Source organism: Amphiura filiformis, chromosome 16 (assembly GCF_039555335.1).
Source record: "Amphiura filiformis chromosome 16, Afil_fr2py, whole genome shotgun sequence".
Taxonomy (NCBI): domain Eukaryota; kingdom Metazoa; phylum Echinodermata; class Ophiuroidea; order Amphilepidida; family Amphiuridae; genus Amphiura; species Amphiura filiformis.
The window spans coordinates 3,494,712-3,566,800 of record NC_092643.1 but is presented as its reverse complement, the minus strand read 5'-3'; the positions used below and the strand labels follow the sequence as shown (position 1 = coordinate 3,566,800).

Sequence of the window (72,089 nt, the reverse complement as noted above, 5' to 3'; positions counted from 1 at the left end):
AGAGGATTATAGAGGATTATGTATTCAAAACCACTCTGCCATTAAAGCCGCTTGAAGTTAAAGTTAACGCGAGAATCTATAGTGTGCCGTAAATTATGATGAAATACGTCATAATTTAGAACAATAGTTTGTCTATTTCCCCATAGACTACATAATTACCACTTATGTATTATCCAGTTAATAGACCAATTATTGGAAATCTAATTTGGTTGGGTAAAAAACATGCGACATGTTGCTGAAAATTATTGATTGAATTAGATCAAAATAATTTTTGTTCCAAACGTCACACTTGATATATAATTTTGTGTGTGCTCATGGCGTACACCAAATCAGCTTGCGGAACCAAGTTTTTAGCTTGACTTCAACGCCAAGGGGATTAAGTTCCCGTAAAATGGTCTGGTTTTACTTGAGCCAGCAGTATACGATACTTCTGGAAGAGTAAAGCAGGTGCATAACATTTTTATATATAACATGTCATAGGTTGTGCCTGGTAAGAGAGGGGTAGGGAGGAGGAGAGTGAGGGCATTGGAAGTGGACAGGGAAGTGCTTTGCTGGTAGCCAAGTGGGGGGCTCCCCGTGGGACATCTTGTCTTCCTTCTTGACCCTTCCTTTTGGATGCTGACCGCCGTGATATTTTACGCTTTTAGGTCCTTTTCTGCCATTTTAAGCCCATTTTTGTAAAAGCGTTTCCCTTTGAGAATCGGCCCACGCCCTCCTAACAGAAAAACCCTGACAAAATCACTGTGGAGGGGGAAACAGGAGTGCGAGTGGGTAATTATAGGGGGTCAAGTTTGAGAGAGCGAGTACAGATAGAGGGGAGAAGGAGGGGAAAATAAGGAGAATGTTGGGAAGGGGAAGCAGGAGGGGAAGGGGGAGAGAGATTCAGAAGGAGGGGAAAGAAATAAAGAATGTGTATTTCATTGGCTTTGCGAAGTAAATTGGAATATGAAATTGACAAAGCTGACGAGCCTTTATTAAATAATATTATATATATAGGCCTATAACTATCGTAAGAATATTAATTGAAACGTATAGGGCCTAGCTAGTTTCAAAATAATATGATAAGGAGATTAACGCTGGGTCACGACATAATCCATGTTGAGTGGTATCGCGAGTTCATTCATGTTTACTCAAACGAAGCTCTTAAGGTAGAGTCTTTTGTCTTGAAGTGGGACTAATAACCACTTGACTAAACAAAAGAGAGACATTTGGATGTATTCGGTTACAAGCTCTTACACATGCCCTTCTTTTGAACGCACATTGATACACATGTCCCGAGTTTAAGCGACAAGACGCTGTTGTTGCAGTAACCAACCATACGTTCGCGTTGGAGTAAATTTGATCAAGAAATCCAATCGATATTTCTGAAGTTGCCGTTCCAGTTAAAGTAACTTCTTTCCGCAAACTCTCTAATAAGATGCTGCATACGACCGTGTCAAACAAATTGTCGTAACACGAGTAGGTTTAGATTTAGGACGGGTTACGTGCGGAGTTTCTTTTTGTGTTGTGTTTATAATACAATTAATCCGTTCAACCAGAAAAACTTGAAACAGAAACGCTGAAACGATCGACCCACTATCAGACTTAAGTATGAAAAGTAGTGAAGTACACCAATGGCAGCCATTGAAATACGTGATCAAAGAAAGATGTACATAGCAACTACTTTGATGGCAATGAATATCTCTTCAATGTTTTAAGTAGATAATAATGTTGAGAATGAAAATTGGAATAGTATAATACTAATAGACTTGAAAAGAATGTACTGTTTTTATCCAATTTCACTTCTGGTTTAGAATCAAATTTTTCATACATTTTTCTAGTCATTATTTATAATTATTCTCTACTTGCATTATTCTGTACTTGCCATTGCTCCAGTGGTTAGCGATGAGCGACGTACCGTTGTTCAGTGTAGCATGTAAAACGTGACATCTCATTGGCCACACCTCAGTCGCTCATCGCCAGGTTCTGAAGTATAAGTTTAGCATAGTGCTTGGGTCTCTTGTAGTTTGTAAAATTCGCTTTTCATGTTCTATACGTAATAATATACTGCGCCAAGAAAGTATCCTTACACTTGGAAAAATAATCACAATTTCAAAACTGAACCATATTGGGGTAAATTTGTTTTTTTAATTGATGCACTATCTAATCCGGCACATTTTGACACCCCATTGAATCCAATGTGACTTCAAGAAGCAAAGTTACAAGCATTTGATTAGACGAAGGTCCAGTTTTAAAAGTGACACACTGGCCTATTCAAAACTCCACGGACTAGACATTTGGTTTGCGAGTGGTAAATGGCTAATTTGTGTGTGCCTTTAATTTAAAACAAAAGGAACAAAAGAAAACTGAAACAAAAGAGCTGACAAATAAAATGCAAGTTATGAAAAATATAGAAAAGTAAAAACTGAAATGAATACTGCTTTAAGTTAAGTGTCATTGAAGAAGCTGTGTTGTCTCTTTGTTGCACTTGTTGGAATCTTGTATAGGCCAATTTGTCACTTTTAAAACTGAACCTTCGTCTGTTCAATTGCTTGTAACTTTACTTCTTGAGGTCACATTGGATTCAATGTGGTGTCATAATGTTCAGGATTAGATAGTGCATCTATTACAAAAACAAATTTACCCCTATACGGTCCAATTTTGAAATTATGATTATTTTTCCAAGTGTAAGGATACTTTCTTGGCGCAGTATATGCGCGTATACGGGGTGATGGTCATTTGGGATCGCGAGCCCCGGCAAAAAAGAATGGGCGGCATAAGAAGGGGTGGCATTAAAGATGAGTTCGAACATCATGACATTCAGATGATAGGTTTTACACTGCACTCGCATCTGATAACAAGAGCACCAATGGTGCTGTAGCTCAATTGTTTCTGGATATAGGCATGTCATTGGAACTAATATAGAATTATGTTATTGGTATCATGGTATTATAGGTGCATAATATCACAACTTATTGTCGGTTACCATATTCAGCATTATTATTATGGACTGCGCAAATTGAAATTGGAAGTATGAGGTAGAGTTATTTGAAAAACAGCTTTCTTGAAGAGAATTGGACAGAGCTCCACCCCCGGTCCCTGCACTCCGTGCATCCGCGGGTATTCATGCTCGTCGAAAATTTCGCGAAATAAGGGGTGTATTCAGATGAAGAAACGCGATTCGCGAAACACACAAAAAAGGTGTGTTTTTTCAAACCACGTGTTCGCGAAATTGAAAAAAGGGTATTTCCATCGAGCAGCCGACGCGTTTCTGCCAGAAAAGAGTATATTAGAAATATCATTCGCGTTTTAGCGAAAATAGGGGTATTGTCGAAGGGCAAATAGTCGCGAAATCGCTAAAAAATGGGGTGTTTTTCCCCTAAAAACTTCGCGAAATGAGATGCAAAAGGGGGTGTTTTTAAAGTTCACCGACAAGCATGAATACCCGCGGATGCACGGAGTGCGGGGACCGGGGCTCCACCATCTGACAGCCATAAGGAACTGTCGGTAGGGAAAGCTCTACCATCTTAAAGCCCCATTTAAGGAATTGTAAGTGAGAAATGGAGGATTTATCAAAGAAGGTTGAAGGAAAATGTCAACATTAAAGCCAGGCTCATGACCTTGAAAACTGATCAACGTACATATGAACTGCATCATGAGATGAACCTTTTTAAAATACCGCTTTTCTGAGCCCCATTTTTAAGAACTGTCAGTAGGAACTAAGTCCATATGGAGGAATTTTTAAAGAAAAACATGAAAAGGTTGGAAGTAAAGGCATCAACTTTGAAGGTTCATAACATGAAAACTGAGCCACCTGCATACATATGATCTGCATCATGAGATAGAGCTATCTAAAATAAAGCTTTCCTCAAAGAAAATGCTGAGCTCTGCCTTTAGACAGCTTCATTTAAGGATCTTTCCAAGTGGAAGATTTTTAAAAGGTTGGAGTAAATCTCAAGGCTCATAACTTCAACAGCTATGTATAGCCATGTATGACCATATAGCCATGTACAGTTATGTATAGCAATGCATAGCAATGTATAGACAAGTATAGCTATGTATAGCCATATATCACTATGTATAGCCATGTATTATTATATATAGTGCCATGTATTGCTATGTATAGCCATGCATAGCTATGTATAGCCATGCATAGCCATGCATGGCTATGTATAGCCATGAATAGCTATGTATAGCCATGAATAGCTATGTATGGCTATGTATAGGGGGCACACCACTAAATTAATGCACCATTTGTGTAACCCTAATGAGTTCCGGTAAAATACAGAAACTTTTTGAGGTATTTTGGGCTGGTCTTTAGGCTAATTAATCAGAAAGAGTAGCGAATTATATAGCTTAAATAAAAGTGTAAAGCCTATGCATAAATTTGATAATTATGGAGAAAATAGGTCCGCGAATTAAAAAATGACAGAAACCGGTTTGCAGTCTTGAGAGCATGTCAAAAACAGCGAGGGCGCTGTTCGTGGCCTTGTAGCGGGAAAACGAGGTGGAAGGACCCCCATACATTGAAACTTTCATCGATTTACAATCGACTGGTTATCATAAAATATTTTAAACGAGCCCAAAAGGCCTCAAAATGAGCAAAGAAAACCGGTGTTTTTACACATATTTCAATGGGGCGATTATTTAGTGGTGTGCGCCCTATAGCTATGTATAGCCATATGTATGTAACCATGTATAGCTATGTATTGCCAAAAAAAATTCGCAAGAGCTCCGCCGTTGTGGGAAGCCAACCACCCCCACCTGAAGGATCACATGTTTTTTCTCACATGGTTTTGTTCATCTTTTCCAAAACTGAAATTAACAGTTGAGTGCCAATGTCAATTAGAAGATATTGGCTATAGCAGTTGAAATGCATGAAAAGGTTAAAGTAAAAGCGTCAACTTTGAAGGCTCATAACTTGAAAACTGAGCCACCTTCGTACACATGAACTGCATCATTTCACTTTAATTTAAATAGGACTATTTTTTCATTTTTAATCACCTCTGAGTGTGCATGAAAAGTCCAGGTTCCCAACAATTTTAAGGCTATACGGTGGCTATAAAATACCAATTGCAAGTGATTACTTAGCCAATTACATCCTGGTAGAGGGGCCTAGCTATAACGTATTATAATACCGCCACATTTAAGGTTATACGATGGAAAGTGTGGAGATGCTAACTTTCCTATTTTGTCTACTACCGAATCGGAATTCCTATTTTTTAAAGATTTTCTCACCAAAAGTTTTTTAAAGTAGGCCTAAATAATTTTCAAAGTCTCAATACAAATGTTTTCAGCTGCTGTTTTTTGTCTTTTCCTATAGAAAGAGACATGTAGAGCATTTAAGCATAAATAAATTTACATGTAATAGGCGTACCTTTTATATTTTTCACCTTGGTATAGATTTATATCTTTCTATAGGAAAAGACTGAAGCAGCTGAACATATAATTTGTATTGAAAAGTTAAATTATCTAAAACTTTGAACTTCCCACAATATAGCCTTAAATGTGATGGACAAAGCATTTGTTTACATAAGGGCTGTTATCTTTTCAGCTAATCATGATTTGAGGTCAGACCTCATTACCAATGATATAAACTAAGTGTTGCCAATGGTTCTGAATATAATTGGGAGGATTTGAGACATTGCTTGCTCATGGCTGGTGCACAGCTAAGTAAGGGCCTATAGACAGCACAAGCCCAATTGGTGCTTTGGCAATGTATGGCAAAGCAACACTGAAAAGCAAACATTGAAGCTGCACTGAAGCAATAAAATTCAACATCTCTTCTACAAAATGGCCAGATCAAGGAGTTTGAACAGTGTTTGTAATATGATCAGCACGACAAACAGTCTGCAAAGGAGACTATTCTCTGAAATTTTGTAAAAATTTTCGTAACAAAATGCTCCAAAAATCACACTTTCCGTCCGAATTTTCCTAGCTAATTAAGTAACAATCATGAACAATCATGCAAAGATCGCTCCCTCAAATTACCAGCTCCATTGCTCAAACGATGTAGCAAGAGAAAGAAAAAAACAGAGAAATCCGGACCATGCCTATAGCTACAATTGCTGGCAATTGAGCTAAAAATTAAAATTATTATAATGTTGAAGGCTATTTTCGTGTGATAAAAGAATATATTACACTCGATACAAAAAGAATTTGTCATCTCGTGATTTTTTTTTGTCTTGCAATCATTCAATATTATACCGTGGATCCAAAACACAATACACGCCCACTCCAACGTGCACACACAGTGTAAGAAAAACGACTTGCTTCTGATGTTGCGCATTTAATATTGGTGTTGCATATTAGTGAAAGTTGATTCCAAGTTAACCGTCACCCGCCCGCATCACTTTCTCATTTTGGCCAAAACTTAATTATTTTTATGAAAATGTCAATTACCTGAAAATGAAGATTGAAAAATCAGAACTTTAATTCTCAAAATGTCAGACTTCCCCTAATAATATGCAGCGGAAGCAGTGGGTGGGAGTGGGAGGGCAGAATTTTCAAATGATAGATGTCTTTTCTTCTCAGCTACATACAGTACATATCATTAGATTTATAAAGTTTACTTCGAGGACTGTTAAATATTGGCACCCTGGTACTGGGAAGCCGAAAGCAACACTGACGTTGCACATATTGGACACAAAGTTGTAGGAAATCAATAGTCTCGGGTGTTGCTTGTATTTGTGATGTGATCAATCAAAATCAGTCAGAAATATTGATTTTGAGATCAAGCCAAACAAAAAGAAGTATTTCCTTTTGTTTCCTTCTGTTTTGGAAACTCTTTTCTGCTAAATATCTTTTGAACTGGTTTTCCAAATTCAATGGTGTTTTTTGCAAAATGTAGCTTCACAAATGCTGTTTACAATTGAATATGTCCAACAGACTTCAGACTGATTTTGCTTGATTACACCACATTTACTGGGCACATAGAGAGTGAGTTTTGATTAAAATTGTTGTTTTACCAGATAAAACATACATGTGGGTAAATTCTAATCTTTTAGTTGAACTGGGAATTATTTGAGTGCACACAATTTTGACTGCTTGACACTTCTGCCAAGTCTGTGGACTTAATTACTGTTACTGTGAGAAACATACAAAATAAGCATTTTGACCATTTTTCTTTCTAAATCTTGTTTGAATACAGAATTTAAACATTTATTCCCAGTTATTAGGTCACACTAAAGCTGTTTTATCTGGCAAAACATAATATTTTTTCTTAACTAATTTGTTCTGTATTTTGCTGACAAAAGATTTTCAAGATTCTATGTTAAACATTTTGCGAAGTATTTTGGGACAAGTATCTAGGTGCTTGCATATGTTGCGTTAAAAAAATGTCAAAAAAGGAAAGATAGTCTGATTTCCTATGTAGTTCAGTGTGAAGTATTTCAGTGTTTCTCATGATAAAGATATTAAAAATATTAGACTATTATGATGATGTATATAACTTGAAAATGTTAATATTGCTTTTATACAGTGGTGTAGCGTGAGTCCTCCTCTTGGGTATCGGGCCTGATTAGGGGGGCAGGGGGAGGGCACAGGCCATTTTTTGACAAGCCATTTTTTGGCAATTCTCCTATGGGATTTTCTAAAATTGATTGGGGGAGCACGTGCCCCATAACGCTACGCCACTGCTTTTATAACATGAATAAATATGAATTATAGTTACCAGTTTATGCATGTGTACTTCATTTTGTTTCATATCAATGGTGTATCAATCACTTGTATTTCCCTTCATTGCATCATATATAGTTTGCTCAGCTTATAATTGGCAAAAAAATGACTCCTAACATTGTGTATTAATCCCGGGTATTGATATAGAATGGTGTGCACACAGTTGGGCACAGCACTAGTTGTGCAATGCATGACTGGCACACACTTCCATGAATTTAGCATAAGTTGGGACTTCATTGACGTGGGCAGTAACAATAATGAATCATTTTTGCCATTTATGAACTGAACAAGCCAAACACATCACAAGAAATAAGTCCTCCTCTCAATATTTCATCATAACATTGTAAGGTAAAACTTTCATTTTCACACAACACTTGGTAAACAGTCATATCATTATTTCTAAGTTAGTTTTATTGGTACAAAATTTTATCTTACGATGTTATGACGAAATGTTGAGAGGGGGACTTATTTCTTGTGATGTGTTTATAATTATTTTAATAGGACATCAACATGACAACCACATTTCCACAGAATAGTCCTATTTATACAAGATTCATAATTATTTATTTATACTTCTCCATATTTTCATATCATAAATACTTTGGGGTATGATTGAGATGTTCCAGTTGAAATCCATACACCCCTATGGAAGACATGACCTTAATATTCCACACAGGGAGTGTCGATTTCAAATGGAGTCGCTCATTCAGGTAACCCCATTTGAAATTCACACTCCCTGCATGGATTATTAAGGTTATGTCTTCCACAGGGGGTGTATGGATTTCAACTGGAATAGCCCATTACAGGTTATATACATACAGGTGTTGACACAAGAAAGTCCAATCTGCAATAGCTGCCCTATAGACATTCATTAATTTCTGCATTCTATATTGTACACAATCTAAAAATATGATATCTGGTAGCTATTGCAGATAGGGCCTTCTTGATACATTGGGCTATTCCATTTAAAATACACACCATCCCTGTAGAAGATTTAGCTAAAGTATTCCACTGAGGGAGTTCGAGTTTCAAATAGAATAGACAATTGGGTAACTTCCATTTGAAATACTCACTCCAGCTGTGGAAGATATAGGTAAAGCGGTCCCAAAATGATTAACCCTGACCAATTACATTTTTAAAAAACATACTCCCCTGTGGAAGATAATTTACCAAATCTTCCACAGGGGTAGTGTGGATTTCAACTGGAATAGCCCATTACAGAAGCTACCATGTCTGTCTTATGATTTATATACATATTGCAAGCACTAAATGTACCAACAAAATTGCAAAAAACATTTGGTGAAGTCAACAGAATCATCACTCACTTTATCCTATCAAAAGGGAGATTTGGGCAGCAAACATATTTTTGCTTTTGTGACTCAGAACACAAAGTCATGTGACTCCGGGTTTTCCCATGAGTCACATGATCAGCTTTACCACTCCTGTCACAAGTCTAATGAAGTCCCGGTGGATGTGGTGATGAAATATAAAACTAAGTCACTATTTTGTTGAGAGAACTGTTTAAAATATTCATTTTAACATTTTTGCTTCTAATATCAAAACCGTTAGTGTAATTTAACTCAACATTTAGGGCATCAGATTATTTTGGTACATGCCTCAATGTGAGGTACAGAACATAACATGAATAAATCTGACCATGTCCCTTTAAGTTTAAGTATTGAGTAAATATGCACTTTTGAATTAATGTTTAAATAAGACAATACCCCATGGAACACCAGTTAACCAGCCAAGATTATAAGTGGGGTTTCTTTCATTTTACCTCATTATTTCAACTTAAAATGATCAGAAAAAATTCCTAACAGTTGTAACTAATATCATTAAAATTGGACACAAATCGTATATAACAGCTTTAATAGCATGTATGAGCTATGTGACTGGGCTATGGGATTCACAAAATGCTATTATTGCACTATTATACACTTTCCTCACACCAACACACAAGTGTACTGACTGGGAGGAGTTACCCCCTGGCTTGAAATACCAGGACAAAAAGTTGTAATGTGCATCTTCTTTTGAAGAAGTGAGCTAACTGGACATTGGGCTATTCCAGGTAAAATTCCATACACTTCTTATGGAAAACATGACATTAACCCTAACCGATCTGAGTCTCACTAAAACTCACAATTAAAACCATTGGGCGTGCATGCATTCCACCTGATGCGATGATGCAATCAGCCTAAGTCATATATACCCAGGGCCAGCGTAACCCCGTGGCTACAGGTCGGCGATCTTCTGCATGGCATGCGAGGGGTCCGAGGTTGAATCTGGGGTACCAAGTGACTTCTTTGTTCATCTTCTCTCTTTTTTTTTTCTTCTTTCCCTTCCAATAGCAAAAAAACTATAGGTTTGATTACGGTTATTCTCCAAACGGGGGGGGTAGATTTCAAATGGAATTGCCCATTCAGGTAACCCCATTTGAAATTCACAATCCCTGGGTAGAAGATTATGTCTTCCATAAAGGGTGTATGGATTTCAACTGGAATAGCCCAAGTATGCCACTAATCTTTTGTCACTTTTCTTGAACACTCAATCATTTGACCTTTGAATCGAATTGGATAATTTTGCAACTGAAAGCCACATTAAAGTTTTAAAATCACACACAAAAACTGAAAAGAAAAGGAAAAAGAACAAGATAAAACGATATATATGTATGCAAAACATAGTACGAAAAATATATGTTATGCTAACAAAAAATAAGCTGTACACAAAGGCCATAAAACAATCCAATGTTAATGGATATAACTAATAAGTACAATGGGCGATTACATTGAAATCCATACACCCCATACAAAAGATATTACCTTAATATTCCACACAGGGGTTGTATAGTTCAAATAGAATCACCCATTCAGGTAACCCCAATCTACTCCCTGTGATGTAGATTGGTGTCTTCCATAGTGGATGTATGGGATTTCAACTAGAATAGCCCAATTCAGCCATGAATCACAATGTTAATTTATCATAACTTTAAGCAAATACATTAGAACCCTTATTTCAGTTACATACATGTTACAGAGATTTGATCTAAACCAGATTGTCCCAATACTGTGGATTTATAGTCTCTTAGAAGATAACACAATGATAATAACTCACATGTATGATCCTCTCCTGACTGTAAATACACCCTCTACAGTCGAGATACATCCTACCGGAAGTAAGGATCTACAAACATCATTCTGATGATGCCTATCGACCATAATCGGCGAAACCATCAATAGTGAGTAAATTATTTGGTTTTGTTCAAAAGAAATTTATCTTAGTAAAAATAACCAGTTTCAGCCTCAAATAATGGTCATTAAAGAAATGGAAGTCACAACGTTAATATCCCCCACAAGATTTCAAATGGAGTTAACCCAGGCGACTTCATTTGAAATTCACACTTCCTGTGTGGAAGGTTAAGGGCTGGGGTATGAGCGTTTGGACAGTATTTATTTTGGGACATTAGAGCACATCAGACATATCGAATTGCATTCTGAATACGAAGAATGTCATTCTGATATCAAATAATTTTGATTTTTGAAATTGCAATTTAATACACATTTTATGGCAAATCATTAAAAATTAATATTTTTGATATTTAACAGTACTTGAAGTAAACTTTATAAATCTGATGATTTATACTTAAAGTGTATGTAGGTGGGATGAAAAGCCGACGATCAATTGAAAATGTTGACCTTTATTATTGAAGATATGGATTTTTTCCCAAAACACCAAAAAAAAAATTAGGTCTTTTTGGGAAAAAATCCATATCTTCAATATGAAAGGTCAAAATTTTCAATTGACCGTCGGCTTTTCCTCCCTGCTACATACACTTTAAGAATATATCATTAGATTTATATAATTTACCGAGGACTGTTATATATCAAAATTTGAAAAATATCAAATTTTTATAATTTGTCATAAAATTTGTATTATATTGTTATTTTAAAAAAATGCAAATTATTTGATATCAGAAAGACATGCTTCGTATTCAGAATGCAATTCGATAGGTCTGAGGTGCTCTCATGGCCCACAAAAAATACTGTCGAAACGCAATAAACGCTCATTTTGGATCCCTTAAGGTCATGTCTTAAGTCAAAGGGTTTTATTTATAAAAAAAAAAAGCCCTTGAAAAGAAATTTTACAATTACAGCTTGCAACTTTGTATAAATATTTTATCCCTATACCAATTCTTTCCTTTTCATAAAATATTTATTTATTCATCTATTTATCATGCCTGATAAAACATTTTTTATCTTATAATTATACAAGTAGAGCTGCACATGTCTTTAATGCTAGCGCTCTCAAGGTACAGTATTCACTTATTTGCTAAAATTAATTCTCATTCCTTATTTGGTTAAAATCCCATTCCTTATTTTCAGTAGTAATGAATTGTTATGGAAATATCCAACACTAAGACCATGGGAATTAAAATTTTAGATTTGCGTCCACCGCCAGCATGCTTCAAAACCTACCGCATGAAATTTTCATTATTTAAAAAAAAAACTTCAATATTTCCACAAAACAAGGATCTGAAACAAAGTATCCGTACACCGCTGTAATAGCTTCAATGTAATAGCTTAAATTCAATGCATTCACTTTAAAAAGTAATAATGAAAAACCGCCGCATGCAATTTGAAAAATTGACGGACGCAAATCATAAACTTCCATTCCCATGGCATAAATGTAAACATGCCTCACATCTTAAACCTGTACAAAACAAAATATCAGAAGTAGCATTTAATGCTTTGCATGCTGGCCATAGGCTTCAACATTAAAAGTCTTTAAGTTTTGAGATATTTTCTGAAAATATCAAGAGCTATCTTGAGAAACACTGAACCAATACTAGGCTTATTTGTACTAATTTTGATGCTAATTTCAAATATGGTCAATTGGTTATGAATTATACAATTCTGAAATTGGCTATGTACTTTAACCGTTTGTTAAATAAAAATATTATTCAATCAAATACAGTTCTAACACTGGCGTTCATTCATCCCTCCAAACAGATTTAGAATAAGAAAATATTGTTTGCTAACATATTATTACATATGTATTTGCATTATGTACCAGTGACGACATAAAAAATTACGATTATCTTAGTCACTACTGCCGGATCTCTACAAATACCTCTGACTGGACAGTAAAATCATCTTGACTTCTGCAAAATGACAAATGAGTTGCTTAAAATTTGGATTTTTACCATTTTTTGATAAAGACTGATCCCTACAGTTTTTGTCAGAGAAGAACGGCACTTGTTTACATTTTGAGAGCGTGCAGAGCTTAAACAAGGAAGTGGTGTTCTGATTGGCTGAATCAATCGTCTGACAATCATAGCAACAGACTGATAATCTGATTGGCCACTTGTGCGTCAAATCCTTGGTTGGCGCACTTGAAGTATGCCGCTCATTAACAGGGCGCTTGCGTCAATACTCAGTACTCTGTCTGAAAGAAATGCTAGAGATACAGACCTGCCAACCTACCAAAGTCAGAATGAGGGACATTGAGACCAAAACCTTGTACATGTACACAAACCAGGTACCGACAAATTCAAAGACTTTAGGTGTGCAATACTTTCAGAATTCAGAGATGGTTTTGCAGGTCTGAATTTATCACAATAGACTAAAATGAATGCTATAGCAAATTTTAAAGTGACATTTCATCATTTTCTGCTGTTCTTTTATTTAAATTTGCCATCACTGAAATTTTCAGAAAACAGGACTGTCCCTCATTTTCACTCTGGTAAACCCCAAATGAGGGACAGTCCCTCAAAATGAGGGACAGTTGGCAGGTCTGGAGATAGGCATAACCCAATGAGATTGAATCAAAGAGTACTGAATCCCCCATGTTTGTGTGTCGCTCATAAAGGCAGGGTAGTGTAGCAGATTATTTTGCCAAGTGTGTGATTGCTTGCATTCTGCATGTAATGTGTGGTACCAAAATCATGCCCTAAGCCCTTCATGCGCAAACCTTTGCAACACTTAAGCTTAAATACACCAAGTAATGTTCCATTTCAGTTTTTAGTTAATAAATTCTGGAAGTACACTATTTGCCCTCCATAAGCGTCAAACCAATATGGCAGATTTACCATACAAATGTTATGTACATGTGGAATTTTGAGTTGGTACTCTTTGAGTCAAATATCTTTGGCATAACCAGCATGAGCATATTGACAGTGAACCAATTTCATGACAATTTAAGTGAACTATTAATGAGGGTACTACATTGTATGTCAGTGTCATCTGATCACTCTCTTCTTAATCAAGAGAACAAACATTTAACACAAATTTCATAAAATGGGACAAAAATAGCTGTAGTTTTTCCCCAGATATTGCTAGTTAATCACTATCCAAACTGATGAATCTAGTTTCCAGTGTGAGATTGGACTTCACTGTGTCACAATCATTATAAGCATCTATAGGGTACATTGGCTTTATCGATGGGAATTCATACAGTCCTCAAGTCAGTAAAATAAAATTAAATTTTGAGATTTTCTCAAAAAACTGTCAATTTCTGCAGGAATCTGTTATGCTAGTTGGATTCCTTACATCATTTCCTTTCTGTAAACCTTTCATCATTACAATCAGAGATAAGATAAAAAAACGATATATAAATTACTGACTTGAGATAGGTATACAGACTATAGTAAGTTATAGTGTATCTATGAATACGCCGTCAGTTATCACAGTACCATTGCAGCCGGTCCCTGTATGATTGGTCAAGATCTGACATCCCATATCTGACGAAAGTTTGATGCGTCTCTGAACAAATCTGACGAAAGCTTGACCATTCATTCAGGGACTGTGATAACCGACAGCATACTAGTAGAGATACTATAATCAAAGACAAAATAAAAAATCCTAGTTTGCGTCTGACGTCAGGGCAAAGGCGCAAATTGATTGGTTGCTTACCTCAGTTTTTGGTCTGGTTGACAGGACGTCATACGCAAACTAGTTTGTTTTAATTTGGTCTCGAATTATAAAACTTACATTGGTATTGCATATGACATTTTCACATGCCCTCTGGTCTTCATATGGCTCAATTGGTACACAAATATGTCATTAGAAAAGTGTCTATTTACCTTTACACAGAAGTCATTATGATATCTACAACACAGGCTGTATCAAATGATTGGTAGGACACAAGTATGATGTATAATCAATTCAATTTGGAATGATACACCAGTTGAAATGATGTACAAGTACTGCTTAATCATTCACTTTTGTTGAAATATCGACTGCTCAGTGCCAGAAGTGGGTAAGTGCAATAGCTGCCATGTGTAGATGAGAACAGTATACTGTGTGTAAATTGTCAAATGTTCACAGTGCAGCTACTGTACTTACCCACTTCTGACACTGAGCTGTCGATATGGTCTTATATTTTGGATATAATTGTCATTTGAATGAACCAATGTGATGTCATAAAATATCACTTTGCAGTCATCATTTTTGTCTACGTTTGTGCAAACAATAGGCCAAAAGATTAAACAGGCTGTAAACATGTTCAAAACAATACGAGGGCGTATCAAAAAGTTTTAGAAATCGCCCAGAAGTGAAAGAGCTATATCAATGAAATTTTGTCAGTGCAATCACTGGTCCTTATGTACATTATGGTCCAAAAATGGTCTCAAAGGTAAGTTTACTTTTTTTTACACTAGATGCCAATAACCTGCTGCCCCAGTTACTGCGTATAAACTGCAAGATTGAGAAAATTGAGGCAAGCAGCATTATTAAGATCCTGCTTTTGAAGGGTTGCAGTGCCTAGAAAATTGATGATGAAATGAAAGTTATCTTCGGTGGTGATTGTGATATGTCACTGTTGCTTTTTGGAAAAGGAATTTTTATTTCATCACAGATTTTCTGGGCACTATAACCCTTAAAATGGAACTTAATCATGCTGCATGCCTCAATTTTCTCCATTTTGCTGGTTATGAGGTTACATAGGCAGGTAGTGACATCTAGCTCCTGTAAAAAAAAAAAGTAAAAATACTTATGAAACCATTTTTGCACCATAGTGTACATAAGGACCAGTGATTGTACTGACAAAATTTCATTGATATAGCTCTTTCACTTCTGGGCGATTTCTAAAACTTTTTGATACCCCCTCGTATTGTTTTGAACATGTTTACAGCCTGTTTAATCTTTTGGCCTATTGTTTGCACAAACGTAGACAAAAATGATCATTTGGTCATTTGATTAAAATACAAACTGCTTTCACACATTTTGCACTCAAATCACAACATTGGGGAAATGCCACCAAGCCAGTTTTGTGATCAAAGCATGAATAGAAGTCCTTCCTTAAAAGGGCATTTTGTGATCCACAGCCTCATCCCCAAAAAAAAAAAAAAAAAAGTTGAGATTTTTATATCACTGGAAACCTCTGGCTACATAATGTTTATGTACAAACTATTTCTTGCAGATTAATTCGTTTAGCAAAGATATCGTGAAATTTGAATTTCGTTCTGGTGCACCAGAACGAAATTACAACACATTGTCTATGGAGCAGTGTAATACACATAATCATGCATAACTCGCATAAACGCAATATCGGAATCAACTGAAATTTTGGGGATACGCTTTTTTTGTGGATATCTACTGAAAAATGACATAAAAAGAGGATGCTAGGATCATGAAATACTCCTTTAAAAGGTTTATGATTTCTTCACAGAATGTGCTATTCCAAAGTCTAAAATTATTATTAACCCAGACATTCTTAGCAACCTGAACATTTCACAAACAAAATTGACAATAAATGCCCACAACATGATCTTAAACATCACAAATATTTTGAAATGGAAGGTACCAATCATTTTGATACAGCCTAAATTCAGTGCAGCATATCATACATATTGGGGTTTCTCCATTGGATATCCACACTACCATGGGGAGTACGAATTTCAAATAGATGGCTATTCCTAATGAAATCCATACACCCCAATATGGCAGACATGATCTTAATCTCTCCCAACACGGAGTGTGGATTTCAAATTTCACCCATTCAGCTAACTACATTAAATTTCACACTCCCTGTGTGGAAGATTAAAGCCATGTCTTCAATAAAAGGTGTAAGAATTCCAACTGGAATACCATAATGAACACATATTTAGGTAGCTCCAATTGAAATTCATACACCCTCTGAAACAGATTAAACCTGAAACTTCCATTGACGGAGGGTGAGTTTCAAATAGAGTTAGTTAATGTGCTAATTCCATTTAATATCCACACTCCCCCTGTGAAAGACATTTCCAAAATCTTCCACACAGGGAGTGCAGACTTTAAATGAATTAGCCCATTGGAAGCTCACTGATAGAAAAGTCTAAAAACCATTGGCAAATAGTTTGCATCTATTAGTACACTATGTTGGACATCATAAAAAGATATTATACATTAATTGATTCAAAAACAACCTGCTGAAATCTAGGTCGTTTAAGAAGCCATAAATGTCTATATTCATTTAAAGCCATAATCCATAATGTATATGAAATTGGTGAATTTTTTTTCAAACCAGAATTTTTGCTGTATTGGTAATGTTTAAACATGTCCCCCAACTTACACCTAAATGGAATCAGTCACATTTCTTGTGTTTGTTGGTGAAAAGAGCAATTTTGATTTAATGTCAAAATAATGACATTAAACAGGGCTTCAAGCCAGCACTTGCAAAAATATTGAAATATTAAAGGTACATTTTGAATGAAATAGGACAAATATTGGACAGTGGAAGTCAAATACAGTGGGTATCAGATACCAGTAACTATTGTTAATGATGAAAGGTTTCAAGAATAGTTCAATTTAATTAATACTTTAATTTTTGCATGAAGTGTGCATCATTTTGGACTGGTATGTTTATAAATAATATACTGGGCAAAAAGTAGAGGCCAGTGAAATCTACCTGCTGAGAATTTATATCAAATTCACTAGTAGGATACATTTTAATTTCCTAAATTTGGAAAAAATTTATCGGAATTCTGGGACATTTCGTAACAATATAGGAAAATATAAGAAGAGTTAAAAAATACAGGAAATATATGAAAAACAGGAAATGTAGAACTGCTTGAAGCCCTACATTAGCCCTGCATTAAATTCTCCATAGAGCTCCATGTTAAACAGCTAAAATAGGCAGTGGGGTTTCTTTCATGTTAACTCATTGTTTGGACTAACACCATTTCTGTCAGTTATTACTAAAATTATTTCATCATATTTGGTATAGAATAACAAATTAAAATTAGACAGAAATCATTATTATGGCTTTTAACACTGGCTTTGTTTGGTTGGTTTTAATATTATTGTCATGTCATGTCATTGGACATCATCTGAGAAATCAGCTGGTCATGGAAGTACTAGTAAGTGTTGCATGTCATAGAATTTTCCCGTTTGAATTCCAGTGTTAGCGTATTTCTCTTTTTTTTTCTATCTGGGGTTTGTATTGAGTCAATCCCCTTTTAGTTCCTGTAAGGTAAGCTACAAATGTTATTAAAATATTGAATATTTGCTTATAATGACATGGATTAACAAAATATTGGCATGCTTACAAAACTACAAAATAGTCCTGTTTATAGCAAATACATACCTATTTTTGCTAGCAATTTACACAATGTGGTCAAAATATACTTATTTTTATCACTCATACATAAATTCTAGACAGTTCATTGGCTGATTGCCATTTATCATTTTTACCATCAGCCTCTCTGTGTGGTAGTTTTTACCATCACATCCACTGTGTGTGGGGGGGTGGGGGTGTGTGTGTGTGTGTGTGTCAGGCCATGCGCTGGCTCCTAGACCAGCCAATGTAGAGTGTCACCGCAAAACACAGTGTTATGTTGATAAAAATGTATTCCTACCTTAAATAGTATTTGAATGTAATAGAATTTATATTATGAGTGATATGAAACAAATCCTAACTGTCTTAATTGTGTGTAATGCCCGAAATATAATCACTTGATGAAAGATGTATTGTACTTTGACCATCACACTTATAGACAGTTAATATTTGTATAACATTACTAAAGTTCACTGTGGGATTACACCTTACAGGCTGCATTTGGAATTAATAATAGGCTTGGGCACAGCCTTTCAAATCCTTGATTGACCTTTGACCAAACTACATATAACTCTACACTACTTGGTGGGGTGCAGTTTCTTCATGTCCAACAAAGAGCACATTCTCTATTGTTACCCAAGGTTGATCAACAAATATCCGCAATACATCAGCCACTCTAATACCAAACTACAACTGAATTTGGACAATTGCATTGGATTTGAGCACACATGGTACATAACTATTGAACCCTTGCACATATTCGCCATCTTGCTACAGAAGAAGGTTCTCCATGATATGGTACACATGTGCAAAAATGCATTTTTGTTTGTCATGCTTATTAATGCAATGCACCAGAATGCTTTACAAAGTGTATGTGGTAATTAAATTATGCATATGAGCTGTGGCAACAACACAACATGCACTTTGCAAGTACAGTGAACCTCAAAACCTTGTTAACACAGAATCTATACAAAAAATACCTGGTAACACAAAGTATCTTCAAAGCCCCAAGCATACCTTTTTACTTTATTATGACCTGATCGATAACAAAGTGCCTTGTCAATACCAGGTTACAACCAGTTTGACACTTCTGATGTTACGCTGGAAAGATTGCATTGCCTAGCAGCTAGAGATTTATGAATATGAATGTATTGCCGCAAGTAAGATTTAAATCAATACAGTTTGGATTTGCAGAGAGTTGAACAAGCCACCTGTTTATCAAACCACTCCTTTACCACTTCAAATCTGATCAAGGTGACATTATGAGAACTACCTGCCGATTGGCTAAAATGAATATTGTTTTCAATTGTGAACCAATCAAGGAGGGTATTAATAAGATCATATGCAAATGCAACGTTGGCCATAAATAGTTTAAAGCCTACTCATTATTGGCCATTGAAATGAGGATTTCAATTTATCAACCAATCAGAAATGCTGTTAGATGACCAGTAGTGTCCAAGGGGTTAAACTGATAACAGCAAGTCTTTGCAAAATCAGACCTTGGTGAATTCAGTGTATTTCTCAATGCTTTATGATGCATGATTTCAGGTAAGCTTAATCACCAGTGACTGACGTTATATCATTATGTGGAATCACCTCACTGATTATGAGTTCTGCAGAATGCTTGAGGTACGCTTCATGTGACTGGCTCATCATGATGGGAAATCACCAGATTACAGTTCTTCAGGATATTTGAGGTAAGCTTAAATCATCAAGACTTATGTGTCATCATGATCTAGAATCACCACCAGATATAGAAAGTTCTGCAGAGCGCTTGGTTAATCGCAAACATCTTGGACACTCTCCATCCTTCTTGTAAAAGCAATCCCTGAAATTAATAAAATAAAACACAGAGTGTTATCAAAGTAACCTGACCTGGCACCCTCAGTTGGTCAGTTTGTTGACTGAGAAACTCCCGGGCAAAATTTGTCTGATTCTGTACAGTTGTGTCCAACTTAACCTTTTGATCATGTTTGAATTTGTGCAACATATTTTTACAACATTCAATGCACATTCAGAGGGTAATTGGAATGTATTTTAGTATGTCAAATAAGAATTATAATACAGTTTTACAAGTTAGTAATAGCCATGAAATTTCCAAGAAATTACATACATATTATTTTTTTTTAATTATGTTATCTTATGGTATATGTGTTTACTTTTAACCTTAGTTGTTTTGTAAAGCACCTTTTTTTTAAAGTTATATATTTTTTTGGCTGTAGAGTGTCCCTAGACCTAAATGCTAGGATCATTCATGGTTGATTTAAAAAAAAAATATTGTAGGCCTATGTGTTTTGAATAAATTTGTACTCATGTCATTCTCTATTAATGATTTCAAAATGCATTGAATTTGTATGCATTTTTTTTTCGAAATTTAGGGGTGGGACTTTACTCAAAGGTGGGACTATACTCGCGTCAGTACGGTATATAATTATGTTATTATTAGTATTATTATAATAATCTCTTAAGAATATCCCATAGTTTCGGGTTCTTGACTTTTTAGAAACATATTTTTAACACCTGATAAGAATATTTTTGACTTGATACATCTTTTCTTAAGGTTATTAATTATTTTAAACTGTTGTGATTTGGTAGTTCACAGCATCTTACGAATGGTAGTGAGCTTTGGCAAAAACTACATTGCTCAATTCATAGCGAAAGCGTGTAGAAGAATTAAAATATCACAGATATACTTTTATAGGTGCTGCGGTTCTTGAGTTACGTTGTAAAGAGGGCTGAAACAACAACACTTTTGTAAAACGTACATAACTCATTAACAACAATAAATTAAGCAAGTTTGCAAAGTATACGATTTGTAGAATGGACTCTTGCAAAACATCAAGGCGTTAATTTTCAATAATATATTGAACTAGATAATGAAAATCGATTTTTAGGTTGCTTCGACCAACAATACCTCGTCTACCCTTAAAACTTAAAAAATGAGGGGTCCCAGCATTATCAATGGCTTCCTTTGTCTTAACATGTGTGTATACATTTTATGGCTTAATTCATAAGCACGAAGGGCCATTTTACAAAAATGCACTCATGTTTCATGAAATGTGGCTATCACTTCAATGTTTTGTACTAAAATTCAATGTAGCTTGGGTTCTGAGGGTTAAATCCAAATTTTCTTCATTTTCCTATTGGATTACCCAGTTAAGATAGAATCTTGGGTCACAAGAAGTTGAACTGAAGCCTGCCCTCACATGTCTGAAAATAGGATCATACCTACCATGAGTAGAAAATACTATAGTTATGATTGTGAGTCCACTATTTATTACTTGGATATCATTTCTGAGACAATTCTGTCCAGAACTTAGATATTATCAAATTTAAGCCTATCTATGAACAGAGAAGCACATCAACGCTTACCTGTGAAAAACGGCTGAGCATTGTGAGCACACTGCAGCAATGATATCAAATGGATATAACACTTCATCTGTATTGCACAACTCACAGATAAAACCTCTTGCTTGACATAACTAGAGAAGAAAAACAAGGTTAACGTGAGAATTATGAGATGCGTAAATAAGGCATGACACACAATGTGTTTGTTAATGGCAGATATGCCAACTTTGACATCTAGTTTGCCGTACTTGGAAGACATTTTGCACCCAAACCACATTTTTATATTTGTACCGTTTCTACCAACACATATTGTGCATCTTGCGATGTGAATATCTTTACTACAGAGTCAACAATTCACAATAAAACCCCATCTTGCAGTATATTCATCATTAAACACTGTTTACTTGCAATTTCTTCCATCTTTGGAAGCCATTATTTATATTTTTGGTGATCACACAAGTCAAAATCAACCACACAGTGAGACCAGACTTGTGTTTTCTTTGCAGCATACAATTAGCTAGGGTTAATTATTTTCAAACCCATACTGCCCTACATTCTGAACAGCTTTTAATAGGTGGGACTCAACATTGTGGATTGATATAGAATTGTGTACAAACAGCTTGGAAGTTACCCAATTTTCTATTCTACAAATGTATTTGAAACACATATACTCCCTTTTGTGGAAGGAGAGATCAAAAATTTTAAAGACCGGATATACAGGGGTGATCAAAAACTTTGTAAGTCAAAGGCTCCAAATAGTTCCAAACTCCAAAGAATTTATGAACACTCCCAAAGTAGTTGATGGACTTACTTGACATTCCATTCGTATATGAACGGCAAAGTTGCCATGTACACCTGATAGCGATGGCAGTAACACTCCATCTTTTGTGTCTATTAAATCTTGCATCGAATAGACATCAGAATTCTCTACAAAATGTGGTCGATTCTGCAACTGAAAAAGTTACACATGATACAGGTATTAATGTCATGATATTTATAGTTTGATTAAGTCCCTTAAAAACATGGTAGTCTTCACATTTGTCTGTGTCAATGCCTCAAAGTCTTTTTTCTATAAGTAGTGTTGCAAATATTTTATTCATTCTCATTGTACCCCATCTAGCAATCACAATTACCTTATTCCCAGTGTAAAAGGGATTGCTTCCAATACATTCTACTTCAATGCCATCCACAGCTGGAATAATCTCAATTTCAGTAATCAAAAACACGGCCAAGTTAAATAAATGTGGCCATTTATACAGCACAATTTGTCAGCTACCATACAATGCCTAAGACATGTTCATATCTTTGAGCAGTGCTCAATGGACAATATTCATAACAGCTCCCCATTTTACCCCTGGGTAGAGAGAGGCAACAAGTGAGGTAAACTATCTTGCTCAAGTGCACAACATGGTCATGATGGCACCGCCAGACCTCTGCCCGATTGTGAGGCAGAGCCTGTACTGTTGCGCCACCATACCCCCACAAAAGTTTTAAAGAGCTGTTACAAAATTTTTTTAAATTTGGCTTATTTTTAAACAATGCTGATAAATATAAACAAAAGTGCTGTTCTTCTCTGCCAGCAAGTGTAACAACATACAATGATAAACAAGAGGAGGTAATTCAAACATAATAAACTAGGATCATCCTCTAATAATAACAACAAGATTCAGGGCAAACTTACTTGAGTGAGTAGTCTGTTCTCCATAGCAGTCCGACAAGACTAATAATGACAACAAGATTCAGGGCAAACTTACTTGAGTGAGTAGTCTGTTCTCCATAGCAGTCCGACAAGACTAATAATGACAACAAGATTCAGGGCAAACTTACTTGAGTGAGTAGTCTTTTCTCCATAGCAGTCCGACAAGACTAATAATGACAAGACTAATAATGACAACAAGATTCAGGGCAAACTTACTTGAGTGAGTAGTCTGTTCTCCATAGCAGTCCGACAAGACTAATAATGACAACAAGATTCAGGGCAAACTTACTTGAGTGAGTAGTCTGTTCTCCATAGCAGTCCGACAAGACTAATAATGACAACAAGATTCAGGGCAAACTTACTTGAGTGAGTAGTCTTTTCTCCATAGCAGTCCGACAAGACTAATAATGACAAGACTAATAATGACAACAAGATTCACGGCAAACTTACTTGAGTGAGTAGTCTGTTCTCCATAGCAGTCCGACAAGACTAATAATGACAACAAGATTCAGGGCAAACTTACTTGAGTGAGTAGTCTGTTCTCCATAGCAGTCCGACAAGACAGAAAATACATCTTCATTATTAGCACTTCCTCCCTTAATTTCTATGCAACATAAAACAAAATAAATCAATCAATGAAAGGTATTTATTGAATGCTCTACGATGTGACCCAACCCTTATGGTGATGGACTTTATAGTACTCTGCCAGACCTACAAGTTCATACACTTTACTGAAGTCGCTGATCACAGTGGCCCAAATCATTCCATAAACCATTCCATAATCAATGGCTAACTTTAGTATTTTAATATTTAAAAATTTAAAAATGGTTAGAAATGTTGATCTGAAATATGTTGTACTGATCAAATTATTGCAAAGAGCAAAATGGTCAATAAGCTATTCCAGTTGAAACCCTTACACTTCCTACTGAAGACATGCCATTGATCTCCCACACAGGGGGTGTAAATTTTAAATGGAGTCACCCATTCAGGTAACCCCATTGGAAATTCACACTATGTGTAAAAGATTAAAATCATGTCTTCCATTACTAAATAAACCTTAAGTTTGAACAAAAACCCAGAAATATGACCATATCATTATAACAAAGGCCATACAACAAAGCCACCAATTTAAAATCTTGCTTTTAGCCTGGAAATCACTAAATGGCACGGCTCAATCACATTTATCAGATCTTGGTTTTTTTTTATAATCCAACTCGCTTTCTTTGATATTCTGATAAACTGTTATTGACTATACCTATTCTCAATTCCAGAAAAATACAGGATTATTTTTTTTGTATCAAAAAATATTATCCTGTCGTGCCAAATGAAACATAGCTAAGTCTTAATCCGTAAGTTAGTTCTAACTGCCATCAATATAAATACTACAACTTACAATAGAACCTAGTGCATACCTTAATTTGACTAAGTTCTTCTACATAGTTGAAGAGCGTTGGATTTAGATCTTGTATTCTAAGCACAGCTCTTTTAGACATCAACTTGAGAAGTTGATTGGAATGTCTACAAACCTGAAACAAAACAAATAGAAAACCACTGAGTAAGGTAAAGAGATTTTAATCTGATTTTAATTTGTACAGATTAAAATCTGTACAAATCCACAAATCATCAAAATTCAAAAAAGAATGTGATTGCTGATATATTCCTCAACCATATAGGTTATTTAGTTATGTTTGGTTTATGTGTTAAAATACCCAAAAACTCAGTTCCTGTCGATGCAGTTCTTTAGGGGACACCCTGTATCACTCTTACTCCCTGGACCTGGGGTGAAAGTTTGCATGGGAGTGTATAGGGAAATTATTACAGCTTTTTCTTTTCTAATTCTGTCAGGTTTGACACAATGTATTAACAGTATAAAAAGGTATAGCTTTTAATATAAGTGGTGTGCAGTAACCTTGGATTGCTTTGTCATTTTGTTGTCTTTACCTTTTCATGTATACCCTTTGACCTCATACACTCACCTTCCTCGGTTCAAAGTCCCAATTGTGTACAACCCTAGCTGGTATGACCTCCGAGTCATTCCAGTGGCATTGAGTGCAGTAGTACTGTCCTGTGTAATCACATTGTCTTGGCTCTGGAAGATCGCCTCCTGTAATGACAAGAATGCAAAGTGAATTGGTCAGACATCCCGGTTTTTACTCCATCTAACATTCTTACTCCTTGGATCGGATCAAAACTTTGTATTCGAGTGTATAGGGAAATTACAGTTCTTGGTTATCCATTTCAGTTTCACACAATGATTTAACATTTTCTTAAGTAACAGACACAATACCTTCTCTAACTTCAAATTACTCCTCAACAGTATCAACCCTAACCGTACCCATGGTTTTTTGCTATCAGAAGTTCAAGAACAAAGGAAAAAGGAGAGAAGATGAACAACGAAGTCACCTGGCACCCCAGGATTCGAACCTCTGACCCCTTGCATGCATGCACAAGATCACAGGCCTGTACTCACGAGTTTCGCTGGCCTGGCCAGCAATTCCCTGAGTATATATGACTTAGGGTGATTGCATCATCACATCACATAATATTCTCACGCTTTAGTGAGATTCAGTTCCGTTAGGGTTAAGTACAGGTTTTAACGATGATTGGTAGGATAATCAGATGTATACTATGATCCGCTTATAATAGGCAAGAATTATTCCGTTTTGTAACTGTACGAGTCAATAAAGTTCCAACTTATGCACAAGTTAATTCACAAAAGTGTGCGTCAGTCACACAATACTTAAAGCGCAGTTCGCGTAGGTACTACACCCAGCTGCATGTATCCCATTTTATAAATACACAATGTTATGAGTCCCGCCTATTACGAGCTGATCAGAGTACAGCCTAGTAATAGCCAATCTGCATTAAAAATTATAACAAAAAGCATGCGCAAGCTTCAATTTAGTCCTCAACAATAATGTGATAATTATATGATACCTCTCAATTCCAGCCATAAACCTTCCATTAACTGTTTAAAACATATTGTCCACCTGAATTTTGTGTTCATTTGTGACCCTATTAATACCAAGAGAGCAAGAAATTGTGATAGTTAGTTCTTGAGGCAAAATTGATCCTAATCAAACTATGATCGACTTTGACAAGAAAAAAGGAAATTAAAATACAAAAACAAGAAAAAAATAGAATGTAAAGACTTACTGAAAGAAAGAGTTGTTCTGCATTCAGCACATCTGTAGTTCTGTGGTCCTAACCCAGTCTCAGGACAGATTTCCATCAAGTAATTCATACTAGATAGCTAGTGAAAAACAAGCAAATGGGTTACATAGTATTAGGTTTTTTTGCAAGCTATGATACATACTTTAAATTGGATGATTCAGTGAATCGTTACATGAAATTAACAGGCTGTCAATAAACCAACCCCATTGTTTGTAGTTGAATATTAAGCAATCATTACAATGCTTAAATAAACAAGATTCATTCTGCATCTGGCAATAAGGGCATTAAGGAGGAAGGGAACATAGTTACATATCCATAACATTTTGAGGCCAACACAAGGACAAAGGGGCCAGTGCATGTTTAATCTTTTATTCGGTTTTCAATAACGTTATATGCTAGGGGTATGATACAAATTTACAAACTTTGACAAATTTAAAAACTGTAAATTAATGTAAATACCTGCAAGCAATTTTGTTGGTATTTAAAGCCTTTGAATTGCAAATGGTATAATTTCATTTACAAAAATTGAGATGCTTGAAATGACTTACCTGAGAGCTAACACACTGCCTTTTGACAAAATTTAAACATTTACTGTGTGAATTGAAACCACATTCTGTAAAAGAAAAAGAAAAGTAAAACAGAATTTGATCAACCAGTGTGTATTACAGGGCTAAAACTAATGTTTATCTTTACAGTTAATATGTGCATATCTACCACAAAATGTTTTGCAAAAAACATTTAATAGCTGATATACAAGATGATTTGATCAAATTCAAACCTGTTTGAAAAACCAGCTGCAAAACATTCTAACACAGGCCTTCTCAACTGGCAGCGCTCTCGCCACTTGTGGCGCTTGGAGTAAGTTGAAGTGGCGCACAGTAATTTTAATATTTTTTTCACATAAATCTTGGAATAAAAAGGGGGTGAAAAATACCCAATCTGGGCCTTCCGGAGGCGCTGCCCCCTGGACTTCCGATAAAGCACCACTGCACCTTACCCGTTATGCACACACGCTACCTCGCAAAGTCCTCCCTTGACATGTTGGCACTTCATGATCACTAAACTTTTCCAGTTGGCACTTCAAATAAACTAGTTGAGAAGGCCTGTTCTAACATAATGTATTTAAGTGTTAACCATTTACTCACAAGAGACAGAAATTTACATGCCCCTGGTCCGTAGACACATGTTAACTCCAACCTGATCACAAATATAGTACAGGATACAAATATAGTACAGTGGGTGCATAGCAAAATGGTGGTCCCATGTACCAGAAGAGCAATATGTGGACATGTAAAAGTTGTAGGCCTTTTCGTAAAGAGCAGGGGATCAGCCCGGGTCTGTTGTCTGTCACACTCAGCATTGAGGTCAACTTGCGCTGCCCTTTGGGGCTTGGCAGCCTATCGACCCATTGCTTTGAGGGATCTGAGTATCCAGAAAGCGTGGATAAATGCTATTTTATTATTTTATTATTATTATATTCTTACCTGCACATCGATGCCAACTCTGCAGCATTCCCCAGATAACAGAGTTGCATGTTTCACACTGATGATTAGAACTCTTGCCTTTTCTCCTTCTGAATCTATGACCTAAGACAGTCTTCACATCAGGATTCTCCTCTGGTCCCTCCTGATGTGAGAATATAAGGAAGGCAGTAAGTTATTGGTTTGTATAAGTAGAGCCTACATTTGTACATTTTCAAAGCTTTTAAACAATTCGCTGTCGTAGTGCACGTTAGTAACCATTGGTTACTGGTTCAAGCCTGGGCTCATACACCTGTTCAGAATTATGATATGCCATGGGGTTTGTGTTGCGATCATTTCGATCAGTGGTTCGTAACAAAGAAAGGGTGAACCAGTTGACCTAGTAACGGTCATATTCTAACATGCACTACGCCTGCAAATTGCCTCTGTTTGAGAAGTGTCAGCCAGTGGAGGGCAGCACAGACACAGACCCTTGACCTGTTGTGATACAAAACTTCAGAACCATAGGTCGAATTAAGGAAAACAATCATATGGGGGATCATAACACAATTGCAGCACAATTAGCAAAATATATTGCTTTACAAACTAACAATTTGAGTATTATTATGCAAAATTGCTACCTATAAACTATGTGACAATCATAATTTACCTTGAGTTCCATAAGCTTCATGCGTAGCTGTACCAGCTTGGTTACCAGTTCTTACCTTGAGTTCCATAAGCTTCATGCGTAGCTGTACCAGCTTGGTTACCAGTTCTTACCTTGAGTTCCATAAGCTTCATGCGTAGCTGTACCAGCTTGGTTACCAGTTCTTACCTTGAGTTCCATAAGCTTCATGCGTAGCTGTACCAGCTTGGTTACCAGTTCTTACCTTGAGTTCCATAAGCTTCATGCGTAGCTGTACCAGCTTGGTTACCAGTTCTTACCTTGAGTTCCATAAGCTTCATGCGTAGCTGTACCAGCTTGGTTACCAGTTCTTACCTTGAGTTCCATAAGCTTCATGCGTAGCTGTACCAGCTTGGTTACCAGTTCTTACCTTGAGTTCCATAAGCTTCATGCGTAGCTGTACCAGCTTGGTTACCAGTTCTTACCTTGAGTTCCATAAGCTTCATGCATAGCTGTACCAGCTTGGTTACAGTTCTTACCTTGAGTTCCATAAGCTTCATGCGTAGCTGTACCAGCTTGGTTACCAGTTCTTACCTTGAGTTCCATAAGCTTCATGCGTAGCTGTACCAGCTTGGTTACCAGTTCTTACCTTGAGTTCCATAAGCTTCATGCGTAGCTGTACCAGCTTGGTTACCAGTTCCCTCCGTTGATCAGAGTGTTCTGTGGTGGATTTGACAAGATCTTTACAGTTTTCTATCGCAAATTCCAACTCATCCACTTTTGAGTAGCCGAAGAATCCCTGGTGATAAAAGTCAACATCAAAAATTGATGATTAATTAATCGTTGTCTATGATGTGCAATTTCATTTAGTGATTGTCCACCACAAATAGGCTGCAATGTCATTGTTTTCACTGTTTGAGATATTGGACAGGCAAATTCTCCTCAAAATATGCTTTTCAATGATGTATTATACAATACCGTTGCTTCTGATGATAATCAGTAAAAGAGTCCAATACCTTTGTTTTCTATTTAACTGCTTTTTGATAAGTTTTATAATGGGCGGTATCTCAAAGCAAGCTCTTCAGACATTACAGCTCATTCATGGTGGATGGTCATATATATATTTCTGTACAACATGTTTTGCCAAATGTATCAAATACTGACAATGAAACATGTAGTTTTGAAGTTTCTAGGATTGAAAATATGTTACTCTTATGTCAAGTCATGGTTATTTGTTTGTCAAGTCATGGTTATTTGTTTATATTTAACCACTTTTCATGTTCACTAATAACCACATCCCTGTCAATACCTAGTAGGGAGTTTGGGGTATTTTATAAAAGGGATAATATAAAAATTCCCCATATCCATATGACAGATTTTTAACTGAAGGGAGTATGGTTTTCAAATAGAATAGACAATTGGGTAACTTTCATTTGAAATACACACTCCAGCTATGGAAGATATAGGCACAGTCATAAACAAATGGAGTATGGGTTTAAAATAATGAACCCTAGCAAATTCCATTTGAAAACCATACTCCCTCTGTCACGAAGACTTCTGTTAAATCTTCCACAGGAGTTAGTGACTTCTGATCATCAACAATCCCCTTTCCAATGAAGACCCAATTTTGGCATTAAATGCCCTACTCCATGTGATTGGGTAGTATGATAAGGGCATTATACGAGGGGGTATCAAAAAGTTTTAGAAATCGTCCAGAAGTGAAAGAGCTATATCAATGACATTTTGTCAGTGCAATCACTGGTCCTTATGTACATTATGGTCCAAAAATGGTCTCATAAGTATGTTTACTTTTTTTTACAGGAGCTAGATGTCACTACCTGCCTATGTAACCGCATAACCAGCAAAATGGAGAAAATTGAGGCATGCAGCATGATTAAGTTCCATTTTAAGGGCTACAGTGCCCAGAAAATCTGTGATGAAATAAAAATTCCTTTTCCAAAAAGCGCCAGTGACATATCACAATCACCACCGAAGATAACTTTCATTTCATCATCAATTTTCTAGGCACTGCAACCCTTCAAAAGCAGGATCTTAATAATGCTGCTTGCCTCAATTTTCTCAATCGTACAGTTTATGCGCAGTAACTGGGGCAGCGGGTTATTGGCATCTAGTGCCACCTGTAAAAAAAGTAAACATACCTATGAGACCATTTTGGACCATAATGTACATAAGACCAGTGATTGCACTGACAAAATTTCATTGATATAGCTCTTTCACTTCTGGGCATTTCTAAAACTTTTGATACCCCTCAGAGATACAACATGTACAAAGTTGTGAATAATTTTGATTTCAGTGCTTGGCTGGGCTATTCCATTTGAAATCTGCCATACAACCAGTTGACTTTCTATGCAACATCGCTAGCCACTACTGACCAACTCAACTGGTAGCGTTGTGCAATCGCTAGTGGTGTTTGATCATTAGCAATGTTTCTGTCACTCAGTGCGACTGCTAGTGTAATATGGGCATACATGGAACATGCTAAAAAACATAAAAGGGCTTTAAAAAGCAAGCATGATCTGCAGATGGAATATGTTTAAGTGGAGTTTGGGAGTGCTCATGAATTATGGTACATATTCAGAACCAACTTTAACGACTCCAAGTTTTTAGAGGTCCAGTTCAGGGCTGGAGTTTTACATGTGCGCCTGCGTGTCAATGACATGTACTTTTGCTGTTGTGCTTGTAACTTTTTAATAGGGCATGTGGCATTTTGACGCTCATAAGCCACTCAATTTGGCAATTTCATCCTAAAAAGTGCCAATTTTTGCACTCTTCGCTTGAAATTGGCCTACTTTTGCACCATAGGACCCCTTCTAAATTTTAGCTTCAATATGACAAAAATGTTTGTGTGCTTCGCAATTGAGAACCGTTTTACTTTAACTTTATACTAAACATAAGGATGGTTCCCAATCCCCATAAGTATCTAATGTTCCTTCTAAAATCATGAGAAAATCAAGTGTATTCAGCCTTCAATCAGGCAGCTTTACAATGTTTGGCCCTTCATGGCCCTTGATGAGCAAAAATGTGTATTAATTGAGGAGCCTCTGTTATAGTTACACGATCTGCAACAGAATTTCATATAATAACTCATTTTTACAGACTTACCAGTGTGCCTTTCCCAGTTTCCCTCATCATCAACACACTGACTGAATCACTTACAAAAACTAAACAGAACAAGGATTTGAGACTAGAAATTGATAAGTCTGGTTCAAAGTATCCAGATAATTACAGTGAAACAATTAAAGATTTGTCATGTTTTCATAGGTCTATTAACTTAAATAAATAAGATAAATTCATTATTTCTTTCTATCAATAACTATTATGTTGTGTGATTTGGACCACAAAGTCTTTATTATGATTTTATAGCAGTTGGGTGCACATAGGATTTCATGAGTGGTGATGGGGGACAGATGCCATGTGTTCCCTGACTGTCCTTTTCCTACATTTTTTGTACAAGGACCAGACCAGAGACCAAAAAAAAAAACCCCATCAACCCATAAAAGTTTGGCTGGTCAAAAGTGAAGAGAAAAATAACAGCATTTTCCCCAAATTTCTCCCTAAGTGATCAAACTTTCTCAACAGATCAAATCTAAAATCTTCAATATTCAATTCTGTCCACTGACAATTTTCCACCAACTAATGGTGGGGGAGGGGGTCAAATTGTATAGCAGTGTGTGAAGCAAAATGTTGTGATATTTTTTCAAATAAGATTAGGTGACAGTGGGGACTTTTCCCCTTAACACTTTTGGTCTGGAAAAAAGTGACAACCCTGGCTAACATTTGACACTTAATACTTTTCAAAATATATTTCACTTTCTGTTTTATGGTTATAACAAACAAAATCATATTGAATTGAATAACAAGAAATGCCAATAAGTGATATCAGCATGTATTAATACAATGAATGCACAAAGATGGCATGGTGGTGTGCAGGTCAGTGTAACAAGATGAAATTGGGTTATTCCTGTTGAAATTCATACATTTGTACACCCTAATGGAAGACATGACCTTAACCTAGTGTGAATTCAAAATGGGGCTGAATGAGTGCCTCCAATTAATTACCATAGCAATATGTTTACACTACTTTTAAATGTATTGCCCTGCACTATAATCAGGCTGCACTATAATCAGGCTGCACTCATCACCTGTGTATGTGTACAATCAATGATTGAATACAATACTGCTCTTTTCAAAGAGGCTAGTCTTACAGGTGCGAGTGAAACATACAATGGATTCGGCAGTCTTGTAATGAGACTAATATATCGCTCCAAATGCTCAACCAACGACCACAAGGTGTAGGTTGCAGCAACATTCCTAAAACGGGGAATCTGATGTTTATCTGGGCTTCATGTCCCAATATTCACCAATACAAGTTGAACTTCCAACTTGAACTTCAAGTTCAACTTAAAATGTGTATTCTATGATCAATAGATCTGTAGTGTTCAAACCAGGAAATAGATAAACCAGTCTTGCTTTCAATTTCTATTATAAAACACCAATTATTATATGGTGTAATGCAAGAATAGCCTCCTGTGTCATTGGCCCCTGAACATGTTTAAAGCAAAACCTCCTTGGTAACCTGTTGGCAGTTTTGTTTGAAATATGTTCAGGGGCCACAAGCACATAGGAGGTTTTTCCTGCCCAATGACGATATCTAGTGTTTAATGCAAGAATACCTGTCAGGTGTCAAATGTGTATACAATATAGAATGTAAATATGGTCAAATTGTCTATAGGGCAGCTATTGCAGATAGGCCTTTCTTGCAACAATTATAGGTTAATGAGCGCGTTAGACAAAATAATGACATGACGCTGATGTTGATGCATTTAATGCACGAGCCCCAAAGCAAAGGGGGAGTGCATTAGACGCATCAACATCAGCGCAAGTGCATTATTTTGTCTAATTTCTCGAGCAACAAGTAATACGCGTTCATTAACCTATTTCATACACGATCAGAAAAAAACATGTGATATTATAACAAAATTATCACTAAAAATAATTGGAAAATAGAACCAATTATAAATGCATCAACCCGCCGAAAAATGAATCAAGCCTACGAGACGTGAACACGCACGGAAGCACTGCGCGTAGTACGCGGAGTGCATTTAGACACAATCAATGCATGGTTTGGATTTTTCTAACGTTTGCTCTGATTGGTTCTTGCTATCTAAGGGTGTATGAAAGCTTGATATAACATGCGCATATTTTGGGGGGAGCTTTGGTGGCGCCAGCCCCCCCCCCCAAAATGAAGGGGCGGCGGAAGAAGAAGGGGCGGCAAAAAGAATTAGTAAAGTATAAAGGGCGGAAAAATTTGAAAAAGTATTAAAAAACTGAAAAAATGGTACTATTGCTTTTAGGGCGCTAGGGCCTGTTTTTCTTCTTTTTTTTTGCTCTTCACTTTTTCAAACCGAAAACAAAATTGGGTCAACCTTTTCGGGTTGTTGAGGAAGCTAAAAGGGGCGGCAAAATTTAATTTTCTTCAGCCCCCCCCCCGGGTAGGAGCGGCCATGGTACGCCACTGTATTTATAATATGATTGTACACTGGCTACTGGGTGTCTCATAATAATGATGATAACATATACTGTCACAATGCTACGATAATTGCCTATAAAGTTGCCAATCAGTGAGAATGACTTTGGCAATTATCGGACAGGCTAACGATATATAATTTGTGAACTAAAACTATAGCTTTCTAGGATGGAAAACATGGCCTATGAGAATATTATACTTGATATTATGCAAGGATAAGAGAATGTCTTTAAATAAAACATTACATATCATGGGGCACATGAAGCTGACCTGGTGAATTATTTATTACTTAGTCAAAATGGTACCATGAGAGCATAATATCTGTTTATGGCTTGTCCATAGATACATGTAGATAGATCAGCTTTTCTAATGGTGCCAATGAAACACTAAACGGTTGACAGTGTGCTGATGCAACCATGATTTGTTTTTGCTATCATGCTTTCAGTAATTTTGTGGGAGAATATGGATTTTTTTCAGCAGCAAAAGCTCTTGCATGAAAATTGTTACAAATTGCATGTCATGAATTAGTTTACAAAGTTCATTTTTCAAAACCAAGTAGATTTGTTCACAGTTTCGAATGTCATGGTTGCCATTCTTCTTCAGAGTGCTGATCTATAATCGAAGACTGAATATAAAAGACTAATTTGCATCCGACGTCCTATCAACCAGACCAAAAAATGCTGTACTGCGCAGGTCGGCAACCAATCTTGTCGCGTCTTTGCCCTGCCGTCAGACACAAACTTTTTTTTTAAATTCGGTCTTCAATTTATGTCCCAACACCTTGCCCGACAAATTTCGGCCTGTAGAGGGCGCACTACTCACAGAGATGATGGGATCATAGATGTGACTTAGAAATTTGTCAGGGAAGGTGTTTGGACATACAATGTAGTTCAACACTCTGAAGAAAAATGTCAACTATGATGTTAAAAACTGTCAGGTTAGTGAACAAATCTACTTGGTTTTGAAAAATGAACTTTGTAAAGTGATTTTCTGCAAACCTGATGAATCTATTTACAGACATAAGTTAATGAAGTTCAAATACAAATAAAATGGTAGTCCATCTGACCCCTGGAATCCCACTTATTATACTCTGAATGTATAGCCCTAGATGTTCAAAACTGCTTGATGGTGCATGAATTTCAGTAAAGGAAATATCTTTTATTTTTAATATTTTACTCACACAAGTAAGAGTTGAATACAAGGCCCTGGAGATAAAATCACCCTGCATCAAGAATTGGCGTCACAAAAAAGAACTTATAAATGAAATGTTCACATATTCTATGCAAAATTGCAAAGGCAGTCATTAAACTTGAAACATTTGCAAATTATATTTAAGGTACCATGTAATTTGCATATTTGCATAATATTAAGCCTTCAGATGTTAATTAGCAAAATAGCTAATTGTGCAAATATGCAAATTAGCATTTGGGGGTGAATTACCAGAGGACACATTGGCTATAAAACGAACAAAAAAAAAGAGGAATGTCAGCCTTTTTTGTATAATTTATATACAAATCAATACACAATATTCATTGAGGCTCCTGTTAGATAGTAGATTAAAAATAACAATGTTATTGACTGTCAAACAGGCTGCAGAACTGCTGAAATAGGATAATATCTCACTTTGAATTCATTTTACACACATCTTCAGATCTTGGCTTACCTCAGGTTGTGAGAAGTGATCTTCAGCAATACCAAGATCTTCATTGGTGATTTCAGCAAAGTCTTGGTCTTTAGATGGGAGACTGATATCAGTATCGGTATCACTTGATGTAGAGTGACTGTCTCGTCTTGGTTTGCCTGAAAATTATTACAAAAATATGTATAGTCTGTATATTTTTTTTCTGTTGACAAGGGGCAGTCTTCAGTGAACGGCTCTTTTCAGAGCCACCAAACCTTCAAATTTAGCAGATAGGCGAGATGTGCTTGTTCTCTGTTGACAAGGGGCAGTCTTCAGTGAACAGCTCTTTTCAGAGCCATCAGTAGGCAAGGGGCAGCCTACATGTCTCATTCGTAGGTACTTTGTCCTGAAGAAGTCAGAGCTACTCCTGATCACGAAAGCTTGACAGTTCGACGGCGAACCCGCTAAAAACCCACTAATTGTTGAATTCCTGTCGTAAAAGCCTATCCCACAAAACATATGGTTTGGCAGAAATGACATGAAAAACCAAACTGATTGATGGATTTTATTATAAATTGAGGGATAGGCTTTTACAACGGGAGTTCATAACAATTAGTAACTTTTTAGCAGGTTTGCCGTCGGACAAGTATGGAACTGTCAAGCTTTCATCAGGAGTAGCTTTAACTTCTTCAGGACAAAGTACGTTAGAATGAGCCATGTGGCTGATGGTTCAGAAAAGAGCTGTTCACGGAACACTGCACCTAACAACAAGTAGACCTCGCCTATCTGCTAATGCAAAAGGTTTTTGATAGTTCTGAAAAGAGCCGTTCACTGAAGACCCCCCCCCTCAAGCAGACCTCACCAATCTGCTGATGCAAGGAGATACCTCTTTGTGTGATTAAATGAATACATGTAGGCTGCCTCCGGGCTGTCCCTTGCTTATGAGGTCAGTGATCACACATAAGTACTGATGTCAGATGATCATTTGACATGTAGGTGTGTGTTTGTTTTTGCCAGCAATAAGGGACTTTTTTTATTTGTTTCCCATCAACCAGGGACTTTTGAAAAGCGAGGACATCACCGATTGATTCCAAATACCCCCTCTATCTGAAAATGCCAAAAATAAAATAAAATTAATCTCAAAAATCAGACATTTAAGCTAATCCCCAGTTAGTCTAAAAAAGCTTGTAAACTGTGTTGTGTCACAGTGTGTCCTCAGTTGTCATACAAAACGAACAGGTGTGTGGGGTGTGTGTGGAAGAGTGCATGTTATTTTGTTATGGACATATTCCAGATGTATATTTTTTGCAAAGCATGAAAAATAACAACTTTAAACTATAAGAAATCTCAATCTACTAATCTACTTTATCATGATTATCACATGCATTGCAAATGTAACTCAGTTTTATCAGTGAATTACTTTAAGGTTATTTATACATGTACATATGTATGTAGATATAACACCTTATCTTCATCCACCTCTTAAAATGGGACTGATAAAGCAAATTGTACCATGTGCATAGCAATATGCATATTGTATGTATGTACCGTAACCACTCGGGTATAAGCCCACCCCCCTAAATGGCAGATTTTACTTCAACAAGGCGGTTCTCGAACCACGAGTCTCGCCTGCTTTCGTGACCGCCTGCTTTTGCGATTACTTTTGGTAGAGGTAAATGAATTTGGCGGTTATCGGCTGGGCACGATTATCTGGCTGATGGTGACTGTACCCACAAAGTTTCATGCCCATGCAACAGTTTTTACTAATTTGACTTCAGATTACCCCTGGACTCGAAATGACCTTCCCAAAATTTGGCTTTAAATGTTGACTGTACCCACCAAGTGTCATGCCCATACGACAGTTTTTACTCATTTGACCTCAGATGACCCCTGGTGACCCAGAAATGACCTTCCAAAAATTTGGCTTTAAATGTTGACTGTACCCACCAAGTTTCATGCCCATATGACAGGTTTTACTAATTTGACCTCAGATGACCCCCGGTGACCTCGAAATGACCTTCCAAAAATTTGGCTTTAAATGTTTACTGTACCCACCAAGTTTCATGCCCATCCGACAGTTTTTACTAATTTGACCTCAGATGACCCCTAGTGACCTCAAAATGACCTTCCAAAAATTTGGCTTTAAATGTTGACTGCACCCACCAAATTTCATGCCCATATGACAGTTTTTTACTAATTTGACCTCGGATGATGTGCATGAAACTTGGTGGGTACAGTCAACATTTAAAGCCAAATTTTTGGAAGGTCATTTGACCTCAGATGACCCCTGGTGACCTCAAAATGACCTTCCAAAAATTTGGCTTTAAATGTTGACTGTACCCACCAAGTTTCATGCCAATACGACAGTGTTTACTAATTTGACCTCAGATGACCCCTGGTGACCTTGAAATGACCTTCCACAAATTTGGCTTTAAATGTTGACTGCACCCATCAAGTTTCATGCCCATACGACAGTTTTTACTAATTTGACCTCAGATGAACCCTAGATGACCTCAGTGACCTTGACCCACTAACCAATAGAAACCGGTTCTGTCTCGGGTCAAGATGCACCCACCAACCAAGTTTGAGGAACGTGCGACCCCTAGTCTCCGAGAAAATAGGCGGAAGGCAAACTTTAACCAAAACTTTAACCAAATTTGTCACATACACACCCCCACACACCCCCACATACATACACACATACGGAAAAGTGATTATATAGTCTCCTGCCTTATCAGGCGAGACAAAAATGGGGGTGGGCTTATAACCGGGGAAGGGCTAGTGCTTGAATTTAAAAATAAGAACAATCATCCCCCATTTGTATATGCCCAATGTACCAGTAATTTCTATCATCTATGTCAATTTCTTAAAATAATAAGTGTGGAATGTTAATTATCAACTGATATTTTTTTTTATTTGTTCTTAAATATGAGAGCAAAGCATTGATTTGATTTAAGAACTTGGCCAAAATTTAGTACTGGGCTTATATCCTGCAAATAATTTGAGTGATATTATCACACTGTATAAATGATTACGGTATCAGTAACTTTAGCATTTCTGAATGAAGCACACACAATATTTAAGGATGCATAGTGCAAGCTAAATACATTTTATAAGAAAGAATCCTTGTATTAATTTGTATAAAATTTCATTCTACTTTCATTGAGCTTTGTGTAACAGGCCTTTACATGTATTTTTAAACAGATTATTGTGTCATGAAAATTTCAAGTCACTATTATCCTAAACATTTCCAATCACAATGATATCACCCTCAAAGTTATGAAACTAAAACCGATGGAAGGTACAAATTCAAAAGTTGCAACTTTCATAATATTTACTGTTGCAAGCCCCTTTGTCTGCCACACTCACCATCATTAAATTTAAAGTTATTGTTACTTGAATGAATGACATACACTGCGATAGAAGATAGTCCTACCTGGCTCAAGTTTTTTGGCATCCATAGCTGCTTCATGGAAGTTATATCTTGGTGTATTTGATATGGTGGGTGATTCAAAGTGTTCTACGTGCACAGAACCTTATTGAATAGATCACACCTTGTGTTAATATGAGATTACCTACCTGGCTCAAGTTTTTTAGCATCCATAGCTGCTTCATGGAAGTTATATCTTGGTGTATTCGAAATGGTGGGTGATACAAAGTGTTCTTCTTCTATGAACGGAACTTTATTGAATGGATTAAACCTATCCGATTTCAGCATCATTTCATCTCTTTCATCCTCAGTCATCCCATCATCTGACGGTAGCTTGCAATTTGTGTCACCACCAACTCCATTGGTATTAGTTATTGCTTCTCCATCTTCATGTGTGGACTCTTTGCTATCATCCGGTAGATTGTCTTCCAATGTGAGTCTATCAATTGGTAATGTGCTAGGCCTACATGTATCATCTCTCTGAGCTGTCCCACCTGCTGCAACAAATGCTGCATTGTCACTGTTGAATCCAGAGTCACTCCTCCAGCTCTCCTCTGTCCAGTGCCTGCCTCCCCGGTCCTCTTCTGGTAACCATCCGGGGGATGTCTGACCATTTGCTGCTGGACTTTGTGCTGTTCTATCTTCATCTTCATCATCGGAGGAAGAAGTGCTTGCTGGGGACATGTTACCGGTGTTAAATTTGATCACAGCTGCTGATGTTTCAATTGTTTTCACACTGAATTCATTAGAAGCACCATTGTTCTCTGCCATACCTGTTGTAGTAGAAAATGAAACAATTTTTTAATGAAAATGGCTATTATTAGCAAGATTTAATAGAGCAACTTAATTTTCAGGCACCATCTCTCTATCTGATTCTCTCAAGATGCTTGGGAGCCATTTTGTTGTGCCTCCCAAATGGAATGTGTATACGAATGAATGTAGTTTCAATGACACAAATGGCCTTATAACAGGTTGGGGGTTAGGGTTTTATACAGTCAATTTAGGTAACCACAATACCAATGCATGTCTTCAAACACTTATCACAGGTCTGTCATCACCATATTTCCAAGCAGTCGAGATCTTTACTTGATAATTCCAGATTTTTACCTGGCTCTTTAAGAAAAACTGTTAAAAACTACACGCTGGCTAAAGGAAGCAATCTGGATTAAGGAGTAGAGGAAAAGACACTATGAATCAACACCAATAAATGTCAAAAACTCACAATTACTTGCAAGACCAAACCTCACACTTTCACATACAAAGTCGACAACCATCATATTGAATCCACCGCAAACCACAAATACTTGGGAGTAAACATCAACAGTAACTTAGAGTGGAAACAACATATGGTCGCATGTCACAAATAGGTCACCCAAAAATGGAGGAGCCGTAACATGAAAATGCTTTCTTCACACTTCAAGTTTGGTTTATTCTAATAAGTATACAATGTAGTACCTATTGTGGAAAGTTTGGTGTCATTTTGTAGATAATTATGTTCTTTATCAAATACAAAAAAACCCAAGTCAATTGGACAACTACTTTGAGATTTATACTTCAATATGTAAGATTTGTCAATGGGGAGCGGGGTGGGGAGCTGGGGGCGGGGAGCCCCATAGAGTTATACACAAAATTGTGAAAATATGGCAAACTTCAAACCTTTGTATCTTAAAAAGTACAACTAGCATGGACCACAAATTGCACATATATCATGGATTGTAGATCTACCTCATAGTAGATCAACTTTAACAAAAGATGTAACTAATTAATTGCCTAATTAATGCTAATTAAGACAGTTTTTCCTATATGTTACTGTACAAAGTGTACACGTAATGCTCTGACATTTCTAAATGGCCTATCTTTGGCCCGAATCATCCTGCTTATTCAAAAGTACACATATTTTAAAGGAAATTTGATGAGGAATTCAATTATGCTATTAGTTTTAGTGCCAGAAATGGAGGAAAAAAGTTTTGATTGATAAATGTTATAAAAATTGTAAAATTATTTTACAATTTTTGACCACCCTGTATGTTTAACACAAGGGATACCAAACTCTTTCTTCCTAATTTGTTTGATGGGCCCATGAAATGTCTTTCTGAATCCATATTTATTTTGAGCTACATAGCTTTCAGAAAAGAAAAATATGGGGTTCACTGTGACAAGAAAGATACTAATTTTGTTGATGTTCCACCCTGTATATTTCTTACCCACCCTGTATTATGATGTTATATTTTGTTGATTTGGCATCCTTGTAATATAAGCTTTCCAGAAATATATACTTATAATGGTCTAAAATGTATTTATTAAAAGTTGTGTTGAAGTGAATCACAATTGGTGATATTTTCCTCATTTTACATTATGTTACACTAAAAGATGACCGATTCATGACATGCGACCATTTATATACAAAACATCACCTCCAGTGCTCGGAGTACTCTAGCCATCCTTAGAAGAAATATTTCCTCCTGCCCGCCTGATGTAAAATCACGGCCTACCAAGCCTTAGTTTGACCAAAGCTCAAATACTCTTCATACAGCTGCTTGGAACCCCTACCAACAAGATCAGGTGAACAGGATTGAAGCTATCCAGAGGCAAGCGGTGAGATTCGTCAGTAACAACTATGAAAGAACAGCCAGCGTCACTGATGCTAAAATCCTGGAGTGGGAATCCCCCCCCACACGGAGGCTGCTCAACCAGTACTCGATGTTTTACAAGATCCATTTTAGCCTGGTGAACATACCATTCCCATCTCGTGTCATACCAGCCACCCGACTAGGAAGAGCAAACAACATCTTGAGCTATCATAACATACAATCTTACTGAACACCTACATTTTTGTACAAGTATTCGTTTTTTGTTCGAACCAATACCCATCTGGAACCGTCTACCAACCACAGTGGTTCAAGCATCTTCTATCAGAGCAGTTTCAGTGCTGAGGGAGATGCAACCCACCTCCACCCACCAGAAGCTGTAGGCCGCCATGGGTTTTTTTTACTTGCACCAATGTAATTTTTGAGCACCAGAGGCACTTCTGCACAGCACATTCTCCAAGGACAAGCGACAGCTTCAGCTCAGCTTAATTATGGAGTATTTATCTCAAGACTCAAGACAAGGGGACCTACATGTACCGACTGGACAAAATTTATGACCAGGTCATAAATACTCGGCAACAAGAAAGTTTGGTGACGTCATCAAAACCAGACAGAAGTGTTACCAATGCTAAAAACATCTAGAAACACCAGTACCAGAGTGAACAAGATTCCTGATAGGAATTGAAATATTTCTCTGAGTGAGTAGTATCATTTTAATTGGTTCCGAAAAAGAACCTTTATCAATCAAAAGTATTTTAAGGGGGTACTACACCCCTGGCCATTTTGTGCCTATTTTTGCATTTTTCTCAAAAATTATAGCGCATTGGTGACAAGTAAGATATGTATATTATTATTTTTAGTATCTATGATATTATAGGGGCAAGGACTACAACTACTGCATTGAAAATTCAGCAACTTCAAGGCAAGTACCCCGGTAGTTATTGATTTATTGATCAAATATTGGTTTTCCCTCATTTTTGACTGTAACTCCACAACTGTTGTCTGTGTTGAAATAAAATTTTCAGTGCAGTAGCTGTAGTCCTTGCCCCTATAATATACATCTTACTTGTCACAAATGCACTATAATTTTTTGAGAAAAATGCAAAAATAGGCACAAAATTGGGCAGGGGTGTAGTACCCCCTTAAGTCTGCCAGACATGTACACAGCGGTTTTCCACTTTTCAAGCCCAGTACTGGGCCAGTGTTGGGCAAGATCTAGCGGCACGGATTGAGCTATAAAAAAAGCCCCAATACTAGGCCGGCAAAAGTAACACTTTTATTGGGCCAATTCTAGCGTGCTCGCAATTGCCCAGTTCAAGCCACAAGTACTGGCCCAGTTCTAGTAGTACCACGGGCTGTCCCTAAAGTTGCCCGAAATTAAAATTATTTTCATGGGACTCCGTGAGTGGGTTTGGTTGGTTATCATGTTTATTGGATTTATTCTCGGAACCAGTACAATTTTATTTGAATTTACCCAAAAAGCTAACATTAGCAGTTTGAAGAAGCAGTATTATAGACGTGTGAACTGGTTTGTGAGTTTGGCACAGCTTTAACTACTGAGTGAAGTTCAAGTCAACACCGTGGTGTTTTATACGGTAAGTAAATCATGACATGAAATGAGTATGATAAAGCCTCAGTACAGGCTGAGTCAAAAAGAAGTAAACTCATGTTTGAGGGGCTGTAACTAGAGATCTGTAATGAATCTGAGAAAAATGAAAATATCATTGGACAGAGCAAACTCCATACGTGTAAATAAAAAAAGAAATTGTTGCAATTGCTCACGGCAAACTCAGGTTATACTCATTTGAATACAACCACCCATTTTCGTAGCTGCACACTGTTTCACTTCCCTATACCTATCATATTGATTGGTAAGGCGCGATATTCAAATGCAAATAAAGTTGCGTGGCAGGTGTGGTTTCGATCAATAATTCCCTCATGTTAAAGGTTTTTGTCAATATGAATTTTACCTCATTGTACTACATTATAATGAAAACGGGCCAAATGACAACATGGCACCACAATTTACCGCATGGGAGCGGGCGTTTCTGTCGACGAACTATCATGAAACTAAGAGTCCCACTGAAGTTCAGTGTCTTTTCGTCTCCAATTTCCCACAGCTAATCGGATTCCATGTAAGGGAACATTATATAAGAATGTAAGAATGTGAACAAGCTCAATGTGCATGGGACACTACGAAACAGACAGCCGGAAGCTTCAGTCAGACCACGAACTGCTAGATCACAAGTGAACATTGCTGGAGTTAGACTTGCGTTACAGCAAGACCCAAAGATCAGCTCAAGACGCAATCCTTTACCCAACATTCCCCAATCAAGCTTCTGCCGGATCGTCCGTAAAGACTTGAATTGGTATCCCTACCATTTACAGTACCATCATGGAGTTACATCATGTTTGTTGAATATTAATTAAAAGCAAAAGTTGTCATTTCAACAATAAATCCTGTTAGCACTTTGCTAATTCGTCGAAATTGAAATGGATGAAAATCAATCAGCCGTGTGCAGCTACAAAAATGGGTGGTTGTATTCAAATAAGTATAACTTTAGTTTGCTGTGAGCAATTGCAACAATTATTTTTTTTATTTAGACGAGTAGAGTTTGCTCTTTTCAATGATATTTTCATTTATAGCAGATTCTTTACAGATCTCTAGTTACGGCCCCTCAAACATGAGTTTACTTCTTTTTGACTCAGCCTGTATGCATGTCATTGTATGCATGTATCAATACTATCATTGTATCTATGTATGCATGGCATGCATAGTCACTGGACATAGTATAGCATGGCTAAGCCTAGCGCTTTTGATTGTTTTATTTTTGTTTCAATTTCTCTGACCAGTTGGGTATGTCTAAAGCCAAGAATTTTCCGCGTTGCGGAAATTCCGCAAAAATCGCGGAATTCGGAGGTAAAGCGGAAAACGCATTTCTGAGAAAAAAAATTAAAAAATAAGCAAAAAATTACATAGAAAAAAAGAAAAAATACAATTGAAAAGAAATAAATAAAATACTAAATGAAATGGGTCTTCAAAATTCATCAAAATGAATTCTTAGTCAGTGGGAGTGGTCTATTAGTAGACACATAATCTGATTGGACAATCGCATGATTTTGGGTGTCGTCTATCAGACGGTAGACGACCCCACGTCATCATGAGTGTTGATAACGCGTAACACGCTCATAGAGGTGCTTGGCGTATGTATCGCGTTGTATGCGTGAGCGCAGTGAGGAATACTTCGCACGCGCTAGCAGAACGCGCAACAAAAGATGTGAAGTTGTAAACAAGTTTCGTTCATTTTTGAAAAGGGGGAGTTTTTATGACGGTAACTTAATTTTTCCTTTAAAAAATATTTTACAGTTATTAAAATAATATTTAGCTGACTAAGAATGAGAATAAGCGATAGGAATTTTTATTTTGCCTATCCTCTACCTATGATAGAGCGACAGGCAGGTCCAATATTTTTATCGTAGTGGATACCGGCTGCGCGGCATCCACTACTCAAAATATTGGACCTGCCTGTAAATCTATCACTGGTAGAGGATAGGCAAAATAAAAATTCTATCGTTATTCTCTAAGTAAAATCCGTCATAGATTTACCGTACAACGCCATTTAAAGACCCAACCCGCAATTTAAAGGTGATTATTTTATTATGTCAGAAATGTGCTAAAATTACAACGCGGAGAAAAGCGGAATTTAGCATTTGTAAAGCAGAAAATTCTTGGCTTTAGGTATGTCACCGTATAAATATCATGATTCATGATCATTAAAAGAGGATTTCGTGACCCTAGCATCCTCTTTTTATGACATTTTTCAGTACATATCCACGAAAAAAGCCTATTCCCAAAAATTCAGTTGATTCCGATTTTGTGTTTGCGAGTTATGCATGATTATGTGTATTACACTGCTCCATAGATAGACAATGCGTTGTAATTTCGTTCTGGTGCACCAGAAGCGAAATTCAAATTTCACGATATCTTTGCAAAAGCGAATTAATCTGCAAGAAATATTTTGTACATAAACATTATGTAGCCAGAGGTTTCCAGTGATATAAAAATCTCAACTTTTTTGAGAAAAGTGGGGGATGAAGCTGTGGATCACGAAATGCCCCTTTAAGCTTGCCTTAATCATTGTCAGGTAGGCCAAAAGTATTATTCAGATTTCGTTTTACAAATTAAGCGTACTGCTAGCTGTTATCTTATTTTGCACATGGTCCAATGCACACGCTTGACGTCGCCGCGCACGTATGTGCGATGGTTAATTTGTAAAAGGAAATCTGAATATTACTTTAAATAGTGATCATCAGTGACAGTGGCGTGCGCAAAGAAGGGGGTTGGGGGCCATGCCCCCCACTTTTGTTGGTCATCGGGGAAAAATGTTAAAAACATTGAAATTTGCTGCTAATCAGACTCCATTAGGAGAACTTAACAACCTCCCCCCCACTTTCAATGTGCTGGCCACGCCACTGGTCATCATAGGTAGATGGGAGAAATTTTGTCCCCGGGAATTTTCTTTGCACAAACCATGACTGGGCCCAGTGTTTACTCTCTCTGGAAATTGGGTGCGCCAAATGAAACATTTTCTTCCCAAATTGGCCCAATTTTGGCCCAGTAATTCCCCAAATTCACTAATTGTAATACAGCATTACAAATTTTTGTGAGACAAAAATAATTTTCACTGGGCCAAAATTGAGACATATGGCCTCTGAGTAAACACTGAGTCTGGGCCGCTATTTAAAATGCTATACTGGCAAAAAAGTGCCAAAGAACTACATGTAGTGTAGGCCTACCATTCTACTATCTTTGTTCAGCTCATTTGACTCGTAACATTTTGATAGAGACTCAAAACATTAATTTTATACGACCTTACAAGCCTTGGGCCATTTGATTCGAGCACTTCAGGCTACAAAAAGTTGGGGGTCAGCAACAATAGCTGGGCAAAAAATATTTCTGTCAGTACATTCACAGGTTTGGGGTGCCAATTTGTATCCTTTCCCCTGCGCACCACAAACCCGGATTAGCACACAGGCACTTAACAATGAGTGAAGCTTATCACAGGTAGGCAGGCTCACATCACACACTATAGGTGGCGCTATTCGTCCATAGGGAAGTGGAATGTGCAAAAAAAAAAAAAAATGGCTTAACTGTGGGGCTCAATGGAAAAAATCACTAAAAATTAATTTTGACAACCAAAACCTAAATGACTTTGACTTACTTTGGTACTGGCATAATACTGGATTCATAAACTATCACATCTGCAATATGGTCATTTTCACGGTAAAGGGTGTAACTTTGGATTTTTAACATTTTGATCCGTAGTATTCTAATAAAGCCACAGAATTCCATGATTTTTGGCCACATAAGTCATATAGTTAGCAGCTACCTTGGGTAGCATAATCATCTTCGGGAGTTAAGTACGGTACTGCGTTCAGTTTTAGCAGGCTTAAATGTAGGCCTACCTAATATTGCCATTTTGAAAAACTATAAAAAAAGTAACATTTTTGTAAAACCCTGTGTTTTCTTCAGTTAGTTCATGGATAATGTTTCTTATCCTGAAAGTACGGTCATATGTTCAGTAAACACTGCCACATTAGATTTAATTGTGAACAGCCCTGTATTTTTGAGAACCGGACTTGATATTTGTCGTTTCGGAGGCTTCATTTTCCGTTAACAATTGTTAACAAACTTTGTGGGTATAGCTTTATTCTTGGTTATTTCTTCACTTCTTCTTGATTCATAACAGTTGATATCTTAACTTGAAACGGGTAACAAAAATTAGTCGATTTGCAAGCTTTTAAAAATTTTATAAAATCTTTACTTCAAAGAGCCGATTTTCCGTTAACTTTTTTGAAGCCTCCGAAACAAACTGTTCAGCAAGCTTGGGCAAATATAAATAAAAGAGCGCATCCAATCTATTTATCAAAATGTAGCAAAGTAGTTCCTCAAGTCACTTGTTTTTAAATCGTGTAGATATATATCACCGTTTGAAAATGGGAACCAATACAAACTTTCCGTTAACAATTGAAGCCTCCGAAACAAATGAAGCCTCTGAAACAACAATAAGGTTAATTATCATCTATGCATATCTAAATTGGTGTGTTCCATATTGATATTTGCATTGTAATTGTTACATGATATGTGCAGAATGTCATAAATTAAAAACAATTTTGATATTATGGTTTTCATGTTTGAAAAATATGCTGATACCCAAGAAAGCTCATTTCGGAGGCTTCACATGCAAGTTAACACCATACTTAACAAATGGGTGAAAAAATTACCATGTGATAAATCTACAATATCTGCTGCATAGAATCATTGATTCAATACACACAATAAAATAACAGCTTAAGGTGATCCCAACAGTGTTGTTTTCAAAAAAACTACTTCTGCAATGTTTAACCATTGTTAACATGAAGCCTCCGAAACAAAAAAAATGACTTGCTGTGATAATTTAATTTTTGTCACAACTGATATTCAATACTTAGAAGCAAAGCATGAAAATTGGTAATTGTGATATTTTTTACCTATTTTTTCATGTCAACTTGTAGTAGTTAGCCAAATATTTTACTTTTATGATCACCTGTGTTGTTAACTGAAGCCTCCGAAACACAAATCGCTTGAATTGCCAATTCTAAAAAATAACTCCAATTTCTGTGTAACTTGGCTGGGAGGTTCCTTTCATCAAGTAGTATTTGTACATGAAGTTAGACATTCAACTTATTTTAGGAACCCAATTAAAACTTAAAAAATATGTTTAAGGTTGGGAAATATCCATTGCAAATGACCCTTGATGTTAAAAAATTTTCAAAACTGCAATTACAAACATAGCAAAACATGGTATAAAATTTAACTTATATCTGTTGACTTACTTTGGAATGGGATTTCACATGTATTCCAGTTTTCATGTCATAATTTTCTGAGCTTATGTAAAATACATTTTTACTTAGATTTTAACCAAAACATTATGGAAATGTCAAATTTTTTATCAGAAATCAAAAGGTTTAAGCCTTGAAACATTATTTTACTGGAATTTAAGTTGCTTCTATGCATGATTTCAGTAAACAGAAACATATTTAAGTGGTTTGAAATTTTGACCCTAAAAATCAAAAGTTACACCCTTTACTGTGAAAATGACCATATATGATCCACCAACTCGACACTCGTTAAAGCGCAAAAGCAATATGTGTGTAAATCAAGATCATCCAAAACAGCTTTCTTACAGTAAAGAATAGGAGGTCATCTGGGGTCACATACAGTAGTGTACATTGTACATGTGCCTACTGTCACAATTTCACACACAAAATTTTGGGCAATTTGATGACAGTATTTTTTGTCTGTAACTTCAAATTAGTATATATGCACTAGAAACATCATTGAGCCCTTATTGTTTTGGTAATTTGATTCTCTTTCAAATGAAAGAACTTTCAGCTAAAAATATTAAACTTCAAAATTTTATGAGCATCCCTATCACAGGCATGAGACTGCACTTTCCTAAAAAAACTAAAAATGCAAGTGAAATTGGGCAAAAAGTACCCAAAAGCTACGCCACTGCACTATAATCATGTCAAAAAGTAAATTTTAACCTAGGGAGTGTTCAGAAATACTCTGGTGGGGGGCTGGAAAATATGTATACTATGATCAGCACTTAATAGGCGGGAATTATTCGGTTTTTGTTACTGCGTGAGTCAATAAAGTTCCAACTTACGCACGCGTAAATTCACAAAAGCACGCGTCTTAACGCAAAGCGCAGTTCGTGTAACTGCTGCGTCCAGCTGTGTACGCCGTTCTATATCAAATTATCAATCCACGATGTTATGAGTCCCCGCCTATTAAGAGCTGATCAGAGTATAGGGGGTCATAAAATTTTAGGAGTTCTGAATAGGGGGGTTAAAAAGTTTTGGGTGTATATGAACAGGTGGGGTTAAAAATTTTTGAGTGTACGTAGGAGGGGTAAAAACTTGGCAGCTCTTGGTGCGTGTGCATAAATGTTCCAGTATTGAACCACAACAAAAGTGCAAAAAATTGCCTGGCCTCCAGACTTGTACCCGAGTCCAGCTCATCTGAGTCCAAGCTGAGTCAAGTAGGGGGGTGTGTTATTTTGCAAATTTCAACTTTTTAATATGAATTGCAGTTCAAAATATGGTATCAACATTGGAAATCAAGAATATGAAAGAATTTTATTCAAAAATTATTTCTAACCCCCCTGTACATGCCCCTTGAAAATTTTGAAACAAGGTTTCCGAATTCGACAGGCTTGTGTAGCAGACGACATTAATGAAAGTTGAAATGGCTGTAAACACTTGATTAAAGTGCTTTTCGCTAAAACTATGGGTTGTGTATGTGGCCTTCTTGATTAGCTAGTGTGAAATTAGTTCCATATGATGACATTTGAGCAATTTTGGACATTTATCTAGTGTGGTGTAAAAAGTGAGTAGGCCTATCTTCGTGATCTTAGAAGCAGAAGCCAGAAGTGGAGTAGAAACTAAAACACTTTAAAATGAAAAGATAAACAGCTCATAGTGAAGGTGTAGAAAGTCTTATTGATGAAAGGCTGGATTCTGGGTTTATGTCTGACCATCTTTTCTGTAAGGTGTAGGCCCTAAGGTCCGTATGCACAAAAGTGGAATTGACTTCCATCAGGAATGGTCTTTTACTCTTATTTACTTCATAGAGTAGCTAGCAAATTCTAAAGATTTACATGCAAAGTTCAAAAATAATACAAAATAAATAGGTTAAGAAAATGTAAAGGAAAATGTCCCTTGTCCAAAGTTTATAAATCATGGAACAAGGAAAGTCCAGTGATTGACATCCACATTTCCCAGTAAGCATGAAGGACAAACGCTTTAATGACTTAACATACAGGATATAACTCTAGCTATCTAGAAGATCTTCAAAAGTAGGCCTATATAGCACTACATGAATATGAACACATACTTGCATGCATTGTCAGTGCTTCTTGGATCTGGACTCCCTGAAAACCATATAGTCTTACTATACAGGAGCTCTGATTAGTTTACATCATAATTATAGAGCCATATTCACTAACTAAACTTCAACAGTTACAACCTACTCAAAACTGATACTAGCCTTTTATCAACTTTATGATGACTAATTGCGCAATGGTCCCAAGAACCTTCTTAACATCAACATTCTAGCATTCTCCTTTGTGTCAATGGACAGATTCCAGCAAATCAAGTACATGTATGATAATGACATTTGTGACAGGCCTACTCATTTAAAGTAGCAGAATCATTCTCATATATGAAGCCACAAAGATAAAGATGATCGATCATGTCTTGTTCTGGGTTCCAGAAACAGAAGGGAGACAGTTTTACCTTTGGGGAATGTGATCTTACAGCTGAGCATGCCATAGGCCTATCTTCCATGGATCCAGAGAAGCTTGACAAGCCACCGATCCAAAACCTTGCAGCTGTATCTTGAAGATATGCAAGGGACACAAGTCTTTCACTTCTTAAATCAAGTGATGTTTGCAAATTAAAAGATCATAGAAAACTGTGTGAAATATAATGCCGAAAACCTGAACCTCTATTTGAGGAATGTGATGTCTAAGGCAGACTGCGGCTGGATTAACGGACTTAAATGAAGCATTGCACTCTCTTCTAGACAAATAAAAAGTGATATTTATCCTCCAGCTGATAAGCTGTTTATAATATTGTCAACATATTGTATCAAACTCAGCATTTACAATACAAAATAATTATTAAACTGGCTCAAGAATCACAATTTCTTTCAGTTTCTATGATAATCTATACATTAAGCATGTGCAAGGCTGCCGAATTCGGCAACCTTGTTACCAAATCTTCAGGGGGCATGTACAGGGGGGTTAATCTACTTAAATTTATTTTTAATGATCATATTCTTGTTTAGTATAGTCGATACCATATTTTCAGCATCAATTCATAAAAATTTGGAATTATCACACCCCCCTAAGTCAAGTCCACTTGTATCCAAGTCCGAATCCTTTTGTGCCCGAGTCCGGATTGGAGTCCAAGTCCAGTGGTGACAAGTCCGAGTCAAACAAAATAAGCCCCAAGTCCAGCTCAAGTCCGGATTCGGTCAGAGTCCATGCCATTTTTGGGGGAGGGGGGTCATTACTGACATTGCTTAGTAGGAGCCTATTTGTATAAAGATGGGTCATTTGGTGTAAAAAATTGGGTATAAAATTTTGAAAGAAGGGGGTCATTTGGTATAACATTTTGAAAAAAATGCATCACCGGGTGGAACATAATTTCAAAAAATGGAGCAAAATTTAATATTTTGTTTCTAATTAAAAAATTTGACAGTTTCTGCTTTTAAATTATATGGAATTTTGAAGATAAAATTGTACAAAAAGAAGGTCATTGGTCAAAGATCACTACACCACACCACATATTGCTCTCCTAGATACAAACCCACCCTACCAAACCCCACCCCACCCCATCAACCAACCATACATATTTCACTTCAAAGACACATACACATGAACAGGTAACTCCTGAAGGTAAAAACTACATGTATCAGACCACCTGTATCAGAAAGCAGTCAGGTGGGGGTATTTTTGCGTGTGTGCGGAGTGCGTCGACGGGTGTGACACACAGCTATACACCATGCTTGCGTATTTTGGGGGGGCTTTGGGCGCCAGCCCCAGGGGTCAAAGCAGGGGCGGCAAAATCGAAAAGGCGGCGGGAAGAAGAAGGCGGCAAAAAAGAGGCGGCGGAAGAAGAAGGCGGCATAAAGAATTTTTAAAGAAAGAAGGGCGTAAAGTGTTAAAAAATTGTACTATATATCAAAATGTGTTGATTTTGGGGGGCGGTTCGCCTTGAAATTTTTTTTTTTTTTTTTTTTTTGCTCTTCACTTTTTCAAGCGACCGTAAAAAATTGGGGCAACCTTTTCGGGCTGTTGAGGAAGGGGCGGCAAATTTGGATTTTCTTCAGCCCCCCGGGGAAGGGGCGGCCACGGTACGCCACTGTACACTGCATGTATTGTCAACTCACAGTTAACTTGCAGTGTCCCTATAGGTTGTGTGCAGCATACATACTGTAAATGAAGGGCAATGTATTCAAATATTATAGAAAAATATCATCATCATCATCATCATAATAATAATAACTGAAAGTTACCTTTTCAGAAATATTTGGCTGTGTGATATTAATTAATATTTATAAATTATAAACATCTCAAAATTGGACAAATGTCCCAGACAAATGTGCAGTGAGTAGTGAGCACACAGACACCCTAGCCCTCAGGGATGAGTACCAATTTACTGGGTGGGAGCTGAGATGTATATGGCCCAGTCTCTCTAAAAACAAAACCGGTATGTATTTGCAACTGCAATTTCTTTTTTCGTCTGTGCCACTGTGCTACGCCCCTGTATTTTGGGCTAAAATTGTGCGCTTCGCCGCAACAAAAATTCCCAGTAAAACCAGAACAAAATATACTCGTCCCCGACCCCCACCTAATTTATAATGTTTCCGTCCCCACTGATTCCAATCATAAATGTATAGTTTATTAATACTGGGTTCAGTGGGTTGCATAAACATACTTATGCTACTTTAATTTGAAACATTTCCTCAATTCCACATATTCTATACCAATGAAATGAGTACTATTTCATTGCACATGAATACAAATTTTAGCATCATTAATATGTTTCCTCTGCTATTTGATGTAGAATGGTACATTATGGGGGGGGAGGTTAAAATAGTTTTGAACCTATATGAGGGGGGGTCAAAAAGTTTTAGGTCCATTAAGAGGGGGGGTCAAAAAGTTTCGGGTTCTCGAAGAGGGGGTTAAAAATTTTCGACATGAAAAAGAATATTTTCCAGCCCCCCACAAAAGTATTTCTGAACACTCCCCTATAAAGGAGCCACAGGCTGTAAGATTCCACTGCCCCTATTAAATACATGATAAAAGGCTACCAAAAACTTTCATAATTTTGTAAAAAACTTAACAATTTTATGTTAAAAAGTATTTAGAGAGAACTTAGAATGTGTGAAAATTTAAAGACCCAATTTTGAAAAAACCTTACTTCCCAGGGAAAGATCTGAGAGCAGTACACACCATGACCAGATGATTAAACTAAGCCATGCAGTATGTATTTCTCAAACACTATCCATAGTTTGTTCTTATTCGCCCATTGCACAGTTCTGCCATTCATGCAAGGAGAGCCTCGATCTGGCAGCATGCATGAATGGGAATTGAACCAGTCATATAACATTGCGTAAAGTTACGTAATACTTCCTTTCATGTCTATTGCCAGTTCAAGGTTCTCCCTCGCATATGGCGGAACCGTGCAATAGGCGAATTGATTGAACATGTTGATTATGGGTTCTATGGATGGAGGAGGCATGGACTCCAACAGTTTCCTTTCTCACGAAGTAAGGGCTGAGAGTAAAAATGTACAATTGATTATGTTTGGGAGTGACCTTCTCTCTTTTCTCTTTTTCCTAGCTATTTTCTTCCATTTCTTGCTTTGTTTATCAAAGCTATCTAGGCCATCATGCATATTTATTAGCCTACACTGGCTATCCAGGCTTGTGCATTTGTATGAGCTTGGAATGGTCCATGGTTTTCCATGGATTAGCATGTGCCCGGAGCATGTGTCCCTCACGGACCAACCTGGGTAAACAAACAAACAAACAAATGTTTCTTTGCATCTGGGCCAGTGATTTATGACAAAACTGTATCCTCAGGCAATACTGAATTTTGTGTCACTTGTGTGGGTGTGCATGCATATTTTCCTCATCATGTTCATTTGCTATTTTTAAATGATTAATTTCAGGCGGCTTAAATTTATACATGTACATCTCTTGTCTTTTATTTTCTGGGGTATTAACTAATAAGGGTCTGGTTTTTGTTTTATTATTCAGGTGCAGATCACTTCAGATCACAGAAGACTTGTACATGTATCAATTGAGGACATGTTTTCTGCATTGATCCATCATTAAATACATGTAAATTGATGTAATGCTGCAATACATAAAGGCACCCTGGTGGAAGGTGTCAGAAGTCACAACTGACAGAAATTTACGCAATGAAATTGCTATTTTGACCAGACTAATAACAGAACAAAATTAATGTAAGTGTGAATCGCTAAATTACTGTAATGTATGGTTTTAAATGAATTTCTTTTTCAAACCTGATTTGTTTTGCATATATTTGTTTACACATGTCCCATCTTAATGAAATCCAGCCAAGTTCATCAATTGTGCCTGAAGGACAACAGAGCAATTTAAAGATATTAAATCTCCTACAAAACACCACAGTTAAGCAGTAAGTGGGTAAGATAGTAAACTTGTGGATTCCAAACTGTCTTGCTGACCAAATTCATTTGCCCGGTACCGTAATTTAATTGTTCTGGGACGCCCTGTACATCTACATGCATGTATTTTCTCAAAATGCATTGCTAGAATTGGTATGGTACCCTTCTTTGGTAGCAAATTATCCACCATCTTTTCTGTCATGGACTAATAAAGGTGGGTGACTAGATTGCCAGCCTCATCCCGGGGCCTCATCCTCCCACTTAAAGCCATATTATAACATTTCTTTAAAAATAGATTAGTATTAACTTTCAATAAAATATTAGCATTTACTGTCAGATATGTCCCTTTTAATTTTGAGCCGAACAAGTGAGGTAAAGCAAAGAAAATCGGAATTTACAACTAGCGCCAATGCATGTCACGCCGGCGGTTGTAATATGGTACGACCCTCTGGCGTGTGTGTGTGTGTCCCGCACGCCATTTACGTAGTACTGTGTTGACATCGCATACACGTTCGACTAATATTTCTATCGTAATAATAAAACGCTGATTCCGGCGGTTTATTCAAAATCTCGGATTTTGACAAAACTACAGCACCTAAAGTCTTGATTTTTGCAGAGAATCTTTGTTTACTAAAGTACATTACAATCATGTAAAAACCTGAATTTAACATTTTTTTTAGGGCATTCTTCTCAGCAAATGTTATAATATGGCTTTAATTGGTATCCCATCAATATGCAGATTTTGTTATCAGGTGAAATCTCATATTTTCTCATAACCCCAGTCCCCAGTGAAATTTTAGGACTGAAATAGATAGTTGAGGCAGTATGAACAAAAACATGGTAGTTGAGTGGTTATAACCCCAGAAACAGGGCATAAATTTGCCTGCCCTTTTAGATCGGCCGAAGGAAAAGACCTTATGGTATCATGAGCACAGCATTTTTATACAGTTAGTTTGGAATTGGGTGGAGTTAAAAATGGGTCCAGAGCATAAAATCTCAAGACAGTTCCCTCTCCCAAGGGACGGATAACCTTATGGACAGTTCGCTATGGTCACGAAATTTACAGGGTAGAATTATGTTGATCCACCCTTACTGTGTGCTATTAGGCAGAGATGTCAACAGGTCATATTTTGCAAGTCAAGTCCAAGTCACAAGTCCTTTTGTCCAAGTCCCAAGTAAGTCAAGTCATTTTGAAAAAGTTGCAAGTCAAGTCAAGTCACAAGTCATCAAATCACAAGTCAAGTCGCAAGTAAGTCACAACTTGTCACAAGTCACTACAAGTCTATTCACCAGTTTTGTGTTTGCTGGGACAGGACTCCCGAGTTTTCAACCCGACATACTTTTACTTCCCACGCCAAGCCCGTGTCGCTGATTGAGGGCACTATATATTTATGTATTTATTTATTTCCAGTTCAGGTTATGCCGGACACGAGGCCCGCCAGCGGATAATTCATTAATGTAATTGTAGGCCTATTAATATTCATAAATTCTATCCATAAATTTCAATTTACAGGAAAGTAACCTCAGACTTGCGTTGGTAACAAGTCAATTTTTTCAAGTCCGAGTCCAAGTCATTTTGTCTAAGTCACAAGTAAGTCAAGTCATTTTGCAAAAGTTGCAAGTCAAGTCACAAGTCCCAAAAATAGTGACTTGAGTCAGACTCGAGTCCAAGTCACACGACTCAAGTCTACATCTCTGCTATTAGGCAACTTCCTATTGAAACTCCTTCATAGTTAGGGAACCCCTCAAACAAGATGTACTGTTCTATGAACAACTGGAATACAGATAATTCTAGAATCCAAATCACTGGAGCAAATTTGGAATAAGAATGTTTGGGTGACAGAAAACAAAAAGTGTTACACTTGGACCACAATCTGGTCACACACCCTCAAGATTTTTAATGATGTTGATTTCAAAACATCATTGAACAACAAGGTTTAAAATAGTCGGGTTGTTGTCTACTGAAGATAACAGTATGCTTGAAATATCATTAGTGAGCAGTGTAATGTAACAAATAAGATGGACTGTAATACAGTAATAATAATACATAGGATTGAAAGTGCAGCCTGGGAAGTGCGGGGATTTTAAGAACATTTTACACTATAACTTGACAGGCTTCTGCTGTGGATAACAATAATGAAATTGTCCAACAGCTCTGTTTATAACTTTTGTATCAATATTGTTATTTTGTTGTTTCAGAAAGGACCATCAGAAAGTACCATGACTTGATCAACAGCGTTGACAGTGCCATGGTGGCAGTGAAAGTAGTCGATTGGGATCACTGAAAATCAATATCATGGAGACATCACGTCTTCCACTGTAACTCTTGTTAAAATGCTCGGACTCTACATATTCTTAGCCTTCACTATGATAGGAATGCATGCCTTTCAGACCAATTGCAGCTACCAACCAGGCTGGAATGCCTTGGACACTTGAACACAAAGTGGAAATATACTACCTTTTTTTCCAAGCAAGTAAATGTGAAGCTGGGAAATGTGGAAAATAGACTTTTAAACTCAAAAAAATTCAGAAAACTGTTGGTGTTCTACATACCCGTCTACATACACAATCAGTATCATGACTTCCAATTGGTGGAGAATCAGGAAAGCAATCACTTTATTGCACAAATATTCTCACAGGATAGATTAGCAGAATTTAATAAGGTGGTTGAAAATCCTCAGTAATGCTATGAAACATTTTTAATTCTGGATTGTGAGGATAACAGATTATCTGATTAAGAAATAAAGGGTAAATCCGTCACTGGGCGGGAAAAGCCTCATATGTACTTTTGGCCATTGAACATATGAATAAAGCCTTGTAGGTGTAGACTTTATATTGAAGAGTTTGCTTCATCCTTGTTCAAGGGCCAAAGTACATGCAGGAAAAAAGTCATATTTACTTTTGGCCCTTGAACATGGATAAAGCCTTGTAGGTGTAGACTTTATATTGAAGGGTTTTCTTCATCCATATTCAGGGGCCAAATGTACATATGACAAAATATTACTACCCTAAAATCTGAAAGGTTCTACATGAAATAAACTTGAGACTGAAAAGAAAGACTGAAAAGAAGCATGATCATTTATTATGCACCAAACATGAACATACATTTTTTATACATTTATGTCACTCTAGGATTTATGACACCTAATGATGGTTCAATCCTAAATACTGAAGGTCAAATCTATTAAAAAGCAGATTTAAGGTTAGATGTGAAAATTGCAATTTTGTTCAAAACTAATACAAGGTTGATTTTTAAATTTCAATTATATTTGAAATAACTGCACTTCATTGAGCGAGTCTCAGTCGCCATTATTTTTTTAGGCCAAGTAAAATAACATGTATATTGTCCCCTCCCTCATCCATTTTTGGCAATTTGTTCCAGCTAGTGGTAGTAATACCATCAAAAATATCAGGGGCTCCACATTTTTATGTGTGGACAAAGCCTTTGCAATTGAAATTTTACACAGAAATGAATAGTAAATTTGTAACAAATAATAACTGCTTCCAGACGATATACATGTTATTTATTTTACTTGGCCTTAATATGTAATCTTCCAGGACTTATCAGGTAAATATAATAACCCTGGAATTATGGGCTATTGGGCTATATGATTGCAAATTGTTTTTAAAAATTAATGCCTTTTTTTAATAAAAATTTGGGCAAAAAACCCCTGTTTATATTTGGGGGGATTTTCTCCAAAAATTAGTATTTTTGCCCAAATTTGACCTCACAGATGAATCCATCAAGTTGTGAGGAAGAAAACCAAAAATGTTCATAATTCCTGGGTTAAAAACCACCCATATTAACTCTTTCAATGACATTGTAAAAAACAAAAAAGGGGGTTCGAGGCTTATTTGGGGATTTTTGTACGGGGATGTACCACACTTTCAGATGCTGATTCTACCTACTTCTTGCTGTTTTTACCACCCCATCAGTATACTAGTAACACTTTTTCATAAGAAAAAAACACCCAAAAAGTACCCACATTGCCCTAATTGCCTTGGGCGCTTTTAGGGGCACTTGTGATGGGGTCTCCCCTGTCAGTCCGAAACACCATCAGTCCGAACCCCTGTCAGTCCGAAAGTCATATCAGAAAGAAACAAATTTTGCATAATATCAGAAAAGGAACTTTTTTACAAAGATGTCATTTCAGAAAAAGACTACTTTTTATAAAGACATCATTTCAGAAAAAGGCGACTTTTTTAAAAGGATGTCATTTCAGTAAAGGTGATTTTTTTAAAAGATGTCATTTGAGAAAAGGCAACTTATTATTCAGAAAAAAAAAATATAAATTATATAAAAGAAGTCATTTCAGAAAAAGCGACTCTTTTTAAAGACGAAAAAAAAAAAAAAAAAGAGGTGGTTTTAAAAGACATTATTTTAGAAAAGGTGATAAAAAAAAGACATCAATTCATAAAAAGGCGACCTTTTTAAAAAGAGACGTCATTTCAGAAAAAAGGTTGACTTTTAAAAAAGATGTCATTTGAGAAAAAAGGCTACATTTTATAAAAAAGATGTCATTTCATAAAAAGGCGATTTTTTTTTAAATACGCCATTTTAGAAAAGGCAACTTTTTGGAAAGATGTCATTTTTAAAAGACGTGATTTCAGAAAAAGCGACCTTTTTTTAAAAAGACAATTCGGAAAAAGGTGACTTTTTTAAAAAGATGTCATTTGAGAAAAAGGCTACTTTTTATTTTAAAAGATGTCATTTCAGAAAAAGCGACTTTTTTAAAGACATTTTAGAAAAAGGCGGCTATTTTAAAAAGACGTTTCAGAAAAAAGGGACCTTTTTAAAAAGACATTTTAGAAAAAGGTAACTTTTTAAAAAGATGTCATTTGAGAAAAAGGCTAGTTTTTATTTTAAAAGATGTCATTTCAGAAAAAGACGACTTTTAAAAGACATTTCAGAAAAAGGCAGCTGTTTTAAAAAGACATTTTGTAAAAAAACGACTTTTTTTTAAAAAGACATTTCAGAAAAAAATGTGACGTTTTATAAACACCCCATTTCAGAAAAATGCGACTTTTTAAAAGCGTCATTTTAGGAAAAGCGACTTTTTAAAAAGCGTCATTTCAGAAAAAGTGACCTTTTACAGACATTTCAGAAAAAGGTGACTTTTTAAAAGATGTCATTTGAAAAAAAGGCTACTTTTTATTTTAAAAGATGACATTTAAAAAAAAGACTAATTTATATTTTAAAAGAAGTAATTCGAAAAAAAAAGGCTACTTTTTATTTTAAAAGATGTCATTTCAGAAAAAGGCAACTTTTTAAAGACATTTTAGAAAAAGGCGGCTGTTTAAAAAAAGACATTTGAAAAAACACGCCTTTTAAAAGACATAATTTCAGAAAAAAATGACTTTAAAGGCGTCATTTCAGGAAAAAACAACTTTTAAAGGCGTCATTTTAAGTAAAAAAGCAACTTTTTTAAAAAGACATTTCAGAAAAAAATGTGACTTTTATTAAAGACGTCATTTCAGGAAAAAAACAACTTTATAAAGACGTCATTTCGTAAAAAAGCGACTTTTTTTACAAAGACATTTCAGAAAAAAATGTGACTTTTTATAAAGGCGCCATTTCAGAAAAATCGACTTTTTAAAGCGTCATTTTAGGAAAAGCGACTTTTTAAAAAGCGTCATTTCAGAAAAAAAGCGACTTTAAAAAAAAAAGACATTTTGATTGATCATTTCAGAAAAAATGACTTTTAAATTGACATTTTGATTGATCATTTCAGAAAAAATTACTTTTAAAGACGCGTCATTTCAGGAAAAAACAACTTTTTAAAGGCGTCATTTCAGAAAAAGGTGACTTTTTAAAAAGACCTCATTTCAGAAAAGAGGCTATTTTAAAGACGTCATTTCAGAAAAAAAAGCGACTTTTTTGACGTCATATCAGAAAAAAGCGACTTTTTTTTATTAAGACGCCATTTCAGAAAAATGTCACTTTTTAAAGGCGTCATTTTAGGGAAAAGCGACTTTTTAAAAAGATTTCAGAAAAAAGGCGACTAGTAAAAAGACGTCATTTCAGAAAAAAAGTGATTTTTTTCAAATATATTTTTATAAAAAGGCGACTTTTTTTAAAAAGATGTCATTTCAGAAAAAAGTGACTTTTCATAAAGATGCCATTTCAGAAAAAGGTGACTTTTTAAAGACGTCATTTCAGGGAAAAGGCAACTTTTTTTAAAGACATCATTTCCGAAAAAGGCGACTTTTTTAAAGATGTCATTTCAAAAAACAAAAAGCAAGACTTCCTTTTCGGCAGAACCCAAAAGTCTGAAACCATGTCAGTCTGAAATCTTCTAAATACAGGGGCTAAAAAAAAACGATGGCAAATGAAAAAAAGATGGCATTTTAGAAAAAAAGGTTAGGCCTACTTTTTTTTAAAAAGACATATTTTTAGAAAAAGGCTACTTTTCATAAAAAAAGCAACCTTTTCAATTAAAAACGACTTTTAGAAAAAATTATTTTTTGTCGGAACCCCATCAGTCTAAAACCCCACATCGTTTTTGTAAAAAAAAAAATTATAAAGACTAGTTTTAGAAAAAGGCTTAACATTGATAAAAAAGAGATAGTGAAATTTCCGATTCACACCTTTAAAATATAGCCTAGCCTAAAATGGATTTTTTATTTACAAATAGGCCTATGGCCTAGCTCTAAAATTGCCTTGCACTTGCTTTTTCACTAAGAAAGAACACTGATCGAAACCGTTAAACTAATAGGCCTAGGCCTAAGCTGATCCAAATAAACTGCATTTCGGCTACACACAAGGCATGTAGGCCTACCGTATCATTTTTTTGAAGGCCGTTACAATTTACAATTCTCTTTGTACTGATTCCTTATTTAGGCCTACTCAAACTTTCAAAAATGTGTTACATAATTTATACAGTACATGTTGGAATAGACATGTAGACGTAGGCCTGGTATTCGTGCATTTGCTATGCCTATGCGTATGCATGAGGCTTGACAAAGCCAGGCTTGTTTTTAATATAAATTGCTTTAAAAAAAGTTGCCATTTTTATTATCTGAAGGCTCAGCATCGGGGCCTATAATTCATATCCTAACGAGGAAGTTCTAATATTATTTAAAAGCCTAAAACTGGCTTCAAAACCAGACTCGTGAACATGGTGAAACGGGTGAAAAAACTCAAAACATAATTGATTGGGAACAGTTTCGCTAGTATAAGCGCGTCACCCACAAGTACTTGGCCAGATCTGGTGAAATAATTACTGGGCCAGTTAAAGTCGGCTAGCACTTGGCACTGATCCGGCACAATTGCGAGCCTTATACGTAGCTCGCTAGTAGTTGCCCAGTACTCGCCGACTTTGTCTTGCCCAGTGCTAGCGCTGACTTTTTCTAGCCCAGTACTGGTGCTAGTACTGGGCGCAGTGATAAATGCTTATTACTGGCCCAGTACTGGTAGAAGTTAGCTGTGTACATTTTGTACAATGCCAAAAGGTAGGGTTAACCTTGATTTTGTCTTCGGTCGAGGTTCTGTAGCCAGTGAGTGTTTTACATACAAACAAGTACCGTATTGGTCCGAGTATAGTCCCACCCGTTTTTTATGTGAAAATTTTTCACAATTGGGGGTGGGATTATACTCAATTTCAAAAAAAAAAAAAAAAAAGATTTTTTTTTTTTAAGTTTTTTTTTCGGTTTTGGAGTGTCCCTGGACCTGAGACCTAGATGCTAGGATCATTCATGGTTGACCTAAAAAAAAAAAAAAAAAAAAAAATTCAAGATATTTTGTATTTTAATATGAAAATTGATACTTTGTTTTCATGTCATACTCTATTAATGATTTCAAAATGCATTCAAATTCAATGCATTTTGAAATCATTAATAGAGTATGACATGAATACAAATGATCAATTTTCATATTAAAAATACAAAATATCTTGAAATTTTTTTTTTTTTTTTTTTTAGGTCAACCATGAATGATCCTAGCATCTAGGTTCAGGTCCAGGGACACTCAAAACCGAAAAAAATAACTTGTAAAAAAAAAAAAATTTTTTTTTTTTTTTTTTTTGTGGGGTGGGATTATACTCGGCGTGGGACTATACTCGGACGAATCACGGTACTTAATTCACATTATACTTTTGGTACCGTAAGTGGAAAAAAAAAGATAATTAAAAAACAAAGAAAATAAAATAAAAAACCTTTCCCAACCGACCCAACTTCTGAAAGTGATCTGTGGACAAGCAAACAATTTATTTTTTGGCCTGACTGGTATGCTGCGTAATGCTACACGCTAACTTACTTGATAATGATAACTCTAGCTTCGAATTTGCACACGATAGTTTTGCATTTTTTGCAATTGTTGATGTATTAATTTATTCTGCTAAAAGTGATAAATGTTGACAAGTTATTTTGATGAGTCAAGTCAAAGTTTTTGAGTAAAGATTGCCTATATTTTGAACAGTCCAAACTGTTGTTGAAGTGCAATTTTAGCCACATTTTTGATGCGATCACCCGTCGTGATCGGCTGTGTTTACTTCTGCACTTCCATATACATTTTTTTGTACAGTGACAGTGTCATGCTTCAGCGAATCCGACTAGATTTCAAATGCAACAGCCTCAAGCCTTGCATGTGAAGCTCATGAGCATGTGAGCAAATTCATGGCTAGACTACTTGTAACTTGAGCAAGCGCCAATGCAAAACATGCCCATTTACTACCATCGAATGTGTGTCATCCACAGACTATATTACAGACCATGTATCAACAGTCAAAGTCCCTGTGTATTGTATAGTGTGAATTCTCGCATATATTCATGAGGGCCGATTGTTCGATCGTGCCGTGTCTAACAATCACGCCAGCGCTGCGTGCCTTCGCGTATACGCGATAGAGCGTTGCGTGCTTTCGCAATTACGGTTACGCGATAGACCATTAAAATACGCGGTACTTGCGTAGCAGTCTCGCCTGTGGCATTTCATGGAACAATCGGCCCTCATTATCGGATGATGCGGAGACTTTGACTGGTGGTACGGGCTCTGTTTTCTCTCTCCTCAGCTGTGGTGTAATCGGCCTATGCAGGCGGCATAGGACACGCAACACGTGACGTACGAGGCTGGCGAAGATACAGGGCTGACAGCCCCATTCCAAATACACGGTTAGCAATTACAAATGGAAAATTAACATACTCACAGTGGGGTACTTTGTCGAACCCCGACGGTTTTAGAGTGAGATAATTTTGCTTTGACACCACATAACAAATTTAGAATTGTTTGTGAAGATTTCATGATTATGTGTTAATCCAATGGCCAGGCCCTCGAAATCCGGGGTAACGCGCCGCGCCGTTCCCAGAAAAAAAATTGGAGGTCACAGAAATATAATTTTTTCTTACGTTTTTTTGAAATGTTTACCAACCCACCCACAAACCTTACTGCATGTATTCAAACCACCCAAGCCCAACTAACCTTTAACATAACCCAAAACCCTTGCCCTTACCCCCAAAAGGGAATTAGGGTAGAAAATGATTTCACCTGAAAATGACAGAAAATCTGACCTATATTTAATATTTTTAAATGTATTGCATGAATGTGTTTATAACGTTTTAATTACTTTAAATTTGCCTCATTTCAATTTTCATGGAAATTGTTATTTTTATTGCTAACAAAATAAAAGACAAACCTTTCACATAATTTTGGAAATTTGAAAATTTTTTCTAAAATTCTGGAAATACAAAAAAAATAGATTTAAATGCAAAAGCTTTTTTCTTCTGGGTAAGAACTTTTTTCTTACATGCAACAGCTTTTTTATTGCAGGGTAGAAATTTGATAAATAGGTCATCATATACAAAATGCATGTATGGACCTATTTATCAAATTTCTAACCTGCAAGAAAAAACTGTTGCATGCAAAAAAAAAAGTATTTTTTGTATTTTCAGAATTTTAGATTTTTTTTTTTAATTTCCAAAATTATGTGAAAGGTTTCTCCTTCCTATAATAAGCCATGAAATAGCTATTTTGATGAGATGAGGCTAAATAAAGTAATTGAAACTTTATATATTCAGGCATTTAATAATACTAAACATGCTATATACATGATGTAGGTCCGATTTTGGGGTGAAATTAATTTCACCCCTAATTCTCTTTTTGGGGTTGGGCAAGGGTGTTAGGCTTAGTTGGGTTTGTATATTTATAGTAAGGTTTGTGAGATGGGTTAGAGTGTGTGTAAGGCCAGGAAAAACATGTTATTAAAATTTATGCTATAATTACTTGACCATGTCGGAAATGAACATGATGAATCCCACAAGATAATTCTGAAGATGAGGAAGTCCAACACTCAACTCTTGTTCATTGTTGTATTGTAGAGCATAAAATGTAGCGTATTTTTACACATTACTCTTATCATACAATGCATTCTTCATGCACATTAGTACCCCCCCCCCGCATGGGGGGCCCCTCCCACATACCCGAAGAGGTGGGTGTCAACAATTTTATGAAAGGTTTTTTATCAAAGCCCACTCTCATGCCTGAATTAGAGCCTCAGAATGGTGATTTCTTACTTTTAAAAGTCTAAAATCCATGAGCTTTTTAGGCTTTTTGAGCCCCTGGACCCCAACCGTTAAGGGCGAGCGACAAGGCGCTCGCGAATTTCACAGAAAATTTAAAGCAACATAGTTTAAGTTCCCAGACAGGAAATATTTTTCCTATGCCCTGCCAATGGCGACATCAAAATTGGCGATATCGCTTCCACCACCGCCTGGGCCTATGGATTCGATTCATGTAGCGCCAGGGGGATGACACTCTTATTCACATTTTCATTTTACAACGCAAACCTATATCGAATCCCGGCGGTTTGCGAATAATGAAATGTCCGCATCCCAGATCAATTAAACCCTGGTATGAATTATTTATTAGCTTTCGCCACGATCCGTTTTGCAATAACATAAAAGCACTTCAAATACATGTAACAGCCCGTTGAGTTCAATGAATTACGCCCTGAAACCGATAGTGCCCCGTAAAGAAGCTCTAGCTCCCATTGACCTCTATACAGGTCAGTGAGCTCTCCATACACAAATGAACAAGTACAATAGGACAAGGCCAGCACCTATGACCTGCTTAGTGACATGTTATTTTGAAGTCTTCTAAAGCTTAATATCTTGAAGATTAGTATTCGTTTGTACATATGGACTGCGCATTTATGATGCAAAATATTAGTTCTTATATAAAATTACAAAATATTGGTATTATGACACACGGTATAGGTGATATAAAACGACTAATAAAATCATGTCATCATGGCGTCATGTCAAAGGTTCATTATATCCCGTATGTTTGTCTAAATTAATTAATATTTTCAGAACAATTTCTACACCCATTTAATATGTACTCAGGTGGAACCCGACTTTTTTTAATTTCCTTTGTAACAAATTCAGGTTTTTCCATTGCGCGCGCTGCCGGGCAATACAAATTTAATGCTAACATTGAATAAACTTGCGGACTTAAGAATATGCGTTTCTAGTATATACAGCGTCTGACTCTACCTGAGGACCTAGCCTGAGTCCCATGGGCTCCAAGAATGGTTCTCCATACACAAATGAACAAATACAATGAAGGGTCGCCATTGCTCTCCATACACAAATGAACAAATACAATGGAGAGTCCGACTGCCATGCAAACGAGCCAAGTGTCCTCTCAAGGTATGCTCTGTGGTAGCGCCCCCAATGGTAGTATCACATGGATACTCATGACATAAGTCATAACATAACTTCAAAGTACGGTCAATAGATAAATGACTATCATTGGAGACTGAGCACCGCGCGCAGTCTAGTAGCGCACATGAGGGCGCTGTCACGGAGCTAGACGACTTTTTAATTTCGCGGGGATTTTTTAGCTTTTTAAATCCTTTATTTTTCGCGTTTCCTCCGGCCATCCTGGTCTTTTTATCGCATTTTTAAGCATTTATATATGTTTGAGGATTCGCGTGTTGGTTTATTGTTCATCGTTACTGTGTTTTTATGACATTTTTAAACAATTCTGTGAACACTGAAATAGTTCTGTATGTGAAATCAGCCATCTTGTATAGTCACTACAGCTACATCGTACTCGACATCTAAAGTGCAAAGTTTTTATCAGCCTGTATATTTAGTATGAAGCCTACCATTAGTTATTTTGTTATTGGATTGGTGCTCACTTTGGCCCGTATTGGGAACACTAGGGACTACAAGACTGTAAGTACAACTGTAGACTTAAGATTTGCCGACTGTGAAGATGATGTGATTTTGGTACTACAAATCTTCTTGGAACAACAATGCTTAATTCACGCAAACAATTCATCAAAACTCTCAAAAACTCAAGAGGTCTATCATGGACCCATGTTCTGATTATTGGTCTTGGAAATGACGTTAATCCAAATCCAGGTCCTCCATCAGGCTCCTCATTTAATGACCCTCCAGCACCGTGTGGAATCTGTGGTGATGAAGTAGGGTATTATCCTGTAAAGGGTATCCAGTGTGAAGAGTGTGAAAAATGGAACCATGCTACCTGTATCAACATGAGTAGTAAAACTTACAACCTTCTTGCTAATACAAGCACGTCCTGGATTTGTGATGGATGTGGACATCCAAATTACTCTGACTCATTGATCAATATTGACTTTGATTTTCAAACGGAAAACCCGTTTAGCCCTTTGGATTCGGATCAGTCACTGAATGATGTGCAACCACTTGCTACATCATCCCCAAAGTTAAACAAAGGCAAAACCAAGAGATTTGACTCTGCTCGCACTCCTAAAGAAAAGCATGCAAATAAGACTAAACCAGAAAAAAAGACTAGAGCGAAAAAACTCACCATTTTAAACATAAACTTTCAAAGTATAAAAACAAAACAATTGAGTTCCTGTCAATTCTTCATGAACAAAAGCCAGACATTGTAATTGGCACCAAACTTGGCTAAACAGTTCCATCCTTGATGCCGAAGTTATTTCCACCTGAGTATGCCATCTTTAGAAAAGATCGTCCTGATGGCTGGGAGGAGTCTTGATAGCCGCCAAAGGCCTCTCCTGTCATCTTCTTGATGATTTAAATTCTGACTCTGAATGTATTTGGGTTCGTGTTGAATGTGGCCCAAAGAAAAAAAAGTGTATGTTGGGGCATTCTACAACCCTGACACCTCGATGAACCAATTGATTTGCTGAACTTGTCTCTCTCCAAACTCCACCAGAAAACTAAAGGAAACTGTGAAATATGGCTTGGAGGTGATTTTAACCTCAAAGACATAAATTGGCCTGATCAGTCTGTTAAAACTGGTAGCAATTTTACTGCTCAATGTAAGAAATTTATTGACATCTGCAACTTCTTCAGCCTCGATCAACTTGTTACCGAGCCAACCCGGAAAGATAGCATTCTGGATCTGTTCCTTGTTTCTAACCCCACTATTGTTGAGTACACTAAGGTATTACCCGGATTAAGTGACCATAGCATGGTGAAGATCCATGTTAACAGCGGGTGTTCAACAGCCAAACCTGCTCGTCGCAAATTTTTCCTATATAAAAAAGGTAAATTTGATGATCTTCGTAAGGATTTGCAAACCTTTGGTCAGTGTTTTCTCCAAGACATGAAGTCAAGATCTGTTAATGAAAGTTGGATCCACCTGAGAGATTCCCTTATGCAGCTTACTGAAAAATACATCCCTTCCAAATACTCTTCCACCAGGTTTAATCTGCCTTGGTTCGCCCCCGCACTTCGTCGCCACAGCAGAAAGCTCCAAAGACTGTATAATAAACAATGTAAATCAAAAATCCTGAAGATTCCAAACTCTTCAAAAGCGCCCGAAAGCGATAAGAGGAACTTGAATAAAGCCCACAATGAGTATATCTCCGCTTATGCTTGAAGAAGACCTCCAGCAGAACCCAAAGAAATTTTGGAAGTACGTAAAATCAAAGCGAACAGACAATGTTGGTGTGCACCCATTAAAAATGGCACCGAAACCGCCTCCGATCATGTTGGCAAAGCAAATGTTTTGAACTCATTTTTCAAATCCGTCTTTACCCGCGAAAATACGCCAAACCTTCCCGGACTACAACAGATTTTTCCTGATATTGATCCGCTTGAAATCACGGCTGCTGGCATAGAAAAACTTCTGCATGATCTCAATCCCTCCAAGGCCTCTGGGCCAGACAACATTCCTAATAAAATCCTTAAAGAATGTAGCGTGGAATTAGCTCCACTTTTGTCAGCTCTTTTCAACCAATCTATATCCACTGGTGAACTCCCAGATGATTGGACTACTGCTAATGTGTCTCCTGTGTTCAAAAAAGGCAGTAAAAGCGATGCAAGTAATTATCGCCCCTATATCGCTCACGTCCGTTGTGTGCAAGTGTCTTGAACATGTCATTCACCGCCATATAATGTACCATCTAGAGCGTCACAACATACTCAATGACTGCCAACATGGCTTCAGGAGACGAGAGGTTGCGACACCCAGCTACTCACCACAGTAGAGGATATCGCGAAATCAATCGAAAAGGGAGAGCAGATTGACGCAATTTTACTAGATTTCTCTAAGGCGTTTGATCGCGCCCCCATCAAAGACTTCTCCTGAAATTGAGACACTACGGTATTACTGGACATATTTACAATTGGATCTCAGGGTTCCTAACATCACGTTCAGAAAGTAGTTCTTGAAGGAGAGTGTTCTACATCAGCAGGAGTTTTATCAGGTGTGCCCCAGGGCACAGTCCTCGCCCGCTACTGTTCCTCCTTTACGTGAACGATATTCCTTCATATGTATCTTCAAAAACCAGGCTTTTCGCAGATGATGGGCTTTTGTATAGGGAAGTTAATTCCTCGTCAGATGCTGCCTCTCTTCAGAGTGACCTGGACGCCCTGTGTAGATGGGAAAGTGAGTGGGAGATGAAATTCAACTCTGACAAATGCTTTGTCATGCACATGACCACCAAGAAGAACCCAGCTATCCACCCTTATGAAATCAATGGCAGACCCCTGCAGACTACAACCAACCACCCATATCTTGGGCTTATCTTCAGCAGTGATTGCACCTGGTCATCCCACATAAATAAGATCACCACCAATGCCAAGCAGACCACTGGTATTATCAGAAGGAACTTCAAGTCTTGTAGCAGGAATGTGAAATCACGCCTTTACTAATCTCTGGTTAGCCCAAAGCTGGAATACGGTGTTTGCGGTTGGGCTCCATTTACTGAAGGAGAAAAGAAACAGCTTGAAGGTATACAGAGATTTGCAGCCAGAATGTGTTGTAACAACTACACTAGGAAAGCTAGCGTGACAGCCATGCTTCAAGAACTCGGATGGCCACTGCTTGAAACTAGACGCACAATAGCCCGGCTCAACATGCTGTATAAAATTACCCATGAACTTGTGGATGTGCAACATGAACTCAAAACTCAAACCAGAACCCACCGGAGATCCCACCAGTATTCATACCACCGGGTTCATGCCAAGTCTAAGGTCTACAGTACCAGTTTTTATCCATCAACCATTCCCCATTGGAATGATCTCCCAGAGGCCATCATTAATATAACCAAACTAGAACAATTCAAGACAGCCGTCGCTGATCATCTTGTTAATGGGGGAAAGCAAAACTACGTCATCTAGCTCCGCGACCCGTCCAAACTCTAGCGGGATGCGGATCTACCGTTTTGCTGGAGACCCAGATACAGATACAGATACAGATACACATTCAGTATCAGACCATGGCATATATCAATTCTAGACTAAGAAGAATATCAATATTGACTCAAACAATGCAAATCAAAAATGTTATATTGACTCACACAGATTTATGACAGTGAAACAGAAAAGTGTACTCACCATTATCATCCATACTTCCAGCTTGTTTGTTGCAACGCTGCGTTTCTTGAACAAAACTTTAGTTAAGCAACAGAATGATTAATGCATTAGTAAACACAGAAGGGCATTCACGGCCTAAGTTGGTCGTAATATCATTGTTCAGATGACTATCATCTTGTGACAATCATCATCTGATCTACGCCATGTTTTGATTTGGATGAACAGACCACCTAAGTTAATAAAATTTAATTTTAAATGGCATTCGTTTTAATAATGATATTTCATTTAAAAATAAATCTAAAATAAAGATTCAGGATTTATAAGTAATATTAATGCCTTTTTTATGAAAATATAAGCAAAAACTTCGAAAATATTGAAATTATTTGACAGAAATTTGTACGATAAGTGGTCTAAATTTGATGCATTGTGGGATAGCCAGGACCGGAAAAGTTCATCGGAAAGACCTTTCACGCACGGATTTTTGCACAGAAATACATCAAAATGGTGGCTGCGTGGCGAGCGGTTGGCATGAGGTAGTAGAAAATATTATAATGAGTAGTTTGTAATCAAGTTTATGTAAGACAGTTAAGTTTAGATATGAAATAATGATGCAGTTAAATTTTTATACAATCCTTGCGGATCCGAATTCGACACCCTTGCCATGCTTGCAACGCATTCACCCAGGAATACAGGACACTTCGCCCACAATGCACTTCGCCTACACGCAATTTCGCCTACATGCCATTTCGCCTACGTGCCATCTCGCCCCCTAATTAGATATAGCGGCAATGCAACGCAATGGCATTGTGGATGTATACGATTGATGCGCACAGGATGTGTGTGTATTCAGACCGTACTATCAATGATGTATTCATTAAATCGCCCCATTGAATGGACGAGAGGAGTGACCACATGGTGTAGTATTGAGGAGTGACCACATGGTGTAGTATTGAGAATAGCCCGGTGTCGATAGGTGATGATTGGTGATTTGAAGTTGAGAAGTAATAATAGTTGTATTTCCCCCTCACCTAATAGCGGCAATTGGAATAGTAGCTCAGTATATTGTGTGTCAGAAATAAGGAAAGTGTGGTTCATCAAAATTTAATAGGCCTACCCTACGTTTCCTACGGTACCGTTTTTAGTCTTTTGGATTGCATAGTTTTCTTTATTGGGTAATCGTCTTTTATATTTCGTAATGTTTTTTTTAGTGTTTGGCTTTGTTGTTGTTTTTGGTTCTTGCTATAATTTGTTATGTTGTTTAATGTTGATTTGTTTTTGTGTTTGGATTTTAATATTAAAGCTTTGTCTGAGTGGATTTTTGGTTATATTTTCAATTTAGTTGTTTCCTTTAATTAGTGTACTGT

At 36.8% G+C, this 72,089-nt stretch overlaps 1 protein-coding gene and 1 long non-coding RNA gene across 2 annotated transcripts; one reads left to right on the top strand and one right to left on the bottom strand.

Annotated features, from left to right (window-relative positions):
• Positions 1–18,387: 18,387 nt before the first annotated feature.
• Positions 18,388–70,931, bottom strand: LOC140135430 (differentially expressed in FDCP 8-like). Its single transcript, XM_072156926.1, has 13 exons — positions 70,747–70,931; positions 39,247–39,870; positions 35,710–35,846; positions 29,148–29,297; positions 27,898–28,039; positions 26,962–27,026; positions 26,396–26,492; positions 25,216–25,343; positions 24,652–24,765; positions 23,763–23,843; positions 22,352–22,492; positions 21,565–21,674; positions 18,388–20,020 (listed from the first exon to the last, which is right to left on the bottom strand). The coding sequence occupies exons 1-13, from the start codon at positions 70,757–70,759 to the stop codon at positions 19,921–19,923; spliced, it is 1,902 nt and encodes a 633-aa protein (XP_072013027.1). The 5' UTR covers positions 70,760–70,931; the 3' UTR covers positions 18,388–19,920.
• On the top strand, positions 52,846–58,227 carry LOC140136478 (uncharacterized). The gene is made up of 3 exons (XR_011856659.1): positions 52,846–53,007; positions 54,563–54,771; positions 57,154–58,227. It is a non-coding gene; the product is annotated as an uncharacterized lncRNA (long non-coding RNA).
• Positions 70,932–72,089: the final 1,158 nt, after the last annotated feature.

What these genes read in the sequence shown, in the direction of transcription:
- LOC140135430 (XM_072156926.1), bottom strand. An exon ending in TGAAGCTTATGGAACTCAAG is followed by an intron (nt 28,040 to 29,147) that starts GTAAGAACTGGT and finishes TTCTCACATCAG; the next exon opens with GAGGGACCAGAGGAGAATCC. An exon ending in TGCTCAGCCGTTTTTCACAG is followed by an intron (nt 20,021 to 21,564) that starts GTAAGCGTTGAT and finishes TATTAATTTCAG; the next exon opens with GGATTGCTTTTACAAGAAGG.